General features: G+C 37.1%; 6 protein-coding genes and 1 long non-coding RNA gene across 8 annotated transcripts; 4 read left to right on the top strand and 3 right to left on the bottom strand.

Moving 5' to 3' along the window:
* Positions 1–180: 180 nt before the first annotated feature.
* Positions 181–832, top strand: LOC103927466 (auxin-responsive protein SAUR40). Its single transcript, XM_009336391.3, has one exon. It carries the CDS (start codon positions 255–257, stop codon positions 702–704), a length of 450 nt encoding a protein of 149 aa, XP_009334666.1. The 5' UTR covers positions 181–254; the 3' UTR covers positions 705–832.
* A 13,359-nt stretch (positions 833–14,191) lies between these two features.
* On the bottom strand, positions 14,192–16,589 carry LOC103965483 (thylakoid lumenal 15.0 kDa protein 2, chloroplastic). Of its 2 annotated transcripts, none has more exons than XM_009378550.3 (6): positions 16,293–16,589; positions 16,088–16,185; positions 15,114–15,204; positions 14,830–14,898; positions 14,635–14,744; positions 14,192–14,520 (listed from the first exon to the last, which is right to left on the bottom strand). In XM_009378550.3, the coding sequence occupies exons 1-6, from the start codon at positions 16,504–16,506 to the stop codon at positions 14,428–14,430; spliced, it is 675 nt and encodes a 224-aa protein (XP_009376825.1). In that variant the 5' UTR covers positions 16,507–16,589; the 3' UTR covers positions 14,192–14,427. The 2 variants fall into 2 exon arrangements, with proteins under 2 accessions (XP_009376825.1, XP_009376824.1); XM_009378549.3 differs by having other exon boundaries at positions 16,088–16,191; positions 16,293–16,581.
* A 2,614-nt stretch (positions 16,590–19,203) lies between these two features.
* On the bottom strand, positions 19,204–20,001 carry LOC103927463. Its single transcript, XM_009336388.3, has 3 exons — positions 19,800–20,001; positions 19,605–19,683; positions 19,204–19,439 (listed from the first exon to the last, which is right to left on the bottom strand). Exons 1-3 carry the CDS (start codon positions 19,949–19,951, stop codon positions 19,371–19,373), a joined length of 300 nt encoding a protein of 99 aa, XP_009334663.1. The 5' UTR covers positions 19,952–20,001; the 3' UTR covers positions 19,204–19,370.
* Positions 20,002–25,573: 5,572 nt separating this feature from the next.
* Positions 25,574–27,032, top strand: LOC103927462 (transcription initiation factor TFIID subunit 8). Its single transcript, XM_048567574.1, has one exon. The coding sequence runs from the start codon at positions 25,574–25,576 to the stop codon at positions 26,759–26,761; it is 1,188 nt and encodes a 395-aa protein (XP_048423531.1). The 3' UTR covers positions 26,762–27,032.
* A 436-nt stretch (positions 27,033–27,468) lies between these two features.
* LOC103965481 (membrane magnesium transporter) lies at positions 27,469–30,584 on the bottom strand. Its single transcript, XM_009378546.3, has 4 exons — positions 30,411–30,584; positions 30,212–30,264; positions 30,024–30,124; positions 27,469–27,781 (listed from the first exon to the last, which is right to left on the bottom strand). Exons 1-4 carry the CDS (start codon positions 30,487–30,489, stop codon positions 27,688–27,690), a joined length of 327 nt encoding a protein of 108 aa, XP_009376821.2. The 5' UTR covers positions 30,490–30,584; the 3' UTR covers positions 27,469–27,687.
* Positions 30,585–51,865: 21,281 nt separating this feature from the next.
* On the top strand, positions 51,866–58,821 carry LOC103965480 (TSL-kinase interacting protein 1). The gene is given in 15 exon segments (XM_048567591.1): positions 51,866–52,009; positions 53,400–53,656; positions 53,766–53,848; positions 53,938–53,985; positions 54,106–54,215; positions 54,459–54,546; positions 54,864–55,140; positions 55,927–56,064; positions 56,183–56,325; positions 56,434–56,672; positions 56,758–57,076; positions 57,299–57,715; positions 57,824–57,946; positions 58,175–58,268; positions 58,271–58,821. Coding segments are annotated over 14 exon segments (2,337 nt in total). The 5' UTR covers positions 51,866–52,009; positions 53,400–53,529; the 3' UTR covers positions 58,402–58,821.
* A 4,805-nt stretch (positions 58,822–63,626) lies between these two features.
* Positions 63,627–65,476, top strand: LOC125469799. Its single transcript, XR_007252054.1, has 2 exons — positions 63,627–64,990; positions 65,100–65,476. It is a non-coding gene; the product is annotated as an uncharacterized LOC125469799 (long non-coding RNA).
* The last annotated feature ends 6,464 nt before the right edge of the window (positions 65,477–71,940 follow it).

The raw sequence follows: 71,940 nt of genomic DNA on the forward strand, positions 1-71,940 counted from the left end.
TGTCAATTTCGTGTCATTCCTAAAGTTTCACCGTCAGATCAAAAACCCATCTGCGAAAGGACACGTGGAAGCGACCGAGCCTGCGTTTTCATTAACTAACAAGTCGTCACACTGAAACAGAAACTTCGTTCATTTCCCATTCGAGTTTCCTTCACAAAACCTACTATAAATCCCCATCCTCCATAGAAATCGACCTCACTCATCCAAAAAAACCAAAACCTATCCGGCAGCCTGAGGTCTACTAAACCCTAAAAATGTCTACGGTGAAGAACTGCGGATCGAAGAAAGCCGAGGATCAAGGTTTGCAGATGCTGAGGCTGCTCATTGGGAAGCTAGTGCACAAGGGTCTCTCAATCTTGTCATCAAGAGGCCCTCACGATCACCACCATCGTCACAATGATTTCGACGAAGATTCAGAAGTGGCGACGGTGGTGCCGAAAGACGTAAAAGAAGGTCACTTTACAGTTTTTGCAGTGAAGGGTAATGAAGCAGAGAGGTTTGTTGTTAAACTGGAGTCGTTGAGTAACCCTGAATTTTTGAGGTTATTGGAAGAGGCCAAGGAAGAGTACGGATTTGAGCAGAAGGGTGCTCTTGCAGTTCCTTGCCGGCCTCAAGAATTGCAGAAAATCTTACAAACATGCAGGAGGAAGAAGAGTAGTAGAACATCTAATAATATTAGTTTTACAGTTGTACAAGGATCCTAGCTAGCTTCTTTTGCAGAAATTTGTGTAATTATTTATCTAATTATTCCCTACTTTTCTGTATGTTTTGCACTGAATGTAGAACAAACTTCTGCATGGAAATAATGAGAAATTGATGCTATATTATGTGATTTCTGCCGGCAATAATGGTGGGTTTGGGGATGACAATAATTGATAATGATATTTAAAATATTGTTCTAAATGTGGATGGTCTTATAAATTATACAAGTTTTTATCACAAATGGTCTGTGAAATTGATCCACCTTGTCAAGATGGTCTTTGAAATTAATCTACCTTGTCAACATGGTCTTTGAATTGAAAATCAGTCAATGTAATCCCTGAAAATGGGTTTTCACAAATCAATGCAGTCCTTTCATCGAAATTCTGTCAAAAATTATATTATGTGCTGACTGGCACATAACTGAGTCCCACAAATCTAATTAAATATTATAATTTGTAATAAAAATATTTAACTAATAAAAACAATTTTTATATAATTAAAAACTTAAAAATAAAAAATAAAAAAGAAGAAAAAGATGAATAGTTCATCAAGGAATGCTCTGTGAGGACTCGTTGTATTCGTCCATGTAAAACACCAAGACATGAGTGTGGAAAACACTAAAGTATCGGACAGTGGGTTTTGAATCATACTAACTCATCCATTTGCCTATAAAACCAACTCAATTAAATGTTCTAGATATAACACATCACAATAGAGAAATTCAGATAAAGTATACCAAGGCTACAGAGGAAACATAAATAGTGAAATAATGAAAGAAACTATTGTTGTTGTTGTAGGATGTAGGCACACTTGTCGAACTTCGTAAATATTATATTTTATTTACTTTATATGCCACTATAGATATATATTGTTTATTTTACAACACGACAATCTCTCATGTCAGCAGTAAGCAAAATGACATGGATATGATAAAGCACTACCTACTTCTCACCTCTATCAGCGGGAATCTCATATATAAGAAAATCTTCTTATTTTAATATTTTATCCTCAACCCCCAATACGACTAATTTTCTTAAAACAAGTATGTATCTTGTTGTAAGCCTGTATATTATCATTGGCAGAAGCAAAAAGAATAGACATAAAGAGAATGAATGAAGATAATAGTACAACCTCAACTTGAAGAAGATAATGCAACATTCAATGATAAAGAAGAAAATGATAGTGTTGACTCTAGAAACTACCAAGCATACGTGATGCGTAAGCCGAATAGCTAATTAGCTAACTACGTCCTTAGGTTGATGAGGGGTGTGCCAACTCGTCGACCGAGCTCGATCAGTGAGTGAATGAAATGTGGTGGTGGTGGTCGTCGAACGCGCTACTGACTTCTTATCCGAGCGATCGCAGCCAAGGAAGGAACTTATTTCAGTCTTTTGGTTCTAGAGCTTATAGACAATGCTGCTAGTCAATGTGAAGTTTAAGAATCGTTTGCACCGGGCTTGGCTGTTTCAATTATATTTGTGAAAATATAAGTGTGCCGAATCGATACCGGACTGTATACACACAAATACTCAAAAGAGATAAGTGTCTTGATTGTAAATGTAGTTCGGCCATCGGAGTGCCGAACTCTAAAATGCACTTGTGAATATTCAATAATAAAATAGGTTTGATTTTCAATGTGCCGAACAACGTAACCTGGTATGTAACCTGGTAATACCTCACTCGCTGAGAGACTGATGAGATGACCCCTTTTGACAAGGACTCAGAGATCCCTTGGATAGATAGTCAACCGAACTTCGAGCTGTTTATTCGAACTGGAAGATATGTTTGACGAAGTTAGAAAGGCCAATGTTTTCTCAAAGATGAGAGAGTTCACGTAAAGCGATAAATTGTGCAGGATAGATTTATGTATTGTGTTGGAGGTCTTTCTCTGTTACATAACCCTTGTATTTATAGTAGTCATATTTTTGCTTGGCATGGCCTGCCTAACTTATATAATCCAATTTGAACTCTAATTTTGTGGGAGATCACCTGCTTGGAAGTAACCAATCACCCTGCATACCAAATCCTTCGGCCGTTTGAAAATCTCTAAGATAGGACAAAACTTATCTTTAGGCTTTTCCTTAAAAGATGGAAAGATAGGCTCAGAAGCCTTGCTCGTGACTTTATCACATCAATCTTCACTTTGTATGCCTGCATACTACCTCGGAGCATTTTTGCTCACCAATGTACGCTGATTATGCATTTAATTATTTATTATGTGTCATTTCATTTAATTTTAAATAATTTTTATATTAAATATTATTTTTTATTTTAAGAAAGTTAATCAAAATTAAATAAAATAATACGTGATAAATAATTAAGTATATGATATTCTTTATTAATTAATGAAATTCTATTTGTAAATCAAAAGAGAGTGAAAAGACAATTTAGTCTTCTATCACAAAAAAAATGATGGGTAATAATGTAATTTTACAGGTCCAAATTTTACTTTTTTTTATTGAAACCTCATCTACAAGTAATATTAAAACACCTCCAATATTTATATTAAAAAAATAAAAATTAAAAAACCTCTCACTCCCCCCACCTTCTCTCTCTCTCTCTCCCCCTCTCTCCTTATTTTCTAAAAAAAAATATGTTCATACACACAAAATATGTAGGCAAATACTAGTCATATACTAAAATTTAAGGTACCCGTTAACCTTTGGACCCGTATCCTTTCAACCAATCTACCCTTATCACATCACCATCCCAATTTTTTTTCAAACCATTCAATTGTTGGTGTGGACTTCAACTATCATCACCACCACCCACAAGCACTTTGTGCTGCTGCCACCACGTCCTTATTGCTAAGCTGTCATCAACTCATATTTGACTTGTCAAAGGGTAATCCTTCATCCATCTGTAAACAATCAGCTGAGATTAAGTTTAGATAATTAATATATTATTAAGAGAGAATTATTATGATTAAAAGTACTCACAATATTATGTTCAAACACTAATTAAAATGATCTCATCAATTATATCATCTAACGATCTAAAACTCTGTTTATTCAACGACTTTAATTGCATGCATCAATAATGTAAAATCGGGTTCAAACATATAGAAAAGAAAAAGAAAATAAGGGAAAATAAGATTGTGAATTAAAGTGTCGGCAAAAGGAGGAAAAAGGGGAGTTGGTACTAGTTCACCATCTAGAAAGAAAGAAAAAAAAAAAAAAAAAAAAAAAAGAAACTTTAATAAAAAATAAAAAAAAAGCTTGAATTAAGTTTATTTTAATAAAAAATCATATTGTAACTTTATTTAATTAAAATAACTTAAATTCTAATGAAAAATCCTTAAATTTTAATAAAAATGACAAAAGAACTTAAATTTTTATGAAAAATGCATAATTTTAATATTAAAAAAATATTTAAAAAAATCTGACCCATGGATCCACGCATCCTCACACAAACTGTTTATGAAACTTTCTACATTGTTTATGAAACTTAACGGTATTACACTGTTTATCAAACTTAATGGTACTACACTGTTTATGAAATTTAACGGTGCTACACTATTTATGAAACTTAACGGTACTATATTCTTCTCTCTCCTCTTCTTGAATTTTCTTGGCACATTCTCACCTTCCAAACACATTTTCTTCTTCTAATTTTCTTCGATACTCATCAAATGTTTTTTGTATCTCTTCAATTTCTTAACTTTCTACACTAATTATTTAATTTTCTTCTATTGTCCGCCCATCTGCCGCTTCCTCTTCTTCTCCACCTACAATCTTAACTTTCTACACCACGTGTTATTATGTAAGTGGTGAGAAATTTTATTTTTGAACACAAGAATCTCACCACTTGTATAGAGACGTGGTGTATCACTCTGTGTTCTAGGCACATTGAAAAATCTCTCGTCATCTTGACTACTATTAGGAAACAACACCACAAAAATAAAACTGGAAAAATGTAATTCAATTTGAAGTCTTTCTCTTATTCTAAGCAAAATAATAATAATAATAATAATAATAATAATGTATTAATGATAGCTGACAATAGGGAGAAAACATAATGAAAATGGGGGGTGGGATGGGGTGTATGCGAGCCAGCGCATGTGTATTTATTGTTTTGTCTCTTATCATTAAATAAAGTTAGTGGATGGTTTTTTATTAAAATACAAAAATTTAAAGTTTTTTTCATTAGTTTTCCTAAAAAAAAATGTGTTTAATGATTGTACGGTGAGGAGAATGAAAAAAAGGGAGACAATGTCCTACTCTTTGTCTTTGTTTTATTTTATATATATATATATATATATATATATATATTAATTATTATGATGAGTGCAGTATTATCGCCCATCTTATATTATACATACACACACACACACACACACATGGTGAATTGGGCAATTTATTGCTCTTCCTATATTAACATACATATATACGAATGGTGCGGCATTATCACCCTTCTCATATAGCAATTATTATTTTTAAGTTTTGATATTTATGTGAATAGTGTTGAATTAAATCCCTTGTGACAAGTTATATTATTTGGTGAATTGGGCAATTTATTGCTCTTCCTATATTAACATACATATATACGAATGGTGCGGCATTATCACCCTTCTCATATAGCAATTATTATTTTTAAGTTTTGATATTTATGTGAATAGTGTTGAATTAAATCCCATGTGACAAGTTATATTATTTAAAGTAATTTGTTTACAGTAAGTGAAATTATTGCCCTTTGCAATGATTTATTTATTGAACAATATTTTGTTAGGAAGAGTATATACTAGAACCTAAAGTTCCTTGATTCTAATCATATAAGAAGATTCGACCCGAAGTACTTTGATCAAAATTAAAACCTGAAGTATTTTTTCTAAATCAATTGAGTGAGCAACATTTCCTCAACTAAATTAAATGAAAGCCATAAGCTCTATTACATGAGGGCCAGAAGTTCCTTGAATTATGAAACGAGGATCATAAGTTTCTTAATCCATGTGCAATTAAGTATGAGCATGAATTTCAAAAATATGAACCTGGGGGCTCTAATATTGTCGATATCGGGAATAAATTTCAAGTACATATGTTTAATGTCTTGACCTGAAGTTCAAAATATACATAATATTGAGAACTTCAAGTTTTAACACTTTGTGTGAACATATGTTTATATGGAATGAATTAATTATCACAAGTTCCATCATACCTCACTTTCTTCCTTTTGGGAATAAGAAAATGGTGTACTTAGGAAAACTCGATTTTGTTACTGTCGACGTCTTAGGCATTGAATACCTATCATGGATTCCAACTTCCAAAAGAATTCATATAATTAAGTGGAAGATATTCGGAGAGACCTCATAGGATGACTTGATGTTCCTAATCGCTAATTGTATATTTTGATCTTGACTTAAAAACTCATTTGTACATTTTAGTACGAACCAGAAATTTTCATGGTTTCTTACAGCTAACAAGTTAAACCAGAAGTTTTAGGCATGTATAAATAAGTGAATAAAAAGAGTTTTCATGAAGGTTAATAATGTGGACCCTCAATACTTAGCAAAACTCTAAAAGGGGGAGGCACCAAGTGCATTCGGAATCTAGCCACGAACCACTAATGGTCATTTTGAATCCGATTTTTGGATTCCTATAGCTGATCGAACGTTCTTCTCAAGTTCATCGAGTATTAGTTACAAGTCTATGCAACTCTCTATTCTTGTGCTTGAGTCCTCTAATCTCTTGTCTAAGACTTGCCACCTCAACCATTAATGATTCAACTTGGTGAGTTTGAGCAAGTAGACATTAGCACATGTTAGATACAAAACTCGCACACTTAATACTAAAAGCCAAATAGTCTTGAACATCTAATTCATCAAACCTTTTTTACAAGATCTTTTTATCTATGAGAGTGAGAAAGTTCATAACTACTTTTGTGGCAGTTATATCATTCTTCATTATAAATTCTTTAATCATAAGAGGACCGTTGGAGGATAAGAAAGATTGGTGCCATATATTGTCCTAAATAGGCACGTGTGCATCTTCTGTAACATTCAAATCAAAACAGCTAATGAAAGAAAAAAAGTTAGAAAAATTGAAGTCTCGAAAATACAGCATAGTCAATTTTCACAGGCGGGCAATTTTTCGAACGTGCATTTTGGATACAATTAATGCCTTTATAAAAGGAAAGACAACATGGGTACTTGCCACGAGATTTTCCTTAATGAAGTTCATTAGTATTTTCAGACGCATATCTCATATTTCAGGATACCATGGGCAACTCTACTAAAATATCTCTTAAAAAGTTGAAACGCGTGAATTTTATGGTTCTAGCTACACTACTATTGTCGACAAGTTTGGATGACATGGCCCCAACGACACCACTATTTTTTATTGGAAAAAACACTATATATGTCGACCTCCATCCTCCATGACAAGACAAACCTGCAAAAATGCTTAACTCTCCTTCCTTGCTAAGAATGCATTTTCAATCAAGCCTTCAAAATACTCAACATTCCTTCAACTATATCTCTCATAATGCCTAACTCATTCTTTAGCAAGAAAATATTTTTAATCAAGAAGTTTTACATCAACATCAAATTCTTCTACTATTTTTCTCTTTGAAAACATCTTTCATGAATGAGTTTGTATGCAGTGGACAAGGGACTAATTAGGATGCTTCTTCATATTGAAAACATGCAGTGTGAATTAAATCAAGTAAGAGGCGAAATGCACATTAGACTGTCAACGTAAATTTTCATTCAAAACTTCCAGATTGATGAAAGGGTAAAAAGAAGCAACATTGCATGCCACAAGGCCTACTATTTGAACAAAAGTAAGAAGAATGCATCAAGTTAAAAGATAAGAAAACAATTTTATTTTCATTTTTATGTTGTTCATCCATAATATTTTGTTGCAATATTGAATGATTACAACTAAGATAGGAATTTGAATCTGTCAAATTCGTGCAAGTATTTCTTTGTTGTGGTCCTACTTCCTGTGCTACATTAATGTCCTTTTTCATTTGATAAAATTTAAAAAAATTTCTTCACAACGTTTTTCCTAACATTGTAGTTTTTTCAGGACAATTTAGACTTATTTGCAGTTTATTTCAATCCTCCAAGTACTTGATACGTGGCATACATAACTTGGAAGAAATAAATTTTTATGAGATTTTAAGCAACGCTTTCCTAATATTGTAACATGATTTATTACATAAGAGGTGGTGAGTGCTATTGTGCAGGTCTTAATCATCCCAATTCAGAGACAAAAGTTGACAAAAAATGACATCAATTGCTGTGTGTTAATTGTATGGTTTTTAGGTTGAAAACATGTTTCATGAATGAGTTGTAGACAGTGGACATTGTACTAATTAGGATGCTTCTTTAGGTTGAAAAGATGCAGTGTCATTTAAATCAAGTAAAAGATGAAGTGCACATCAGACTGTCAATGTAAAAATACATTCGAAACTTTCAAATTGATGGAAGGGTAAAAAGAAGCAACAGTGCATGTTATAAAGACTATTATTTACACAAATGTAAGAAGAATGCATCTAGTTAAAAGATTAGAAAACAATCTTATTTCAATTTTCATTTTGTTCATCCATTATATTTTATTTCAATCCTTTTTTTCACATCTGTTTTACATAAAAGTTTATCAAACACTATAATACTGTTTTTTTTTTTTCAAAAACATTTTTACAAAAAAGTTTACCAAACACTCTGTTGCTTTATTTCACAGCTGTTTATTCTCACAGCATAGCAGAAATAGTTTTTCTTTCAAAGCACAGCAATACCGAACCAGCCTAGCCTAGTATTTGAATAAATGTAAGAAGAATACATCAAGGAAAAATATAAGAAAACAATCTTATTTACATTTCCATTTTGTTCATCCATAATATTTTGTTGCAATGTTGAATGATTACGTCTGAGATAGGAATTTGAATCAGTTGAATTCGTTGAAGTATTTTTTTTCTTTTTATTCTTACTTCTTGTGGTACCTGAAGGTCATTTTTCATTTTGTGAAATTTTAAAAATTTGCTTCACAACATTTTCTTTGAACATTATAGTTCTCTGGGACAATTCACTCATTTGCAGTTTATTTCAATCTTTCAAGTACTTGATGCGTGACATACATGCCTTGGAAGAAAGAAACTTTTAAGAGATTTTAAGCAACATTTTCTTAGGATTGCAGTATACTTTATTATATAAGAGGTGGTGGATTCTAATGTGCAAGTCTTAATCATTCTATCAAGAGACAAAATTTGATGAAAAATGACATTGATTACTATGTGTTAATTGTATGGTTTTCAGGTTGAAAACATGCTTCATGAATGAGTTTGTATGCAGTGGTGGACAGTAGACTAATTAGACCATCTCCAAAGGAGATGTCAAATATGCCAAATAGAATTAAAAGACTTTCAAGTGTTCTCCAATGGATATGTCATATATGATGTGGCATGTGAGTCCCTTGACTCCTTACTTTCTAGCTGCCTTTTTCGACAGCTAACAAAGCAGGAGTCAAATATATTTTATTTAATTTTTTAATGCATGGGTCCCATTAACAACCAATAGAATACAAACTAAAACTAATTTTAATTATTTTTTAATAGTTAATGTAACTCTAGGCCCAATAAAATAAATATTTGACACGTCCATTAGAAAAGAAGAAGATTTAGCACTTGTATTCAATTTGCCACATTAGCCATCAAATAAAATTTTGACATACTTTATTTGACATATCATTTGGAGATGCTCTTAGGATGCTTCTTTAGGTTGAAAACATGTAGTGTGAATTAAATCAAGTAAAAGATGAAATACACATCAGACCGTCAACATAAAAATACATTCAAAACTTCCAAATTAATGAAAGGGTAAAAAGAAGCAACAATGCATGCTACAAAACCTATTCTTTGAACAAATGTAAGAAGAATGCATCAAGTTAAAAGATAAGAAAACAATCTTATTTTCATTTCCATTTTGTTCATCCATAATATTTTGTTGCAATTTTAAATGATTACGACTAAGATAGGAATTTGAATATGTCAAATTCGTGTTTGTATTTCTCTGTTATAGTCCTACTTCCTATGTTACTTTAAGGTCTTTTTTCATTTGTTGACATTTTAAAAATTTGATTCACAACATTTTTCCTAAATATTGTTGTCCTCCAGGACAATTCAGACTCATTTGCAGTTTATTTCAATCTTCCAAGTACTTGATGTATGGCATACATGCCTCGGAAGAAAGAGACTTCTATGAGATTTTAAGCAACCATTTCATAGGTTTGTAGCATGTTTTATTACATAAGAGGCGGTGGGTGCTAATGTGTAATCTTAATCATCCCCATCTAGAGACAAAAGTTGACGGAAAATGACATCAATTGTTATGTGTTAATTGCATACAAACTCATTCATGAAACAGGCTTTCAACCTGAAAACCATACAATTAACACACAACAATTGATGTCATTTTTCGTCAGCTTTTGTCTTTGGATAGGGATGATTAAGACATGCACATTAGCACCCACCACCTCTTATATAATAAAACATTATGCAATCTTAGGAAATGATTGCTTAAAATCTCATAAAAGTTTTTTTCTTCCAAGGAAAAGGTTGCCACACATCAAGTACTTGAAAGACTAAAATAAACTGCAAATGAGTCTAATTGTCGTAGAGAACTACAATATTTTGGGAAAATGTCTGAAGCTCCTAATCATGGATGAGTCACCTAAAAGTGATCATTTGAAAGACCATTCAAAGGAAAAGGTTGCGCACCACTTTTGTTGTGCAAGAGGCTGAAGCAGAAGGATCAAGAATGAACCTATAGAAGTTCAAAAGGAAAAACTGAATGGCTGACTAAGTAAATGAAGGATCAAAGTTTAATGATGGGAATCAACCCCAAGTAAAAAGTGCATTCACATTCACACAATCACCTTACTTGTACTGATGGTCAGGGACTTCTAAGGAGAAAACATTTAATGCGTCAAAATTCTGGGAAACTCTACCTCAGTTTATGACAACTACAGAACAAGCATGACTTCAACTATTATTCCGTCTCACCAATTTATATCATTCAAATGATGTACAAAACGGTAATCAAATCTTGACAATTACTAGTTAACTACTAAATGCTTTAACAAGTTAAAAGAAAGATGGTGCATTGATACTAGTCCCAAAAGGACAATTTATAGATGTGGAAATTTTAATATATTTCATGCCTAAAGAATGATAGACGTATAGGTTCTAATGGTTCAACACTTCAACTCCCTAGAAGTGGAGATTAAAAATCCAAGCTTTATAACACTCTAGAGGAGGTTATGATCCACATTCTCTAAACAATTCATCTTATAAGAGATGATTTTCCTATAAAAGACAATGTAAGCCCCTGAAGAGGCAAGGATATCCAATGCAATGAAATGCTTATAAACTATTCATGCCTATGCACATGAGAATTGTGGGATCATGAATTAATGATAATCAATAATAATTCTGGTTTTACAATAGTTACTAGATTCATCAATGAGTAGTGTTGATATTGAGTCACATTCTTGTGTTAAACGTCGATGAAAAATTACTAGCCAAAATGGAAAGGGGCAATTCCATTACAATTTAGTATGAACGTGGAGAAATGGACGTATACTAAATCTCTAAAGATGTTAAACCCAGAAGATTATATATAGGCAATTGTGATACAATGAAATGCACTCACATGATAGGTTTCTAGTTGAAACCTGAAATAGTGATATACTCAAGTAAACATGATTTCTCATTTATGAAACAAGTTCACTTCATTTCATATGAATGGAGAGTTATATATGATACGAAGAGTTATGAAATGATGGAAGCATATATCCATAAGTAATTCCATATAGTATGCATTAAAGTAAATTGCTCTGTATAAATTCCAAAGGATAATGTGTCATGAAGTGTAGAAGATTTTGAAGGATTCAAAAGCAAGCCCTGGAAGGGTAAAGCACAAATTATATACTGAACACCAATAAATGATATAAATTGCCTTGATGAATACTTTTATTATAATATGGTTGCAACATGCTAAACCTTTTGCAAGAGTAGATACTATATTGGGACACTTGAAGACACTAGAAAGATTATAAAGTATTGAAAGACAAATATTGTGTTGAACTACAGATCGAGCAACATGTCCACGTGGACGCTATGTCATTAGTTAACAGAGATTCTGATGAAAAATTTAACGAATGTAGGAAAGTGTCCCATAATTATAAGTTTAGGTGCCAGATTGAGACGAAAAATACTTGATGTATGAAATGTTGAAAACCAAGAAATTTCAAAGTAATAAACTAAGATTAACCCTAACTTTTTAATGCATGGTCCCATTGACAACATGGGGTGAAAACTAACTATGGGGCCCAATATATAAATAAAATAAAGATTTGACATATCCATTGAAAATAAAGAAGATTTAACATCGATATTCAATTGGCCTCACCAGCAATCAAATAAAATTTTGACATATTATATTTGACATCTCATTTGGAAATACTCTTAAATTTAATAACATACTTCTAAATATGCAAAATTATTATCTTATTAACAATGAACATATTTTGATTCTTATGGCAGCAATGTATAAACAAAGAGGGAATAAGAAAAAAAAGGTATTTCTTCGTTTATATTCTTTAGCTTTCACTATGCCAGATCTCATCGGATTCAAGACCTAGGAATCACTGAAGCTATTTTTTGTCGAACAAAACCAGGTTATATGGGTAGTCTGGTGTTGCAAGAGATGGTAGATAGGTGGTTCATGGGCAAGGGCGGATCCAACTTGGGGCAAGGTGGGTCATCCAAGTTTAGAAATCCTCCATGGAAGAGCTTGGTGCTGCCCTTTGAAAATCTGCAATGCTCTTGAAAGCTGCCCTTCAACTACTTGACGAATTGCCTCTATGGGCACTGGGCAGGGTAGTTGCTAACCTTATGGCTTTGTATGCATTGCTATGGGCATCTTTCAATAGGCTCACTCGGCATATGTTGGCATGTTCGCCCAAAAGTTATTGACATCAGTCGACATGCTCAATCAGAAGTTGTTGACATATGTCGTCGGGCGTGCAATATGACTTCGCAAACAACCTCATGCCTACTAAGGCTTGATGGATGCTAATTTGCATGTTATTCTGTTCAAAAATTTTGCGCCCCTATTCTTATTGTTCCCCCTAATAATATTTCCTAGATCCGCCACTGCTGATGGGGAGGATAAAGAGATTATGAAAAATATATCAGGTTATTATTGTACTTTAACAAGTTTCATTAAACTGCTCTCCGCCTCTTTCAAATTCAATTTGCGCAGAAGCTTTTTCAAGTTACCTTCAAAGTAGCTTTTTCACACCACAACTTTTTCAAAAAGTAGAGGTTAGGTCACTTACCAAAGAAAAATACAAGAGAGACCATCGTTTTAAACCATATTTTATAAATCAAATTACGTGACGATTGATGGTTAGATTTCATTTTAATGATTTAAAAAAATAATCCAACCATCAATCGCTACATCATGTAGTCTACAAGTATGGTCTCTTTAACATAGCTAAACACTTAATCAACTAAAACATTTTTATAAGGTAGAAAGCTCACCCAGACAAGCAAACTCGGTAGCACCGGCATTGGAGAATTCTTGAATATAGTAATACGAATCTGTACTTATAAACGCACTGGAATGATTTATACCGTGTTTGGCCAGGTTAGGACCAACAAATTTGGAGCTTTTCTTCTTCCTTTTCGTTTTATTTTTTTAATGAACAATTGGAACATGGAAATGGACTAATGGTCATGGCGGTGGAAAATTCCAGCCAAATGCTCCGTTTGCACTTGTTTCGTTGCTCTATATTAATCTTTTTTTTTATTAGGAAGGAATATTCTAATTGTCTTCATATTATTACTTCTTAATTACAGGTTTGTTCATTTCGTTTTCATAATTAGGTTCTTTCAATATTTAAGTGGTATTGATGGGACCCTATCTATTTGGACCTCGGGAATGTGAGGAATTGATGAGAGTTGTCCAACGTCAGAAAGTTAAAGAGCCTTGCATAAACTTATAAAAAATTGCGTTAGTCTTTTATTATAAATACGTTTTAGGGTGGAACCCTACCTTTCGTAAGAGAACATACATTTTGGTGAATACTATGAAGTTGATTGTACTAGCCTTGAGTTTATTCCACCACCAACTCAATACTTTGAACTAGAAAGTTCAATCCGAGACAAACAAAAAAACAAGAGACTTCTCTATTCCATGAAAGAATGACAAGGAATACGATGAATGGAAGTTTTTCTCGAGATTAATCCTTAACTAATAAACTTAGTGGTTGTATTAATTCCAAACCTTTGTATCTAGAAGTAAGATCTCTAGTGAACTGTATGGTAAATTGTTCACAGTTATACAGAAGCTAAAATGTGATTCATAGTTCGGTTCATGGCAGCTCATCTTGTCACCAATGGCATCGACATTGTAAACCCTAAAATACATATAATTAGGTCGGAAAAACAAGAACGCGAGATGGAAAATGTCAAGTGAGAACTGAAATACATATAATTAGGTTTCGATTTACATTTTATTAGAGTCACACAAACAGATGACACAAGAATAGTCACTAATTTCTCCATTGCTTCGAAAAAAGCAGACCAAATTGAGAAGCAACTCGTTTAGAATCAATATACCTTCTCTTGAACGTCGTCGTACATGTTTTAACATTTACAATCCTACTTTACAAGATTGACAGGGCGCAAATGAAGGAATCAGTGTAAGTACTCATTGCACTACTATTTTACCTCAGAGCAATTATTTGCGTCTACGGGTTCTTTCAAGCAGCTAGATATTGCCATCACCGCAGATTCAATCGCTCCATCTTCTCCCTGTTCCATCCAGCAGGTACAATCATATTATTTTCTCAAGAAAATGTCGTGCATTGCAATGCAAACAACCACATAACAACTTCAGTTATTGAAAGAATAGGGCCCTAACTTCACCTTCTCTTTCCAGTAAAACATATTTCCATACTTCCCTGCCAAGCGGCTCCAAAAGCTGCGTGGAACATCTAGATCAACTGAAGCTCCCACGTTGAAGTTTAGTATATTGCCTGCTCAAAGAGATCAAGAGACACATTAATTAACCTAGGAAAGAAAAGCGTAAATATAACAGATCAGTGAGTATGTGTTCAATACCAAAGGTCGGATCAGCAACAAAGACAATAGTTCTATCATCCACTCGCCAGAAATCTTTAATCGCTAAACCTGCAAAAAGTTGGAAAACAAAACTGTAAAAGCCATGTAAATGTGATATTCTCAGACTATCTCAAACATAATCTGATTTACGATTTGGCAACCTGACTTGTTAGACTGCATGACAAGGGAACACTTTCTCGCGTCAATCCATATTTGAAACAAGAAAACAAAAGCAAACTACTCTGCTTAGTGAATGCCAAAGCCTTACAAAACGTTGAGCAAACCTGGTGTGTCAGGATAGTTCTGGGCAAGAACCCTCAGCTTGTATCCAGTATACTTCTCTATATCAGCAATCTCTTCGGCTAGTCTTTTCTCCTGGAAAAATTTTACCATACATATCATACTTGAGCTCAATTTAATTCTCTGATTTCATTCCAAAGGTTTTAAAAATAAAAATAAAAAATCCCATTTCCCAATATAACTTACATGCAAGTTTTCCAATTTTTCCAACCCTAAAATCTAAGAAAAACAATTGAAAAACCAAAAGGGAAATTCTATTTGAATACATGTTTTGTATCTCTACACCCAACTTAAATTTTTAAGTATACCCTATTTCACAATTACCGTCAAGGACAAGATGCAACTAAAATTAAATTTAAAATTTATCAATACACCCTCATCAACAGTAACCAAACCCTCACACAATCTCTTCAACCCACAGTCCATTCTCGCTAAAACCCTCACCGGCTCTACCTCCTATTAAAATAACGGAATAACCAACAGATTGTCCCAAGCCATACAAAATTCGACATGTAATAAAAATACTCTATAGCGAGGCAAAGGGTAAATGTGCAATAACAACAAGAAGGCCTTATCCCACTAAGTGGAGTTGGCTATATGAATCCTAGAATGTCATTGCGCTCGGTTTTGTGTCATGTCTTCTGTTAGATCCAAGTAGTCCAAGTTTTTTCTTAGAGTCTCTGTCCAGACCCAGCTTGTAGAGATTCGGATGTAACAATGGTTGAATGTATAAATTTGTTAAATTGGCAACAATGGTTTTATATGGATATGTTCTATATTGGCAAGACAGAATACCTAGTTAGTTAAGAACATTTAAACACACAAGAATTCAATGAACTCAAACTAACTATGCAGAACACTACTACATTCATGGTCATTGAATCCAGAACATAAGTGAGTCCACAGAAACCAAAGCATACAAACCGAAAACCAGAAACTTAAAGATATGAATTAGGACCTGGCCATCAGAGAGGAAGCCAGCTACATCAATTACAGGGCTAAACTCTTTGGGAAGCAATTCTGGTTTGTTCACTCCAACTTTTGCCTCTGCAATTCCTGCTCCTACACAAGGATAAATGGAGTTTTTACATTTCTGGTGTTCTATGTTATATTATATGCAATAGAAGAAAAGGATAACAAAAACATGGAAAAGCTTGCCTGACCTGAGAGAGAGAGTCCGAGAGTGAGAGCCCCTGAGAGCACTAAATTTAAAGACTTCGACCGGAACTCCGAGACCCAGTTGTTGGAATTGGCTGTGGGCTTTTGGGTTGAAGGGAGATGACGAGACGACGTAGTGACAGTGATGGATGGTTTGAATGCAGGACGTGAGGTTGGGTGGGAAGTGGGCGACGGACATGGCGGATGGAGATATGCCATGGTTTCCTGGTTCTGGTCTGGCACCGTGGCAGCTGAAAAGGTTGTGGATAATGGGATGTTAATCTTTTTCTTTTATTTTTAGTGTAATTTTCACATGGAAGTGGCAAGTTCCTTTAATTTTGAATTTGGGTATGGTTTCAATGTTACATATGATTTAATATTACTGTTGGCTTGGCCGTTAGAATTAGTTTCTTTAACTATTTAAATCTTCTATTTTCACTAACGTAGCATTGAATGATATAGGAATAAATGAATGACTAATGTTTAATGTTAATGTCTCCTACAGTTCGTTTTGGTAATTATTTCGTCAAAATTGAGAATGACCCTTCATTCTTAAAAGTCTCAATTCATTGTAAGTGGTCTTTTACCACAATAGTGAAAATGTGTTGAGCCCTTGCATGACGGCGTGGGTTCGAACCTTGTCGATGGTTAATCTAAAATCTAATCTAACAAAATCTATCATTTGACAAATTTTTTTTTTTTTTTTTTTTTACTAATTTACTAGAATTCCAAGTAGTTATGTGAAATTAAACTTTGATGGGTCAGTTAGTTTGGATCATTCTACAACTGCTTTTGTTATTAAGAAATGAGGAGGGACAACCTGTTGGTGTTGGGGCATTGCACCTTGATGGCGCCACCATTTCGGTTGCAGAAGTCGTTGCTTTAAAGGAATAACTTTTGTTCGCTAGGCGCAAAGGTGTGAATAAGTTGATGGTGAAAAGGGATTATAAGCTTGTCATCCAGGTGGTGCAAGATGTTTGGATGCCTCATTGGCATCTTAAACCTATCATAGAGAACATCAAATGGTTGGCTTTAGAATTTCGGCATATCAGTTGAAAGCATATTTATAGGAAGGCTAATTTCGTGATGAACGCATTAGCTCATGTGGGCCTCAATGTTGCCAATCCACATTTTTGGATTTTTGTCTTCTGATTTCGGCTATGAAAGCTTTTAATTTTAATTGTATAGGAAACGGTTGTTTTAGAGGTTTTAAGCTTTAATAAATTTATTCTTCATAAAAAAAAATAAAAAATAAAAACTAATTGAACTTGTGAATGTAACATTTTTTTAACATAATATGCCCTCATAAGTTGGTCATATGCATTGAACCATGTGATGAATTAACGGAACCATGAAAATTTAGGGGCCTCAAAATCTATTTCAAGGTTCGAAGAGGAGTGAAATAACATCCAAAATTCATGGGGCATTACTTGTTTTTCATTTATTTATTTATTAATAATTTTGTCCACGAGATCACATGTTGTCTAATATCTTAGTGAATAGGATGTTGAATTTATACTCATACGTTTCAGGTTTAATACTCCTTTCCAAGATAGCATAATAATTTCGAACCCTTCCTCTCTCATAATAGTAATAAATTGAAAAGAAAAAAACCAAATTTCTCGTCTACGAGATTTGAGCTGAAAAACAGCTTATTTAAATAAATTGGAGACTGAGAATAGCTAGACTAGTAGACTGGCTATATTCCAACGTCATATTTTACTTTTTTTATGTGATTTGTAAGTGAACGCAATTATCCAACATTTTATGGGTTTTTGCATATGATTCAATATCCTAATTAATAAAGTGTTGTGTTTCTACCATGCATCTCGAGTTCAAAACTCCTCTCCTCCTAAATTAATGTAATACTTTCAATGAAGTCATGGATTCCATAGAAAGGATTCAGAACTGCTTGGCAAGAAAATGAGAAAGCTCACAGCCTCAAGGTGAATAACCTAGCTCCACTAACCTTTGATAACAACCTTTGTAAAGCAATTCCCAGTCCCTTTTTTTTCTTTTCTTTTTCTGAGTACGACGATATATTTTTACACTAAGAGGAAGAGGGAGTTCGGCTAAGCCATACTAGGCAACCTCATTTGGTATTGAATTCGTCATCCACAAGATTTGAACTTAAGACCTCTCACCTACAAGTGAAGAAGAATACCACCAGACTGGAGTACTAAGTAGCAATCCCAGTCCCTTTTTACCAAGTGCATTTAATCTTAGGACCTAAGCTAGAGGACTTCAATGACACTCTTAAGGACTTTTGTCCTTGGAGAAGTTAAGGGAGGGGTTCATTCCCTTAAACGTTAGGACAATAATCCTTTCTATTAGCACATTATGCAAACAGGACGCCTGAGGTTAAGTGGCAATCTTCCCAATCAAAACACTATTAAGAACCCTTATAAGACTGACATTATTCACTTGTCCAGAAGAGAACGAAGCTGAATCCTGTAGTAACGCAGCTACGAGAGTTCTCCAAACAAATCTCTCGCAGAAAAGTTCTCACATACATCTTAATCATGCAGCTAATTACCCAAAATAATGCTTTTCAACCTAAACAATTTTTCCCCCACCTACCAATTCCCAAAATGTACCAAATAGCTTGCAATGTGCTAGCAATCAAGATAGTTTTGCATTAGCTTATGCAACTTTTATCCCGAAAAGGCCAGCATCATGTTTGAATAAGAATGACAAAATATGTTACGATGCTTGTCAGATATCGTTACAAATGCAGAGATTCAAAGGAAAAGATTTTTGCAAACCACTTTTCCGCACGCCCGTGTTTATTTATGTTCCTGGATTCCAAGGCTATAAAAAATAGGGGCGTGCATGGGGAGCAAAAGGGCGTGCGGAAATCATTTTCAAACTCAATCACCTGCAGAAAAAATGATCACATCACACAACTCAATGGCATTAGCAACGACAAAGGAGGAAATTCGGATTTAAGCACTCGATTCAATACAGAATATGATTACAATGAAGAAGCACAATAAACCTTATAACCCTTCATGCTATGAGAGTTTCAGCAAAGTCGAATTCGAAACAAGAGCATGCCCATTTCAACATACAAGTAAAAACAGCTAAGGGAAGTAAACAGGCCAGTTGAAATAGTAGGACTCCCTGTGGTCCCTGTCCATGTACTCGTTCCACTGCAACAGCAAAAAAAAATTTTAAAAAAAAATTCCCTTAAATTATAGGGCTCCAAAATTTTCAAAACCCACAAAATTACCAATTGGGTTTCATAAAAATCGGTAGAAAGCTTCAAAATTTCAGCTTTTTTTTTCAACTTTTGAGACACAACCAACCAAACATACCTTAAATTTGTAGGGCTCCCCTTTCTTCATGGCCTTCTTCCAGTGGTACTGCTCAAACAGCATTGCTTTGTCATGCCAACTGCAAAAAAAAATTTCAAAATTGGGAAAAAAATAAATTCAGAAATTCAATAAACACAAAATTACAACCAAATCACAAACTGGATAATCGTCAAAACTCAAAAAACGGTGACATACTTGAACTGATTGGAGAGCTGCCACATGTAGGGATTGACCCAGGTGAGGGCTGAGAAGGCGGCGGACCCGATCCATATGTTCACAAATCGTTCCGGGTCGGCGTGTGGGACCCCCGGGTCGCCTCTGTATGCGTTACCGAAGTACTTCTCCATTTCTCAGTCTCTCCGTTGCTCTCTGCGCTCTCTTATCCTCCACCTCCCATGAACACAATGAGCAGATATATATACTCTTGAGTTTTGATATTTGGGCCCTGACGGGTGTAACAGGCCCGTACAAATCCCGAGCCCAAAACCCAAACATGGGCCCTCCTAATCTGTATTAATTATTAAAACAGAAGTATTATTAGCACTCCAAAAATTTTATTCTACACTCCTCACAAATGTATTTTTCTTTCCAAATATAAAAAAATTTGGAGTGTAGAATGAGATTTTTGAAGTGCCAATAACAATTCTCTTTTAAAAAGGGGAGTTGGGATTTTGATTACAGACTCATGAGTCATGACGAAAAGTTCTAGGATACTTTAGAATACAGAATATTTCGGACTTTTGACATGTAAGATTCTAGTTTTTGTGTGTTAAAATAAAAATCTAATAGTTTAAATGTTTGGAATATCAGATAATCTAGACCACCGTAAAAAAATCTTTACTCTTTACCCAATTTATTATAATGGACTACTTGAAAAATTACAGATCGAAAATCTAACGTGCAAATCTTTCGAATTGAATTACTACGGTTATTGACTCTACTGTTGAACTTTGAACAAGGGTTGACTTTTGTAATTGATGTGTTATTTGGACCCGATTTTACACTATCGTCCCGAGCAATCGAAGCCGTTGGTTGAGCATAGTTCTAGATCGGCGGATGGAAAGATAATTTTGTTATTAAAAGATAATATTATGGTTTTATCATAATAATTATCTTTTGGTAAAGAATTTTTTTTATATAAGATAAATGGGATGCAAACTATATCTCAAAGCTTTGAGACTTTTATCTAGTTAAGCAAAAATTTGGGCGCAAATTAAATGTTGGTCAGATAGGACTATAAGGAGATATGGATGAGATTGAAGACTATTGCCGTGCAAAAGTTGGATTTGCAATTCACATTGTATGTGTGGTTGCATCTGACCAAATATCATGGAAAAGAAAGTTTTATGGTTGCATTGGGAGTTTTAATGGGATAAAGCAAGGCATTGATAGGAGTTCTGACTATGATGTGATAAGCCTAGAAGTCTAGATAGGTTTAAAGCCACGGATAGCAATCTGAAGGGTAGGCCTCTGACACGGGTCAGTTTTTGCTTCGCGAGTTTGAGTTGTAGCCGGACTCTGCAATATTATCAGACCTTGCCAAGCAGAAAATATGAATACTATAAATACAAGACTCAGTGCAACATTCAAGGGACCTCCAATTCAACACACAACTGCACTGTGCAAACCTCTTAAACATCTTGATATTTTTTATTTTCTTTTTTTGCCAGCACATCTTCAGTTTGGATAAACAGCACTGTGAAGGCAACCGGTGACATCTTCAGTTTGGATAAACAGCATTGTTGCCGTATACTCAGTCGTTCCCGGAGCATCTTCAGTTTGGATAAACAGCACTGCATCGAGGTCGACTAGCTATCTATCCAAGTCTCGGTTGAGAAGGATTTTCGAATCCTTATTGGCAGAGGTCATCTCATTAGCCTTTTCGGCGAAGCGAGGTGTTACCAAGTTACTACATTCGACACCCTAAATTTGATATTGAACTTCGCAGAATTAGCAGCCTTGTCTTCAGGCTCTAGAACCCGAAGGCCAAGACGTGTTCGTTCCTCGGCCGTAATCGCAATATCAAGAAGTCAACGATGCGCTCAACATAACATCAACAAATTTTACTTCTCGGCCGACGAGTTGGGACGCCCCGCATACAATTGAAGGACGTAGTTAGCTCATTAGTTACTCGGTCTACGCGCCACGTAGGCTTTGTAATTTTTAGGGTCAACATGTGTACAACCTAGAATTATGTGTTTTATCACTAGAATTCTAAGAGCGGACTTGTAATTTGTTTAGGCGACGATTGTACTTAAGCGCCTCAATCGTTGTGCTAGGGCATCGTAGCGCGAATTCCAACTTTAATATATGTGTTATTGGTTATTACTCCAAAAATTATCATGCTTGTATATTTAGTGGATATGGCATGGATTTACAAAATGTGTTTTTTTATTAATTATTGCTTTTAAATTCAATCATTGTTCTATTTCTATGAAATGTGGTTTGCTATAAATATTTGAAATGTCTGTGAAATGTGAGGGCTAGTAGATGACCGTTAACCTATTGTCATGAGAATTATGACATAGAACTCGTATCCTGTCTAGTTCCATGAAGCTGTTCCGAACTAGGTTTCTAGAATTCTACTCGGTTATGTTGAGTGGTCACAAACAATGTTTTGCTTGGGTTCCATTGAGTGGTCCGAAATTCCTCTTTCTAGACGATTCCGTTGAGTAGTCTGGAATTGTGTTATGTTTGAATTTTGTTGAGTGGTCCAAATCCCGCTTCGTACTTGATTCCGTTAAGTTGGTCTGGAACCCTCCTCCGCTTGGATCCTGTTAAGTGGTCCAAAATTTCATTTCCTACTCGGTTTCGTTGAGTGGTCTAGAACTCTATCTTCGCTGGATTACATTGAGTGGTCCAGAAGTCCTTTTCTATTTCTGTTCCATTTAGTGGTCTGGAACCCTATCTTCCTTGGATTTTGTTGGTCTAGAATGCAAAAATTTCGGAGTTATAGGCTTCGGCTGAACTGTGTCGCTCTAACCCTAGTTTTCAACATATTTATGAAATGGATGTTTGGGTCACTCATTTAGAATTTTCATCGAATTGTTGATCTTTTTATGATTGGTATTTATATGCTGAGATTGATGGACTTGTTTTATGGTTATCACATACGTTGGATTATTTCACTCACACAAGCTTTGCGGCTTATTCGGGTTGTTGCTTTGTCAGGTGCACCATTCTCACGGTGTATGAGGCAATTGTGCAGGTGACAGGGTATAATAGATACGGGGTACTTCCAGGGTAGCAATGAAAAGTTCAGAGAGCTTGGAGTGACTATGCCTTCATATCTTCCTTGCATTCCTTTTGAACTATCTTTTTGGGAGACTAAGGGTATATTGCCCTAGCGAGGGTTATGAGCTTTTGTTGTACAATTGTTATAAATTTTGGGGTAGAGACACCACCAACTTACTTTACTTGTGAATTTCAATATCAGTATTCTTTTGTGTATTTTGTTTGTCTTTCCTTGCACTTGAACCCCCAAACAACACGCATTGATTCTAGACACATTTCAGAATTGGGACGTGAAATAAATTTCAAGGACTTGTAACATGGTTGATATCTACGAGTACGATGCTAATGAAGAGTCGTTGTATGCAGAGGCAACTTGAGGATGAGTTGTTCTTTTTTTTTTTTTTTTTCAAGTGGAGGGAACTGATTCAGCGTAGCCATCTTGATTAGGAATTATTTATTTACAGGCAATAAGATATAATTTAGTTTGTCTTTTTTCTGTGTTGTTTATGTTTTCCCCGAAAGAATTAGGAGACAATCCTATATAAAGCCTAGTTGTTCTCTGCTGTATTTAGCAAATTCAGATTATATCAATTGAACTTTGTATTTTATTTAATCTTGTGGATTTCAGAAATCCTATTGTTGGTGTGTTTTAAGTTTGAGACGCTAGGATATGGTTGATATGTGATTCAATATTCTAGTAGATTAGGATGTTTTCCTAGTTAGAAACTCTCTTTACCTTTAACTTATTATAATTAGGGGTGGTTCGGTATGGGATACCATACCGAAACTAGTATCCCGAATCCCAAACCGAAAATTTTTGGGACGGGAATTTGAAGACCAATCCCAAACCAAATTTTCGGGAATCCCAAATTTCGGGAATCCCGAAATATTTTCGGGATTTTGGGACAAATCGGGAATCCCAAATTGAAATATGAAATTATGAATTGTTCTTCAAATATATAATTCAAGAACACATTCATGAACTAGGAATTTCATTTCATTCACACTACCATTTAATTGAACATTGACATGCTTGACTATTTTTATCATAGTCAAAATTCAAATTAATTAAACCCTTTTTGCAATCTGTTGAGAGACAAAAGAATCAAGCATTCTGAAATCATCAGCCCTAGTAGCAGCAATAATAAAATCCACATGAATATCAAACAGAATATGAAAAATATGCAAGGTGTAGGGCATTCCAGGTTGCCGAGTATGAATTAGAAACTACTAGCATCAATTATAAAAGAATAATATATATATGTATAAATATATATATATATATAAAATAATAATTAATATATATATTTTCGGTTTGGTATGGGATTCCCGAAATATCGAGAAGCCAATCCCGAATCCCATACCGAAATTTTGGGATTGGTTTGGGATAGCATCCCGAAAATTTCGGGAATTTCGGTTTGGGAAATTTTTGGTTTGGGATCGGGATTTTTTCGGTTCGGTTCGGGATTTTCGGGAATTTTTTCCACCCCTAATTATAATAGTTTTGAACTCTCTCCTCTCTCTTAATAATAATAAATTAAAAGAAAAAAAATTATTTTGTCATGTTACTTTTCAATCCACAACATTTCGAGTTCAAACAATCTCCTCTCCCCTTTACATAGTTTTTATTTTTTTTTTTTTTTTTATTTTTTTAATATGACTCAGCCCACTATATTTCAAGTTCATATAACTCTCATTCTCTACTAGCATTTGCCTACACACTTTGTGTGTATGAACACATTTTTTTAGAAAATGAGAAGGAGAGAGGGAGAGAGAGAGAGAGAACGTGAGGGGAAGTGGGAGGTTTTTGTTTTTTTTTTTTTTTTTAAATATTGGAGGTATTTTAACATCACTTGTATGTGAGGTTTCAATAAAAAACAGTAAAATTTGGACCTGTGAAATTACATTTTTGCCCATCATTTTTTTTGTGTGATAGAAGACTAATTTATCTTTTCACTATCTTTCGGTTGACAAAGAAGATTTCGTTAATTAGTAGAGATTATAGTAGGACTCTTAACATTACACATTACTCAGAGCAAGAATAGTAATATCATTAACAAAAATATAATAATAAATCATCCTAACCCGCTCAGCAGAAGGCCCATCCATATTCCAAGCCCACCAAAAGGCCCATATACGGCCTCCGAGTTTGGTGAAATCTCTATAAAAGTAAACCCAAACCCCCCCGTTCTCATCATCGACCTCCCTCGCCTTCTTCTCTCTCTTTGTTTCCCCAAATCTCCTTCCCTTTTGAATTTTGATGCCAATTTTGCTGTAGGGTCTTACCAGAAATTTATCGAATTTCAATTTTTTTTTTCTTTTAAAAAATTCATAAATTCCCTCCATATTCCGAACCTTCTTCCCTCTCGCAAACCCTAACCCTACCCAATTTCCCTTCCTTCCTCGAGGGTTTGCGATGTTTCTCAAAATCTGAATTCGAACTCTGCAATTGGGCTTCTGATTCGTGTTCCGGAGTCTTCAATTCGCTGCAAGACTCCGAGAAATGCGTCTCTTTCACTTCAATTTTTGAATATCTTTGAGCTTTGCGTTCTGGGTTTTTTCTAGGGTTTCTGAGTGTCCAGCTCAATTTTTCTTTCCCCCTTTATATGTTTCTGTTTGACTGCCGAGAAAACGAAGGAAAGGGAGGGGAAATTCGTGGGTTCTTGCCGGAATGCGCTCACGGGTCGATTAATATGAGAGTTGAAGAAAAAGCTGAGTGATATGAGGGTTTGAATATGAGCGATGGAGATGTGGACAGTAGCAGCAGAGTGAATCAACCCAGTAGTAATGTACCGAGGAGAGCAGGAGGAGGAGGAGCCGATGAGTTTGGCCGGGCAGTGTCGATAGTTGCGGTGGCGCAGATATGCGAGAGCGTTGGGTTTCAGAGCTTCAAAGAGTCTGCGATGGACGCCATGGCAGATATTGCCATCCGATACCTCCGTGACTTAGGGAAGATGTCGAGTTTTTACGCCAATTTGGCAGGCAGAACCGAGTCCAATGTGTTTGATATTATTAGGGCGCTGGAGGATTTGGAGTCATCGCAAGGGTTTTTGGGTGCGGCGGAGGTGGGTCATTGTCTTGCAGAGTCCGGGATTGTAAGAGGCATTGTGGAGTATGTAGGTTCGGCTGAGGAGATCCCGTTTGCACAGCCGTTGCCTCGGTTTCCAGTGATCAAGCAACGAAAATTGATCCCGAATTTTGAGCAGCTTGGGGAGGCACCGCCAAGTAAGCATTTGCCCAATTGGTTGCCGGCTTTCCCTGATCCACACACTTACATTCAAACACCAATGTGGAATGAGAGGAAGACTGATCCTCGAGAAGATAAGATCGAGCAGGCTCGGCAGAGGAGGAAGGCTGAGAGGTCTCTGTTGAGTCTGCAGCAGAGGTTATTGTGCAATGGAGAGGCTTCTAGTTCAGGAGTAGCCTCTGCAGCAGTGGCATTGGCTGGTGGCAACGGCAGTAATGATGGAAAGGGATTGTTATTATTACAGGGGAATGAGACTGATCAAAGTAATCCATTCCTTGAACCCCCAATCCAGCCGGGGGAGAAAGATGCATCAGTATCCCAAGTGGTTTTGCCATCCCGGTTTTCGGATGAATTGGCAAAAGGGAACAACAATGATGGTTCTTCCCTTTTGGATGCGTTTGCGCCCGCCATTGAAGCAGTGAAAAGCGGAGCATGGATGGATGGAGACGACGAAAGGAGGCAGCTTCTTCCTGAAACCAGACCCGCAGTGAATTTCAAGTTGAGAAGCGGGAAGAAGTTTTTGGGGCAATCTTCGGATCTGAGCCTGCAAAAGAAGGGTTCCGGAAGACCGGCATATTGGTTCGGGCGAGAGGAGGAGAGGGATGACAAGAAGAGGAGAGCAGAGTTTATTCTTAGACAGTCGATGGAAAACCCACAGGAACTCACTCAGTTGTAGATTAATTTGACTGACTGGTTTTCTAGGGATTTTAGAAGTGGGGCTTTTGTGTACTTCGTTGTTCTACAAGTAGAGTCTGGCTGTTAGTAGTCCCACTCTCACATATTTTTTTGTTAGAGGTAATGTAAATGTATTTTTTTTCCCTTTCAATTTCCATGCTTTCTTGTGAACCAATTTTTCTAGGTTGAAGTTGTTTTTTGGAGTTTTTTCACCACCATTTGATATTTGTATTGACACATTGAATTCTAATATTGATTTGATCATGTAGAAATCATGTGCTCCTCCATGGTCTTCAACTTTTATTTCCTTTTTGGGTAGTCATTTAAAGTAAAAAAAAATGTAAAGCGGTTTTCCCACGCCTCTTTTCTCGCCATGTACGTATAAGGATAAATTGAGGTGAGGCGAAGGAGAAAAGAGATGTCTGAAAATTACTTCCCATGCTGCTTTTAGATTGGAAATTCAAAGTCAACACTTGATTTATCTGACTGGTGTCCCTTTATAGGCAAAAGGATGAGATTCAAATGAGCAACAACTTGCTTGCAAGAGGTTCACCGTTACTGTGGCGCATTATTGTATTGCGACATCACGTGACAGTAAACCACTTCCACATAAGTTGCTAAGTCATCTGTCTTTGAACTCCAGTTTGAGAAGCAGGCATAGCTGCTTCGAGGTGATGGGCCCCCAAACAAATCTCATTGGAATTATAATTAGAAAGCTGGGAAATCTCCAAGTTGAAATTATTTTAAAGGTATCTGTCATTGGTAGGGGGCTACAGATGTTGAGAGAAAATACAAAAGCACAGTCCAAGACAACTATAAAATGTAAAGAAACATATGCCAACTGATCTGCCAAATGCTGCCATTCTACCCTTTTAAAGGCCAAGAAAGAAACTAAAATCGGTCCCAGTTTGCTTGATTGAAAAGACCTCAGTGTTTGAGCTTCAAATCCATCTCCACAGGTAACACTCTGGCCCGATGGTTGAAAATCATAAAGTCAAGGTTGTCTGGTAGAGAAACAATCCTGCACTCCAATATAAACGAATGTCAAATATCTGATCAAACATCTTGCATATAGCATTTCCAGTGTCAAATTAGCTATCACTCCACAACTCTGAACACAACTCTGAAGTTCCAGTGCTGAAACCGTGGAATAAATAGCAACTGAGATATTTCATTCACACAGTTTTCTCTTGCAAAGTTTATGCCTAAAAAGCGCAAACATAGCTGCTTCTTTCCATGTTGAAGAGTACGCATTTGTTATCCACTCATCTCTATGAATATGCATCAAGGATTAGCCCTCAGTCTTACTGATGCATTAAAAGTTATTTATGCAAGGAAAATGAACTTGATAACTGATGGGAGACAAATTAAGGTCAACCACATCTTCAAGTAACCTTACAGTATCTGGCCATGCAAAGCGGGTTACAATATATTTCCCAACTACTAAACAAACCCAGATAGTTTACAAGTGAAGTCCGATATCAGGCTCATTCGTAGGTTGCCTTTAACTATTATCTTTTATAAGAGAGTCAGAGAAAATAGTTGCCCAAAATTATTAAGGGCAGCTTCTATATGCATTACGTAAATTGATGATCATCTTATGTTAAAGAAAGTTAAAAGCTATATTGCACACGGCCTTTTTTTGTCTCTAAACTCAAGATTTTAATCCCTACGTTTTGTATCTCTTTACAAACTTCCCTCCCTTTATCCCACTACTCTCACGTCCCATTTTTATCTCGATAATAAGTTTTTTGTTATGTGGTCGACTGTTTTTTTCAGATAACTCCCATTTGCATATTTGCAAAATGTTTCACCAATAACAACAGGGAGCATGTCAGTGCATTCCCATTTGAATAGCATTTAACTTCTCAGTTAACTAAGAATGTGAAACTATGTACTGAATCGCCAAAAAACTGCAGAATATTCTCTCTTACTTTACAATAAATTTAAAGAAAGAAAGTTCCGTTTTCAATCTGTAAGGGAGCTTTACCCCACAATCTTCAGAAGGACATGTGAACAACAGCTAATAACCTTATCCACAAGCCCCACTACAAGGAGATATACAAATTCCACTCTTAGCCTATGTTGGGTTTATCGATAATCGAGAAAGCAAAGAACTACCCTCTGCGCTTGAAGAAATGGATGTCAACCTCCAAATCTGTCCAAGTTGGTGGAAGAAGATAATACTTGGACAAAATTTTGAGTTGGCATCCATTTTTTCATTCAACACACATTCTCTTTATTTCAATCCAATCGGCCTTTGTCTTTCCATTATCCTATTATTGGTGAAAATATAAAAGAAAAGGATTTAACTCCAGGGTTTTCTTCTCAAAGTCTATCTTCCAATTAAGTTAAGATTTAATAAAGTTCCCAAAGTATTAACATATTCTGTTTATTTCACCTTAACCAATCACAAGGGAATATTCAAAGTTCCCGTAATTCTCTTTATGGTCTCTATTTTCTCAATCTGACTATAATCAAACCAGTGTATTAAAAGCAGTGAGGCGTGGGCGAGGCGTCCAAGGGATAGCCCGGCCTAGGCGTGAGGCATGACGCGAAGCCTCACAGGACCTAAATTTTTTAATACATACACTGAGCATACACTTATATTATATTAAAAAAAAAAAGATTATTAACCAATAATCATCCTGAGCGCACACATATATATACACACATATATAGACATATATTATATTATATATATATATATATATAAAATAGGGGATGAAAAGCACAATGAGCACACATATAACAATGCATGCAGACAACACACACATCCATTATATAAAAAAAAAAAAAAATCAGAAAAAAAAGGCAGAGAGACGATAGTGCAAGGAAGAGGTATGAGGTAGTTAAAACCCTACCCAAAATTTGGGTTTGGGAGTTAAAAAAAATAAATAAAATAAAAAATAAAAAAAGCCCTGAGGCTCTCATTCCGCCACCTAGGTGGCTCCGGCAAAGCCTTACGCCCACTCCCTCAAGCCCAGCCTCAGAGGGCGCCTAGGCGCGCCCTGAGGCGAGCCTTTTAAAACATTGAATCAAACATAAATTTTGAAATTGTTGAGATCTTCTTTCGATCCAGTCCTTGCCAAATCACAAATTCGCAAACATGATATTCTAGACCATATTATATGCAAAGTGCATAAGCATAACACAATGACTACAGTTTACTTCAACTTTCAATTCAATCGAAAATAAGTCCAATCACACCTTGAACTCAAATCTAAGTCATATGTTGAACAGAATAAAACGCATAAACATACCGATTCTCTTCAGAATGGGGATGAATCGAAAGAAACGTGCCCGGGACAGTAAGTGCCGCCCACATACAGAACGCTAACCCTAGAAGCAATTCAACCACCACCTGCATCCACAACAAATCCTTTTAGACAAATAAGCACCTAAAACACAATCAGAACAATTTTCAGAATTTGTTTTTGCTAAATCTTACAGTCAATGGAGGTCCTGGAAACTCTTCCTCCATAATCTTCAACAATCCTCTGTCTGCAATCAAATCAATCAACCAGTCCAATTTCAATCACACAAAAACCCTAAAAAAAATTTACTCAACTACTGCAAATCGATCTATAAATACATACACACACACACACACACATAGACATATAGATATACAGAAGATTAGGGCTTACATTGAACGGTTGAATAAGCGGCATGAGAAAGAATTACAACGCCTAAGATGCCAACAACGAAGCCCAAACTCATCGCCATTTTGGCTGCGATCTCGAGCAGGCTAGAACTCCGGTATCGGCCCTAAACGACGTCGTTAACGATGCAAGCACGAATTGTCGTTTGGCTCTTCTTCTCCAGCCCACACTGAGAGCTTCTTCCCCGTTTTGCTTCGCTTTGTAGAAGCTGCGAATTAATACCTGGGAAACTACATGCCGTCTTATGAATCAGTTCTTGCTACGAACCGTTTCATTCTTTACGACACGTCATCTTTTCATGCAACCCTCTCTACCCCCAACTAGTGTTGGGCACGCGCCGGGACCAATTTTGAAAAGACCGGACTGGACTGGACTTGAGTTTAAAAAAGACGGGTCGAGTCGGGTTCACGGGCCTTTTGGTTTTTTTGTGAAAAAAAAAAAAAAAAAACTTAAAATTTGCACATATTCACTCCCAACACATATTTACTACCAGTGCAGTATGCAATTTTACAATTTGCACAAATTCAATCCTTGCACAGATTCACATACAATCCAAACATTACAAAGAACGCGTTGTCTAGTGCAATAACTTTTTTTTCATATGAACAAGGTTGGGCCTGTAATTCTTTATAAGAGTTACAAAATGCGATACAAACACAGAAAACAGGATAAATTATCTAATTCCACTGTAGATTCACAAGCGCACTCTTCGGTCTGTCATTAAGGTTCTATTGTATGATGAATCCGTGGTCTTCTGGGACAAAGTAAGAGGAGAAGCCTACTTATCCTAGTGTATCAAACAAGGAAAACATTGGCAAAGCATTTGCAGAACTCGAACTCCTATTGCATTTACCAACAAAAAAAAAAGAATCCTATTGCATAATCGCAAGACAATGGAGAGTGCCATTATAAACTGTTGCCCACAAGCCCTCAAGGGAATTCACAAAATGGAAGTGCAGAGTGCTAACGCAAGGCAATAACCATAGTGATCTAGCTCATTTCCCTATCTTGTAGTAGTAATTATATTGCTTCTTTCCAAGAAAAAGAAGCAAGTAGCTCTTAAATACAAGTTGTTTTTTCATCCTGGAAAATTTCCATACAGGAGCTAATCATGTAAAAGCATGAACCACAAGAAACTATTGTGACATCCCACATCGCCCAGGGGTGATCCTTATATGTATATTCTCATCCTTACCTAGCACGAGGCATTTTGGGAGCTCACTGGCTTCGGGTTCCGTAGGAACTCCGAAGTTAAGCGAGAAGGGGGCTAGAGCAATCCCATGATGGGTGACCCACTGGGAAGTTGCTCGTGAGTTTCCAAAAACAAAACCGTGAGGGCGTGGTCGGGGCCCAAAGCAGACAATATCGTGCTACGGTGGTGGAGCGAGCTCGGGAAGTGGTCTGCCCCGGGTCGGGATGTGACAATTTGGTATCAGAGCCTAACCCCGGCCGCGTGTGTGCTGACGAGGACGTCGGGCACCGTGAGGGCGTGGTGGGGGCTCAAAGCGGACAATATCGTGCTACGGTGGTGGAGCGGGCCCGGGAAGTGGTCCCACCCGGGCCGGGATGTGACAACTATTCCCCACCCCAAGAACAAATTTCGTTGTTTCAATTTCACAATTAACTTCGAGTAAATCAAATGCTTCCAGCAATTTTTTCGCTTCAGTTAAACCCCACATCATACAAAGGATGATATCATGAACAAAGCACCACCTTCTGTTAAGTAATTGTAAATAGAAACTACAGAATACATAGAACGACTACGCGGAGCTGTTTGAAAAATAACCAAAATCATAAACCGTAATTGCGAATCCGACAATATCAACAAACCACAATTTCATCTATTATCCATGTACTATAACAACGACACTAGTTTAAAAATAATTCCTCCGCAATTCAATACAACAAACAATACTAGGGGAAAATATTCAAACTAAGCTTTAACAAATGAATAGAATAAACAAATGATAATGCGATTACCTACGAATGATCATTTGCAATGACTTAAATCACAAAATGTAAATTAACGAAAACATTACTTGCGAATATTTAAAGCTTAAGAGACGGAGGAATGGGTAGCTCAACTCAATATTAGCTCTTGACCTGCATCGGTTATAGCCCTTTGCCCCTCCCTCCCATAACCCAAACACCCACGAAAATGAATACCCAATACCCAATACCCAATGGGAGGGCAAATTAACCCAGTAAAATCAACACCCACAAAAATTCTCGATATTCATCAATCTACAAATCCTAATTTAAAAACCCTACAATCATTACACTAGAAATTCACATTAATAACAAAACCCTAATTCAAAATTACTTAAATTTTAGAGAGATGATGGTTGGTAGCAGTGTCCTCGACGGAGCTGATGGGGGTGATGGTGGTCGCGAATGCGGTGGTGTTGTTGAAGAGGAAAGAATCGAGCCAACGTGGTTTTAGGACCTGGGTTCTCTAGGGTGTCGTTGAGAAGGATGGCTGGATGGGTGATGCCGTTGGTCGCAACGGCAGTGATGGGATGGGTTCTCTAGGATGTCGTCATAGTCGAGGGAGTCGAAAGAGTGACAGATGGTGAAGAGGTGGGAGTGAGACTGATTCTAGAAACCTGGACTTGGGATGACTAGGGTAGAAAAATTAGAAACTAACAGTTCAGATTGGACGATAGGTTATCATTCAATCTCGATCGTTCATTATAATTAGAAACGGGTTGGTCCAGACCCCATTTTTCTAGGGTTTAGGACTCGGCCTGCCCCGACTCGTGGTTCCTTTATCTGTTTGCCCACCCCTACCCCCAACTCTCCCAAATTCTCAAATTCTTCTCCAAACTTCTTTCCCACATCCTCATGCATTTCTCCCAAACGTCACTGTTTCGGTGTATCTTAGAGCAAATTTCCTTACCATTAATTTAGCATTTAAGTGTAAGGTAATTTACTCAAAACTCTAATCCACCAGATAAATTGCACTTCTTTTTTATGTTTAATGTGATTATTTTTCAATTGGATTTTGCTGTTTTAGGCCAATGGAGGAAAATTGAGTTCCTTGCCTCATTTGCAGACTCTGAGAAAATTTCCAAAGGGAGGAGCTTGCTGCAAAAGTGGAATAACAGAGATTCCAATCCGATGCAATATTAACAATTAAGTATTTACGATCCGGGGCTAGAGTTGTTCTTGCTACTTATTGGAGTGTTGTTGTGAATATTACATTTAAGAACGGGAAAAACAGAACAAATTCGAGAAATCGAAAACAAAATAACCAAGATAAACAACACCAAAAATTTATGTGGTTCGGTTATATGTACCTCTTCCACAAGGCAACAACAACAACAATCTTTTATAGCATATCAATAATGAGTACAACGGATAATCTACCCAAGCCTCTAGGATTAATACTTCATGAAAACTTGAAAGAAAAAGAGCAAGAAATATACTCTTATCTCTTTTTTAACTCTTGCACACATTTAGCTCCTCTCTTACTCTATGTCCTTGAGTGGTATACAAATTATTGCTTTGCTCCAAATTCAAAACTAGTATAATAGCCCCTTTATATAAACATAATAAAAGTCTTCTTCAATAAGGATTACTAATTGTAAATGGAATATAGTTATAAATCTTTCTCAAATTGAGAAACAATTGGGAAAACAACTTAAATTGGGTAAGCAACAATTTAAATTTGGTAAATAAACTTCGGTTGGGTAAACAACTCAAACTCTAATTGGGTAAATGATGTGATAAAAGATAGCACTCAAATTAAACCTTTTTTTTTACAATTGTAGTATAGATATAAGTAGGGATCGTTCTAGGCCGGGGATTAGGAGGGATTGCTAATCTAATGAAAACTGACTCAAAGATACAAAAATATGCTTAAAAACACTTAAACAAACTCAAAGACTCTCAACTAAACTTATATGACTCAAAACAAACTTAAAAGACTCAAAACAACACAAAACAAGCAAATAGACTCAAACTAGACTCTATGACTCAATTTGGACGAAAATAGAATTGGTTTTGACTAAAAAACACTCAAAATCACAATTAGGACAGATTTGACACAACTAAATGAAGGGGATTGGGTTTTTGACGAAATTAAGATAAAAACAAGTAACTAAAAGACTTAAAAGAGATTTGGACGAATTTGGGAATATGGATGGGTGAGTAGCTAGCTAGAGGGTCCTTCTCCACACATGACACACTTGCATACAAATTGATTTCCAGTTGCTTTTCGATAAACCATGAACCTCAACACCCCAGATTAACCGTGACATCACTAATTAACCCTCAGATTTTCCTTAAGTTATTGGATTGGATGACATCATACGACAATCCAAAGCATTCTTCAAAAGTTCCCTACATGACATCATAATAGAGATACAATCAAAGATCATTACGTTCTATGAAAATCATAAGTATTGACAAAGCACTTGTAACTATGACATCATGATACACATGCTAGGAATTTACTTAACATGATTGTGAAAACAACCTTAACTACTTGTGAACATAAGTTTGTAACGATTATGTGAAACTCCCTTATATTCTAGCACCAAATTCAAGCATGCAAATTAAGTGTGCACCCTTAATCAACAAACAAGAACAAGTTATCCATCAAACGGTTAAGTAAATTGCATTCACAATTTATGAAATCACAACTGGAATTAATCAATTCATATTGCAAATATAATCATGGTTTCAAACTCTCCTCTAGCCAAAACAAAATTAGTTCCTCATGTTTACAACAAAACAAAGATAATATAAATTAAACATTGAAAACAAAGATTGAATACACCTAGAAACGCTCCAACAATCCAAGTTTAAATGGCCAAAACGTCCAAGGCTTCTCCTCTCTTCTTTCTGCTTCTTTGTTGCGGCACAAGGGTGTTTGGGTATGAATTATGGTGATGGATGGATAGGTTGGATGGTGGTAGAGGGTGGATGATGGCTGAATGAATGGGGAGAATGAGGAATAATTCGTATAGATGTGTATGGCTGTCTAGAATCTCCAATATGTGCAGCAGATTATGTATATATAGAGGGAGAAAGGTTAAGGCAATAAGTAATTAATTTGGGAATGTATTAAGACTCCAAATCCTCCAAGAAAAGGGTAACAAATCAGAATTCTTAGAGGGAAAAAGGGAGTAAAATAAGCAGCAAGGAATTGGGAAAAGGGAAAGGGAAAGCTGCGGCAATGATGTTTTAGAGAATGGGAATGTGGCTGCAATAAAAAGGGAAATCTAGAAAAGATAGGTGCGGCATGGATTAGGAAGTAGGAATAAGTTTTCTAGACATATATTTAAGTGTCCTAAATTAATTAGGAACCCTTTTTGGCAGCTGAAACTTAGGTAGGAAAAAATTAGGAAAGTTAAGTCAAAATAAGGAAGTTTGACTCATGTTTCCTTCTTTGTAGTTGATTCCTTTTCTTCCAAGTCTTGAATTAATTTCTTCCATCTTCTTAGCAGATTTCTAGACTCCTTTGGACTTCAATTTCGTCCATCCATATTGCTCCAAGCATGTGCAATCCATTTAATGCCCAAAACTGCTCCAAAATGCACTTTCTTGCCACTTTAACCATTTGGACCTACAACCATACGAAAATAGCTTAAAATACCAAAATAACTATGAACTAACAACATATGTGAGGAATTAAACTAACAAAGTCGCATAAATATGCTCCTATCAGTAAACAACCTTAATTGGAAAAACAACTCCAATTGGGAAAACCATTTCAATTGGAAAACCAACTCCAATTGGGAAAACCACACCAATTGAGAAACAACTTCAATTGGGAAAACAATGTAAACCTCTAAGATGATAAGATTAAAAGCACACCACAAAGTAGCACACAAATGTCCTATTGATTTTCCTTATTAACACAAAGATTTGTCAATTGTAGCATATGAACATAAGGGTATTTTCCGCAGAAGATTGTTTTATCCAATTACTTAAAATGTCACAAAAACTGGGTTACTGTCCATACTGACCAGCCACCGAAAAATAATTATTAGACTAACTTATATTGATCTAAAGTCTACGAAATTTTACATGCAGACACTAGACACACAAAGCTACACTCACACAAATTTTTGGGATTTTTAGAGTTGATTTGCTATTTAAATTAAATTGAACAAAAATAGAACAGAAACAGATTTTAAGTAGTTCACAAATTAAGAAAAACGTGTTAGGGGAATTGCTATCCACCACCAAATAATCATGCAAACATGTTATGTTTCATTCAAATTCCTTCTATTTCTGGATGGAGATGCTCAAGTTGGCTCAATGTTAGAACTCAACATATTACTCTTTCTTATGTAGTATGTTAAGAGAATGACGTTTTCAACTTAACTTGGTCCCTAACATGCAATTTAGAATGGCGTGTTCATAGATTTAACAAGTAGAAATCATTAAGAACGAAAAGAGTTTGAGTCATCATAAGGCATCGTAAGTACTAGTGTTGTCTTACTTATCCTAGAAATTGGTTCACATGTTAATTGCAATTAACAAGTACTACTCTAGAACATATATAGGTCCTCATTCGACAAGGGCAGGAACACACATGTTCATAGCATTAGAATCCTAGATATGCTTACTAAGTATGCATCCGTAGAAAACACATAAAGAATTCATCAATGGGACAAGTAGTGAACCAATTTTCATCCATTCATAAAAGTAGTTCAAACGAAATGTCATAACAAACTTGCAATCATATCCGGGGCTTCAAAATAGCCCCTAACTACTAAAAATTTAGTTACACATTATTCTCAAATAAAATCAAAATAAAGATATAAGTTTGAGAAGATAAAACCTAAAGAAAAGAATGCCAAGATTTCCTCCTTCATTTCCTTCCCTTTTTTTTTTTCTATCTTTTTATTTCTATTTTTTTTTCCCTTTTTCTCCCTTTGCCGCTGCAACGTGCAACCTTGTTGTTCTTGCTTGCCCTAGTTTCTTCTCCATAACTTACCCCACTAACAGCTATTTAGTGATGATAATAAGTGAGAGGAAATGGTAAAACAATTGTAACTCTTTGGGCAGCCTTTATGCCAATTACTCCCACTTAATCCTCATCTTTAATTCCATTTCATCTGATATTTAAATAGGTGTCAACTGGCTTCTTCTTGGCTTCATCAGTTTTGGCTGCTAGTTTTATTGGATTTATTGCTCAATGCTTTCTGGTCAGTTTTGGCTGCTAGTTTTACCAAATTATCGTACCAACCGTCCGACCAACCATACCATACCAAATTGTTACCAAAAATTTGTACCAATTGGTAATGGAACGGTATTTGTACCAAACTATACTGTTTCAGTACAGTACTGGTATGCAAAACCAGTAGCGGTGGTATACCGTACCTACCAATATTATTAATATTATATTATTTATTTATTCATATAATTATTTGAGGGTAAAATTAATAAAATTAATAATAATTATTGTAAGTGTAAAATTGTAAAAAAAAATATATACAATCACTCATAGTGACAAGCTTTACAACTTTCATAAAGGGGTCAGCTTCAAAATCCAACACTATAATCCATAATCCATAAACCTTCAATTTATATTTAACCATCGATTGTCATTTCGCTTTATTCTTCTTACTGAATTTCATTTTTTAAATTTTCTTTTTTGAAAATATGATCATCTGGCAGATGTAAGAAGATGAACGGTTCAAATCTTTGATATCACGTTTCGATATTTACGATTAACTGAAATATGAGTCGATGTCATATACTTTGTGGAAACTTTATAAACATCAAACAATATTTTCACTAATCGTAAAACTCTGAACATAATATCAGCGATCCAAACCGTTCATTTTCCTGCATCCTCTAATAGAACATGTTTTCAAAAAAAGAAAATCCGAAAAAAAAAACAAAATTTGATGAGAAAAATGAAGCGTAAATGTAAACAACAATCAACGGTTAAATTTTGATCTATGATTTATATGATTATAATGGCGAATTTCAAAGTTAAACTCTTCAAGAAAGTTGTAACGCTTGTCATTACAAACGTTTATATATATTTTTACACTTCTACATTAATTAAAAAATATCAGATTTTGGGCAAACTGAGTGGCGTAAAACAAAGTGGCAATTACCAATGGTATACCATACCAACCAAACTATTTGGTATACCGATATTCGGTATACTGAAAGTTTGGTACGGTAATGGTAATAGATTTTGCCGTACCAAATATTTGGTACGGTAATGTACCAAAACCCCACTAAAAATATACATAAATATTAGCTTATCATAAGACTATATATCCAATAATCTTAGGACAATTAATCATGGGCTGGAAAAACCCAATAATCTTCCCTACAGACCATGAGCAAGGTATACGAAAATAAGATTGCTCCTCTTAATCAAACTTCTTGTAATCAGGCTTTCCCTAATTGAATTACTCATGACCAGACTCCCCTTGATTAAACTACTCATAACCAGGCTCCTTCTGATCGAACTACTCATAACCAAGCTCCCCCAGGTTGAACTATTCATAACCAGACTCATCTTGATTGAAACTACTCATGATCAGACTTTCCCTGATTGAACTTATTTTGACTAAGCTCATCTTAATTAGACTTCTCATGACCAGGCTTTCCAAATCACAGTAGCCATGATCAGACTCCCTTGATGGAACATCTTTTGATTAAGCTCTTCTTGATCAAACTTCTTTTGATTAGGCTCCCCCTGATCAGAACTATCATCGTCATAGGCAAATGCAGTTATAGATTTATTTGCCAAAAAACATCGCTCATCTTCATATGGTCCAATTATCATCAGATATATTTGATGGCTTGCTCTTAACACCTTTAGTAAAGCATGTCATCTATTCTTGATTTCCACATAACCCAGTTGAAGCGGGTTGCACTCCCTTCTAAATAGATATCAGCTAAATCAGGCTCTGATACCACTTGTTGAGAATATCATGTTAAAGATGGGAAAAACAAGACAAACTTGGAAATCAAAAAACAAAGTAATTAAGATTAACAGTACTTAACGTGGTTCGACTATATGTGCCTACGTCCATGGGGAAGCAACAACAATCTCACTATATCAATAATGAGTACAACCGATAATCTTGCCAAGTCTCTAGGATTAAGACTTGACGAAAAACCTGAAAGAAAAAGAACAAGAAATACACTCTTATCTCTTTTCTTTTTTCTCTCACACACTTTGCTCTTCTCTCACTCTTACTCCTTGAGTGGTATATAAAGGAAAAAGATCCTCGTCAGATCATTTTCCTTGAGATCCTAGGGATCCTGTGATCGTGACCGTTCATCATACATTGTGCAGTTAATTTTTGTTAGGTACTATTTATATTTAATTTTAAATTTTGAAATGCTTTCTAACCACACGATGTATGATGAATGATCATGATCACAGAATTCTTAGGAAAATGATTTGGCAAGGATCCTTTTCCATATATAAATTATTGTTTTTCTCCAAATCCAAAACTAGTACAATAGCCCTTTTACATAGACATAATAAATGTCTTCTTCAATAAGGATTACCAATTCTAATTGGAATCTCTTCATGAATCTTTCTCCAATTGAGAAACTAAATCCAATTGTGAAAACAACTTAAATTGGGTAAGCAATTTAAAGTAGGTAAACAGTTTAAATTGGGTAAATAACTCCAATTAGGAAAACTACTCCAATTGGGAAACTAACTCCAATTGGGAAAACCACCCCAATTGAGAAACAATTTCAATTGGAAAACAATTTAATCCTCCAAGACTATTGTAGACATCGAAATTTCGGTGAAACAAATGTTCACCAATGTATTAAAGTTTTGATGTGTCAGGGCATACATGGCATACGCCACGTGTCGTACAAATTGTACACATGGCATGTGACTCAACAAAATAGGAAGAAATACCATTGGATGATTAAACAAGTTTTTCTTCTCAATTTGGGCAATGACAAGGTAAGCACATTTCAATCCATTACGGATCAAAGCAAGTTTTTCTCATTTGGGCAATGACAAAGCAAGCACATTTCAAGTTTAAAATTGTATTAAGTGGGAAAGTTAGGTCATAAATAAGACCACTTCAATTTCAATATTGCATTAAGTGGAAAGTTAGGTCATTTGTTAGACCACTTCAATTTCAATATTGTATTAAGTGGGAAATTAGGCCATAAAGAAGACCATTTCAATTTCAATATTGCATTAAGTGGGAAAATTAGGCCATTTGTTAGACCACTTCAATTTCAATATTGCATTAAGTGGGAAAATTAAGTAATAGTGCTTGGGTGGGAAAATTTTGTGGTGGTGATTCACTCTCAAAGCCTATAAATAGGCTTCTCCATCAAGAGGAAAAAACACCAATTCACAAATACATTTCTCTACACACACCAAAACCTTGAAGCCTTAAAGTTCTAAAGCTCTCAAGAAAATCCCGAAGGATCAAGAAAGCACTCTTCGTTCTTCGTCAAATCCTTCTTCAAGATCAAGCCCAACGGCCCTTGAAGAACTTCCACCAACTCAAGATCAAGCCCCGACGGCCCTTGAAGAAAGTGTTCATTGTTCATCATCCATTCATCCTAAGATCAAGCCCCGACGGCCCTTGAAGAAAGTGTTCATTGTTCATCATCCATTCATCCTAAGATCAAGCCCCAACGGCCCTTTGGATCAACAACCTCAACAAATCCACACATCCAATCGTTCTTCAAGATTAAGCCCAAAAGCCCTTGAAGATCCGTTCATCCATCAACCTTCAAGATCAAGCCCAAAAGCCCTTGAAGAAATCCACACAACCATCATTCAAGATCAAGCCTCGACGGCCCTTGAAGAAAACCAACCGTTCTTCAAGATCAAGCCCAAAAGCCCTTGAAGATCCGCTCATCCATCAACATTCAAGATCAAGCCCTGAAGGCCCTTGAAGAAACTTCTATCAACCTTCAAGATCAAAGCCACGAAGGCCCTTGAAGAAACTTACAACTGTTCATCAAAGATCAAGCCTCGACGGCCCTTGAATCAACAAATCTACATCTTACGGAGATCGAATCAGAGGACCAAATTACAGAGAGATCGTAACCCCAAAATCATTAAACACAAAATATTATTTTGTACATGTTATTCTTGTCTCTTGTTTTCAGGAATTTTCCGTGTTCACAAATTTGGCACGCTCAGTGGGACAATCTCTACCTCTCATCTCTGTCTCCATTCAAGATATTCAAGCACACTCCATGGCTTCAAACAAAGAACAAGTTATGACCATCGGCACTACCTCCATTGAAAAACAGCTGGTTCAGATGAAGGAAACAATTGCAAGGCTGATAAAGATTACAGATGAGAAAAACTTGCAAATTGCCAGATCGTCTGGAGGCGCAACATGGTGTCATAGTGAAACCAAGTTCTCTTCCAACTAAGAGGACCGAAGAAGGCTTCAACCCAAATGCCTACGAACTCATGTCAAAGGCTAGGCATGACTTTGCTTCCTCTTCAAATCTTGGAAAGAAGGTTTCAAACACCGTCAACGACAAAGATCGTGACCTCACCAAAACTTAAAAGAAGTTGAAGGAGCATGGTTACGGAGTTGACAACAACAAAGTTGGACTTGGCTTCACACCAAATGCACATGTGATGATTTCAAACAAAGCGAAAAACACTAGCGCTCAATACGTCAGCGTGAGCATTGAACAAGACCAAGAAGAGCCTAAACCCGCCCCTCGGACGTCGGTCTTCGATAGGATGAGCCATTCAAGCTCTAGAATTTCAGTGCTTAATCGCATTGGTAGTCAAGACCGAACCTCTGTCTTCAAGAGGCTTAACGCGCCAAAATCCCAAAGCTCTGTTTTTGAAAGGTTGTTAAAGCCTAAGAAACAAAGCAACACAGCTATCTCTCCTCTGCGACGATCAGCTTCGGAAAGATTTGAAGATAATGAGAAGCCTTTTGGAAAGAGGAAGACAACACCAAAGGAAGAAAAGTTCGATGGGTTAGCAGAAAAAGGCGACGTTCGAAGCTTGATTCCTTCAAGGATGAAGCGCCAAGCAATCCTAGAGGTTGACACAAAAGGACCACTGAAGGTAAGGAGGCGCATCATCGTCCACACTGGCAAATCTTCATGCCAACAAACCCAAGAGGACGGCACTGAAGATGAAATCCTTAAGAAAGATGTCACTTCTGGCTCTTTCGACTCAAAGTCTTCACCTCGACTGTTGGGGGCATGCTCCAAGTCAAGTGAAATTGAAGGATAGACTCATGTCACTCCGAAGAAACTACACGAGAAACATATGTCTTCTCCACAAGTGCACCAATCAGAAAGGAGGGAAAGCAGCTTTCGCCAACCTCCAAAGCAATGTGAAAATGTTGAAGATAAGAAAATTTCAACACAAAGATCGTTCATGCGGGATCTTTTCTTCCTCGAAGACTTATTCAATTTCTCCATCAAGGCTCCTTGCTATGAAGATTGTGAGGAATGCCTTTCGAAGATCGCTTCGAAGAAATTGGACAAGCAGCAACCATCTTGTCCACAAGTTTATCAGTCGAAAAGGGGGCAAAACAACTCTTGTCAACCTCCAGAACAAAGTGAAAGTGTTGGAGATAATGAAATTTCGACACAAAGATCGTCCATCCCCATCACAATGTACGACCTCTTCCCAGAAGACTTCTTCAATTACTCGGTCAAGGCTCCTTCCTATGAAGATTGCGAGGAACGCCTCTCCCAGATCGCTTGACAAATCCACAACAACAACCAAAGCTCCTCGTTCTCACGAGCCTAAAAGGCGACAACCAAAGCTCCTCGTTCGCACGAGCCTAAAAGGTGACAATCACGCTCCTTGCATGCACGAGCTGAAACTGCAAACGGCACCAAACGCTCCTTGCCTGCACGAGCTGAAACTGCAAACGGCACCAAATGCTCTTTGCCTGCATGAGCTGAAACTGCAAACGCATCACGCTCCTGGCCCACAAGAGCATAAACTGTGTACGGCAAAATCATCATCAAAATCACCAAAAAAAAAAAAAAAAAGAGGGCAACAGAATTATTGCAAAGAAGAAAATAAGGGAAGGAAGGTGCACGGCACCACTTGCAAAAGTGAAAAAAAAAAAAAAAAAGAAAAAAAAAAAAAAAAGAAAAAAAGAAAGAAGAAAAAAAAAAGAAAAAAAAAAAAAGAAAGGAAATAACACATCTTGGTGATATATATGTTTTATCTGTATTTAACACAATACACTGAATAAAATAAAGCATGTCCATTGATCTCCGAGAAATTACAAGTGCGTACAAAAAAAAAAAAAAAAAAGATGGAGCTTTCACAAAGGTTGTTCACGTGAAGCCCTATTACTTGGCAAAACTCCAGGAGCGGGAGGCATCGAAGATGGATCATTCGAGGCCTCAATACTTGGTTGAACGCTAGATGACGAAGGAAAAAGGTGCCTTTGGAAGAAAGCCGCAAGCCTTTGACGGTCACTTTGAATTCGACCTTCAGATTCTTGCAGCTGATCAAGCTTCCTCTTCATGCTCGTCGAATAATTATTTACAAGCACGTGCAAACCTCTATTCTCGTGCTTAAGCTGTTTGATCTCTTGTTTAAGATTTTCCACCTCTGCCATCAATGATTCAACTTCACGGGATCGAGCAAGTAGGCGTTGGCCCATGTTGGACACAGAGCCCGCACACTGAACACTGAGAGCTGGGGACTCTTGAACGGCCAACTCATTGGATCGTCCTGAAAGCAGCATACTATCTCTAGGAGTGAGGAGGTTCCTAGCTACTATCGTAGCTGTTGTTGCATCCTTCATCACAGAGTCTTCACCTGTAAGAGGGCCATTAGAAGATAAGAAAGATGGGCACCATACATTACCCTGACGCGGCGCACCCGTATCACTGCTGAGACTTAAATCTAAGCAAATGTTAGATAGGTTAGCCATTTTCAAAGATGTTAAAAGAGAAGGGTTGGATGGAGTAAAATCTCAAAGGGCCGTTAAAACAAAATACACCGGAGACGATTTTCACGAGTGGGCAATCTTCAAAGTGTGCATGTTGGAGGTGATCGATACCTCTATAAAAGGAGAGGCGACACAACCACCAATTCAAAAAAATTGAAGAGACACCACTCTTCAAATCTTAAAAGCCGAATTTTCCTGCGTAAAGTTCGTCAACGCTCTTCAGACATAATCTCGGCTTTTCAGAGCTCTTCAGACACAATCCCGGCTTTTCAGATAACGCGTGCAACTTTGTCAAAGATCTCTGACAAAGTTGAAAACGCGTGGAGGTCATTATCCCAACTACCACACTTTTGCCGACAAACGTGGGTAACAAAGCCGCATCCGCACTACTACTTGCCATTAAAATTCCTATATATGTCAACATTCATGGCAAGGCATACATCCAAAAATGCATGACTCTTCTTCTCGGCCGAGAATGTAGCTGCAACCAAACCTCTCAACATGCTCAGTTTTCTTCTTCCCTTGAGAACACCTATTCAACCAAGTCTTCGAGAGCAAACGTATCCCATATCATCAGGGACAAGAGCAAGAGTATCTCATATCATGTAATCTCCCTGTCCTTTCCTTTGTCCTTGTTCTTACCTGCCAAGACAAGGACAGAGAAAGCAATATGTCGGAACCTCCACTCAAACTTGCGCTGCCACCAAGAAGTGATGGTTCATTCAAATGCAAGGTTTACATTCCACTCCTGTATCAGAGGACAAATACTACAAGAGAAGATGCCAAACCTGCATAAGGAAATACCACTTCTGCAAGGGGAGCAAGTAAGGCAAGTGAAAATGATACATCGAAGCATGTGGAGACAAGCACAACAAATATATGTGCTGATTCATTCGCCGCTTCTTCAAAAGCAAAAGTATCTCATATCATCAAGGGCGAAAGCAAAGGTATCTCATATCATGCTTTTTCCTTGTCTTTTCCTTTGCCTTTGTTCTTGCCTCCAAGACAAGGAGAAAGAAAGCAATCAGTTGGAACCCGAAATCAAACTTCCGATTTGGAACTGATTGCCCATAACCTTTGCCTGGTTGCTTACCTAGCGTTGCTCTCGAGTGCTCGTCTTCAACTGTTGGTGAGTCTTGAATTCCCTCAGCGCATACTTCAGGACAAGCGACGGAGTGTCGGCTCTTTGCACTGAAGCTGCCAAGCATAGATGAATTGCTGAGAAGTGATGCCTTGAAAGACCATTTAAAGGCAAAGGGTTGCGCACCACCTCGGCTATGTAAAAGAAACAAGCAGAGAAGAATGCGGTACAAGGAGCTGGAACAAACTGCTGGAGCACGACGCCTTCCCCTACAGCACCATCCAGATAGAAGAGTTTAAGTCAAATCCAAGCTCGACATCATTGTTCTAATCAAAGAGCTCGAGAAGCCTCAACAACCCTCCGCTGGCGCCGTCACCAAAGAACGGCACCACTTGCAAAAGTGGGAAAAAAAAAAAAGAAAAAAAAAGAAAAAGAAAAAAGAAAAAAAGAAAAAAAGAAAAAAAAAGACGCCGTTAAATCGTCAACACTTCTTCAAAAAGCAAAAGTATCTCATATCATGCTTTCTCCATGTCCTTTCCTTTGTCCTTGTTCTTACTCGCAGGGCAAAGAGAAAGAGAGCAATCAGCCGGCTCTTGGAGTCAGTCTTCCGATCTGGAACCGACTACCTGGAATCTATTCCCTGGTTGCTTACCTAGCATTGCTCTCGAGTAGTCATCTTCAACGGTTGATACACTTCCAGAGAAGGGACCACATCTGCTTGGAAAACAGCTAAGACGAGTGACAATGAAACATCAATCTTGTGGATCGTCAGCAAACGCAACAACTGCATATGCTGAGTCATCCTCTAACCCTCTTCAATATGAATTGGAAAGATTGAACAAAGAAACAGGTCATCACCTCCACCTCGTGCTTGCTTGCCATGTGTCTGAATCCTGAAACCGCTCATGGTCCTATTTTCACTCAAGATCAAGCCTTGATGGCCCTTGAAGAAATCACAAGCCCGATTCAAAATCAAGTGTTCTCCACCCTTAAATCAAATTCAACTTCAGATAAAAGGAGTAAGTTCAGACCTTCGGGGGAGACCAAAAGAATCCTCCAGCCCAGTTCAAGATTAAGCCTTTGGAAAATCAACGATTGGAGGAAACCAGAAAATCTTCTAGTCGAACTCAAGATCAAGCCTCGATGGCCCTTGAAGAAATCACAAGTCCGATTCAAAATCAAGTGTTCACCACCCTTGAATCAAATTCAACTCCAGATAAAAGGAGTAAGTTCAGGCCTTCGGGGGAGACCAAAAGAATCCTCCAGCCCAGTTCAAGACTAAGCCTGTGGAAAATCAACGATTGGAGGAAACCAGAAAATCTTCCAATCGAACTCAAGATCAAGCCTCAATGGCCCTTGAAGAAATTTCCAGCCCAATTCAAGATCAAGCCTCGACGGCCCTTGGGTTGACATCTACATTAAGGGACTTCAAAACGCATCTTCTACACGTGACAAGCACATGTCTACGACGCGCCTTGAAGTAGGGGCATTTGTAGACATCGAAATTTCGGTGAAACAAATGTTCACCAACGTATTAAAGTTTTGACGTGTCAGGGCATACATGGCATACGCCACGTGTCGTACAAATTGTACACATGGCATGTGACTCAACAAAATAGGAAGAAATACCCTTGGATGATTAAACAAGTTTTTCTTCTCAATTTGGGCAATGACAAGGTAAGCACATTTCAATCCATTACGGATCAAAGCAAGTTTTTCTCATTTGGACAATGACAAAGCAAGCACATTTCAAGTTTAAAATTGTATTAAGTGGGAAATTAGGCCATAAATAAGACCACTTCAATTTCAATATTGCATTAAGTGGAAAGTTAGGCCATTTGTTAGACCACTTCAATTTCAATATTGTATTAAGTGGGAAATTAGGCCATAAAGAAGATCACTTCAATTTCAATATTGCATTAAGTGGGAAAATTAGGCCATTTGTTAGACCACTTCAATTTCAATATTGCATTAAGTGGGAAAATTAGGTAATAGTGCTTGGGTGGGAAAATTTTGTGGTGGTGATTCACTCTCAAAGCCTATAAATAGGCTTCTCCATCAAGAGGAAAAAACACCAATTCACAAATACATTTCTCTACACACACCAAAACCTTGAAGCCTTAAAGTTCTAAAGCTCTCAAGAAAATCCCGAAGGATCAAGAAAGCACTCTTCGTTCTTCGTCAAATCCTTCTTCAAGATCAAGCCCAACGGCCCTTGAAGAACTTCCACCAACTCAAGATCAAGCCCCGACGGTCCTTGAAGAAAGTGTTCATTGTTCATCATCCGTTCATCCTAAGATCAAGCCCCAACGGTCCTTTGGATCAACAACCTCAACAAATCCACACATCCAATCGTTCTTCAAGATTAAGCCCAAAAGCCCTTGAAGATCCGTTCATCCATCAACCTTCAAGATCAAGCCCAAAAGCCCTTGAAGAAATCCACACAACCATCATTCAAGATCAAGTCTCGACGGCCCTTGAAGAAAACCAACCGTTCTTCAAGATCAAGCCTAAAAGCCCTTGAAGATCCGCTCATCCATCAACATTCAAGATCAAGCCCTGAAAGCCCTTGAAGAAACTTCCATCAACCTTCAAGATCAAAGCCACGAAGGCCCTTGAAGAAACTTACAACTGTTCATCCAAGATCAAGCCTCGACGGCCCTTGAATAAACAAATCTACATCTTACGGAGATCGAATCAGAGGACCAAATTACAGAGAGATCGTAACCCCAAAATCATTAAACACAAAATATTATTTTGTACACGTTATTCTTGTCTCTTGTTTTCAGGAATTTTCCGTGTTCACAACTATATTTCCCAATAGCCTAAGGACAACTCATCACGGACTGGAAAAACCCAACAAAAACAAATCTTAAACTGCTTGTTGCACAGGCTTTTGCAGGTACATAATGCTTCTTGGTAATGTTAGTTTAAATTTGTGAACGGCATTTAGGAGATTATGATGTCCGATTACAGCTGACATTGTGTTGTTTTAGCATGATGAGGCTATGCTTCATGACAATTCAACATTTTAATAATTGGTTTATTGCTTAATGGTCTCCATATTTTGAATTTCCTGTCATCTTTTGTTTATTACAAAGTTGTTTTGGTACAATGTATTTCGTGTAACATGGTATCAAAGACGGAAGATTTTAAGAAATGAGATATTATTCTTGTTGTGAATCTTTTTGACTTTCAAGGGGAAGTTGCCAATTGTTCAAATTTTGCTCAAGTTGTTGTCATCAAGAGTTGAGAAGAGCCTATCTTAACTTAGAAGGGTTGCAGAAATTGTAAAAATATCTTATGTATTGTATGTATCTTTAGGGTAAAATCATAACCACTAGGATTGGTTGAGAGGAATAGGAGTTCATTCTCAATGAAAGCACTAATTGTTGGAACCAAATTTGTGTAAAGCTGCATATGGTGAAGGTACAAATCTGAGTAACCTGCAAAACCGTGAGCAATCTTGAAACCACGGGGTGTGCTAGTCAAAGGCTCTCCAATGGTCAAGTTAATAAGCAGTTTTAAACTCAACCAGTGGGCAAGAGAATTAAAGTATCGAGATTGCGTTATCAGGGACGAACCTTAGATGAATGTATCTATATCATTGGGAGAGAGACCTTTTTAGGATAGAATCCTTGTTCTAAGCCAAGAGAATCATAGAGGATATATAAAAGTAAATATTGCAAACTCTTAGGAGTTGTGATTACTTTCGGCACACGCCAGTTCCTAGATTGTAGGAACTTCAAGTCATATGAAGAATCTGATTGATTTCATATCCATATTAGATTGCGTGACTTATGGAACAAGCATGGTCATACCAATGGAGTCGCTCGGGCTTAGCTTATTGCCCCGAAATAGGGTGATGGTGGCACCATTGCTTCGTCTGATCTAGCTTCGCTTGGAGCTGTCGAGTCCATGATTGGACTTCTAAGGTAACTGTATTCTGATTAACCTTACTCCGACCCTAGAAAATCATGGTTCCACACATGAGATGGTCATTGCCATAAATAATAAACCTAAAGGGTAAACAAGCTAGAACTACTTTATTGGATACATGTAAAACTAATATTAAAAATGAGTTGAAACCTATTAAGCAGACATGGCGCACACACGGGGTGTCCATCATGTCAAATAGATGGTCGAACACAAAGCACAATCCACTCATAAATATTGTTGCAGCAAACAATTGAGAATGTATGTTCTTGTATGCAAATGATTGTTCAGTTGTTCTTAGAGCATGGAACCAATGCGGCAAAAGTTTTTGAGCTCGCGCAAAGTGATTGTTTTTGGGATGAAGTAGATTCCATCATAAGATCACAAAGCCCATATATTAGCTGGTAAAATTTTGTGATGGCGATAGACAAAAATGGGTGAAATTTATGAAAAAAGATGGATAACATGTTTGGTGAAATAAAAGATAAATGACAAAAGAAGATAAAATGCATGAACAAGATTTTTTTATTTTGAAAAAAAAAATTGTGCTTAGCAGATGGTAACATTCATTCCTTTATATTGTCTATCATTAGCTTTAACCCTGCAATTTTATAATGTATAATATCTATTAGAAATGGCACCAGGAGGCACAACTAGAAAGATGTTGTCACAACCAATATCAAGCTCATCAACGGAATGAGTTTGGAGCACATATCCATATTCCATAATGTTAAGAGAAATAAGTTGAATTGCTTGAGAGTAGATAATTTGTTTTTGTTCATTCGAACATCCATTTTATATCACATTTTTTCAAAATTTATGAAGATGAAGCTTAAAAAAAAAAAAAAGATGTTAATCTAAAAGAGACAAATATAAAGGATCATGTTGGAAGGTTTGAGGCAGCAATTATTGGAGGAGGAAGATCAAACTGCCATTGGAAGCAGTTCAAGCAACAATTTGAGGGCTCAGGGGAAACGACATGCATGATGCTGGTCCTTCTTCAAGTTATTTGTTTTTTGTTTCCATATTTTCAAATTTTAGCTACTTTTTAAATATTTTTTGAATATTTTGTGGTATTAAGTATTGTCTTTACAATATTCATTAGATTAATTTTAAAATTTAGTTCTTCAAGTTTTGCTGCTTCCGCTTCTATATGTGACTGGAAGATGAAAACACATCAAAGTCAATTAATTCACTTAATAGTTCAATCAAAATAATATAAAATATTCTCAAATTTGATAAAACAAATGTTACATTCTTATGTTATATATTCAAACACTTACCGCAAAGGCACAAATGACAAACCAGAACAGTAAACGCCAAACCAAATTGTTGGAACCAAATTTGCGAATCGACATAAGAGGTGGAGATGCTCATACTTGTTTACCTGTAAAAGAACACACAACCATGAGTAAGCCAAAGATTGAAGGGAGGAGGTGTGCTGGTCAAAGGCTCTTTGAAGGTTAAGTTAGTAAGCAATATTAACACTATATGCAAGAAAATAAGTGTGCAGGAATTGCGTTCCCAAGATAAACCTAAAAGGGTGTATTTATACTAGTCGAGGAAATGACCTTTTCAGGATAGTGGAATCCTTATTAAATCGCATGCTCTTATGAGTGTGATTACTTATAACCCACGCCAATTCTTAGATTGTAAGGACTCCACTATTAGAGGAAACCCACCGATTCCTTACTGGATTAGGCTTTCATATGTTGTAGAACAAGCATGGTCAATTTCAGGCGTACTGATTCCGGAACAGGATGAAGATGACATCACTGCTTTGTTTAGTCGGCTTCGTAGTGAAGGCTTCTAAGTCCATAATTGGACTTTTGAGGTAGTCATATTTTGATCCGCCTTACTCTGTCCTTAGAAAATTATAATGCCACACAAATCTAGAAGGGACAAGCTCACAATTATCTTGAGTCTCCCAATCGAGGGGGTGATACAAAGATGGAAGGATAAACTCAATAAAGATTACCATCTGATGAGGAATTGACGAAGATGAACCTATAAATTTACAGGTGCGTTTTCTTTTCTTCAATTTTTCTGTGATCTCGTCGCTCTGGGTAAAAACGCAGATATTCAGTGACTTGTCTGTTCAACTAACATGGTCTCCTCCTTGAAACCAAAAACTCTCTCGATGCATTCCCACTTTTGGGGTGGATTCGAAAACTGAAAACAAATCGAATTGAAGGAAAAAAAACCAAATCGAATTTGGCAAATCGAAATACGTTTGTTTGGTTTCGCTTTATTGAACCAAAGCCCAAAAAATTGTATAAAAAGAAAGAACCGAATTTGACAAACCGAAGTGAACCGAAATATGTTTTTCGGTTTCAGTGATTCAGAAACCGACCCGAACCGAACCGAACCGAACCGAAATTTAAAACGGTGTCGTTTTACTTGACCCCCTCAGACCTTGGGTACACGACGTCGTTTACCCGTTATCGGCAATTCCTCCATCAGAGCTCTAGAGTCTCCCTCGCAGACCCCTGCGAATTCCTCAGACCTTGAAACCGAACCCGGTCCTCCCAACCCTCGCGAATTTTTCACTCAGACTCTCAGTCTTCTGAATCACTCGCGATTCGCGAATTCCCTTTCTGAATCACTGGCGAATACCCTTCCTGAATCACGCCGTCGCCTTCTCCTCCCCGTCTCACAGCTCGCTGCCTCCTTTTCGTCGGTCAATGGTAACGTATTCCCTCTCTCTGGTACTTCCGATTTTATCTTTATACCTGTTTGGGCTGCTACTTTTAGTTTCAGATACCAAATGTTGCGAAATTAGGGTTTCCGAATGTATGTAAATTGTATATATTTCTTGCCAATTTTAGTCTTCGTTCTGGAATTCGCTAAATTTCTGATAGATTTGAATGATTTGGGTGTGCAATTTTACCATTGTTGGTTTTGATTGAGCTGCGTTTTAGATCTTCGAGGGTTCGGTTTTGTATCGAATCCTCGTTTGTATATGCTGAATAAATACATATATAATGTAAATGATTTGTTTCTTGAGATATTTGTTGAAATCAAAAGCAGGGGATTATGAATTTTGAGATTATAGTTCATGCATGATCATGTGAAAATATTTGTTGATACTCTGTACCAATAAACGATCACAAAATAAAGCATTCCAAATTTCATTCTGGTTATAATTGGCATGATCATGTGAAAATATTTGTTGATACTTATTTCATTTTGATTATAATTGGCATTCAAATTTCTTTGGAAATTAAAGCATCAGAAGGCTCAAGTTTTAGAAGACTCAAGAATCACTTCCGATGTTAAGATCCCTGATAATGGCAACCTTAAAAACATTTTTCAGGTAACCAAAAAAAAAAAAAAAACCGAATTGAACCCATACAGAACCCGACAAAATCGAACCGAACAGTAATTTTGGTTCGTTTTTGGTTTTGGCAAAAAACCAAACTGATTGAAACCGAACCCAGCCCTACCCTCTTTCTCCAACCCCACCCAAACCTATCTGCAGACTCCGACCTGGGTCTCACTCTGTCAGCCCTGTCCATGTCTTCCTCTGCCGAAACTTCCCGGAAAAGCCACGTGCTTTCAGCCTTGAAAAACCTTGAAATTAGAGATGAATAGATGAACAACCACCAAATTTACCACCGAATTGTCAACGAATCGGTTCGTCCCTACCATACGGAATTCAGATGCTCTTTCCGTATTCGGCAAACTATGGTGTTGGGTCTTTAAGTGCTAATTTTGAATCTAATAATCACATAAGCAGTTTGAAAGAACTTTTGAGCTTCAGTGCTTGTTTTACGGAGTTCTTTTTGTGAGTTTTGGTTTTGAATGTGAAATTACTTGTTCGTTACCCATATAAAATTCTACCCAATGAAGGGGTGCATTTCAAATTGGGCCATTTGAAATTAGCAGATCTGAAATTTTAGATCCTTATGTAAATAAGTTTGATAACTCAACCAGAAAATATTATGAAATATACGGAGAAATTGAATTTGGGGTGTATTAATGTGAATCCTTGGTGCATTTGGTGTACCCTAGTTAGATTGGTTCCTTCTATTTATTTAACTTGGTCTTTTTTTTTTCTGAATTGATTTTTTCCAGGCTAAGCTTAACTCCTCTCCTTACAATTAACTAGTTGGATTTTCACCAAGTTTGAAGGTCAAACAAAGTATAACTCGAAGCACTGGAATCTGAGAGCAAGAGCATATAGATATCTTGTTATGCATTGAACATGCAGATAGGGTCAACAGTCATCATGGACTCTGAGGTACATCCTCATCAGGGGAGCTTCTTGGTTCAGGATGGAGGTCCAGTTGTAGCCCCAACCATCTCAACTCATGTCGCACAGCAGCAGCCCAGTATGCTTAATGCGAAACTTATGCCTAAATTTATTTATTATGGGCTTCTGCTGAATATGTCAGTTTCCCAGGTACAAATTTCGATGTTCTAATTGTTGTGAATGTGCAGTGAAAAAAACAACACGGCAATGGGCTGCTTGGACACATCAAGAGGAGGAAAGTTTCTTTTCTGCGTTACGACAAGTTGGGAAGGCATGTTCTTGTTATTTGGGTTTTTTTGTTTGTTGCCAATTTACTATTTTAGACATAATAATCCCTAACTGTTCAAACATTGATTGCAGAATTTTGAAAAGATCACTCGACGTGTTCAAAGTAAAAACAAGGATCAGGTATTTGATCACAGTTACTTTTGACTGTTTTCACGATGGTCCATGGATCCTCCTGTCGACATCTTGATTTTAATCTTCTTTCTGTTTCATTTTGTTTTCTTTCCCCTTCATGGTTTCCAGGTCAGGCATTATTACTATCGTCTTGTGAGGCGTATGAACAAGCTGCTGGGTCCAGAATTGTATTTGGATTCCAAAAATTCTAAAGATACGAATGCTGCTATGCTTCGATGGTAAGATTCGTTACTAATCAGATTACCCCCATTTTTATTTCCTGTGGACCTCCTCTAAAAAAATACAGACTGCAGTTGGATCTTAGTTTTTAACAGTCTTTGTTGGGAACATTCAACCTGATATTTATCGTTGATCAAAGGGCTTAGGGACATCATGATTGACAATTACTTGTCTGCTGAAATTGTCTTGATAAATAGTACAATTGTGCAGAGAATTATGTGTTTTGAATGATTTTGTTGCAGGTGGTCTTTGCTGGAAAAATATAGTTGCAAAGCATCAAAGCTTCACTTGAAGCCCCGAAGGTTTAAGATCTTTATAGAGCACTGGTTAGTAAAATACACTAATTGATCCATGAATACTTTCTTACAAATATATGTGTGTGTGTGTATATATATATAGATATATATTGGATAAAGAAATACTTTCTTATGTTTGATAGATTAGAATTTTGCTGACCACCAATTTAGCTGACCATGCCTTGTGTTACACACATCAACCATGGGTAACTATAGTGTAATTCGTGTACATGATGAGTGGAGCAGTTTATGGTGTAGCATGGTTAATGTAGTTTCATAGAAGGGCACTATGTTTGATTTTGATCTAATATACTGATCATGGATTGACTAACATATGTCTTTTCCTTAAAGGAACACCAACTCCTGAAAGACCGGAAGAAGAGTGTTAGGAAACGGCCTTCTCAGGGGGAAAACTGCCCTCCTAATGCTCCGAGTACTGTTTCCAATCAGAATAGACCATCAGGACATGATAATCGCACAGTTAAACTGGTTCTTGTTGACAGTCACAATATTCAGAAATTAGGACCTGGAAAAGCATCAATGAAGCGCAATGTAAATATAGGTGTTAATCGTAGCAACAAAGGAGACTCAAGTACCATGAAACCTGCTAGACAACGACGGAAACCAGGTGATTCTTTTTGTTAGTCTAACCACTTTTCAGTCTCTCCTTGTAACAGATGCTAGTTTATGTGGTCATTTTGTTTTGGTACTTCCTTTAGGTAATTAGTCACATTGACAATCTTTTCATGTAAAGTTTAGAATTTAATTCCTATTTGCTGCATTGTCCCAGCTGTGCAAATTGGCCTCTAAATTGTTTGGTGCACTTTTTGCTCATATATACTTTCAGCGAAGTGGTATAAGGATGAGCATAAATATCTGATGTCACCTTCCACCTAATATGAAGGAATATCTGAGTGCATTTGGATTTTAGGGTTTCACCCTCATTAATTTTATGTAACTTGCTTGAATCTGAGGATGGTTATGGTTAAATTTATTTTGGTTCATTACCTTGAAGTTTTCAAACTACCAAGTACCTTTGTGACTCTAGTTTCTTAGATTGCTGTTCTTGCCTCCTTGAAACTTAATGTCTGGCTTTATTCTTCTTGTTTTCTTTTCCCGAGAATAAAATTGACTTATCTTCCTCTCAATTAGAAAAAATAATATGAAGGTTTTACTTAATTTGATTTTCCCCGTGGTGGATACAGTGAGGAATTGCTTCTTGTTTCATATGATATCGGCTTCATGTTGTAAAATTACTATTCATATGGTATCAGCTTCATTTTATAAAATTACTATTCAAAATAATTAGCAGTATCTGGTTTTTGAAATAAGTGAATATGGTCACATATTTTTACTGCTGGTTCCATATTGAGGAAATTTGGTATTTTTCTGGTTACTAATGTATTATTAGCAGGTGCTGTCTCGTCAGTGGCGTATAAAAAGTGGGAAAAGGCTGCAATTGCTGGGGTTTCTTTGGTTGCTGATGCTGCTGAGCACCTGGAGCGAGCAGCAACTGATAAAGAAGGTCAGCAGCAGGACAGAAGCACTGAAGGTGAGTCATTTTTTGGGCCAGTTTTTGTCTGTTACATTATATGTTCTTGAAGGGCTTATCCTCAATGAAGTTGGGCAAAGTTTCTTAATGCAATGGTTCTTTTTGTTTTGATTTCCAGGGCAAAGCTGCTCTGTTCCTGTTGGAACCGTCCTGTCCCCTATGCCCACTTTCCCACAAAAAATTTACGCAGAGAACAATTGTATGAAACTTAAACTCCAGTTGTTCCCAATTGATGATGTTACTAGGAGAGCCTTGGAAATTGTAAGCACTGGCATAACTAAAATTTTAGAGTTTGATTTGTAATAAAGGTTAAACACCTGAACACTTGTTAGAGATGTAACCAAAATTTGGGTTTTCATCGGTTCGCAGGATAAACATAATCCACACTTGGAGCTCACTCTTAGTACTCGGAAAAAGATATCATCAGTTTTGGAACACCTAAATCGCAAATGGGGGAATTCAAATGTAGCATCGGGAGAGCTAATGCTTTTCCCTTACAGTGTTCAGAGAGAGAACCTGATGGGTTATCCTAGATGGGCACAAGACTCAGTTGTCAGTGCGGCGGATGTATACTCAACAATTGGAAGCCCTCAAGTTTTTCGTTTAAGGTTTCTACTTCTTTCTTTTGAACTCAAATATAGTGTCTTATATTGGATCACTAAATAACATAAATGACTTGCTCTATCATTGCAGGTACGGTTGGTTCTCCAATACTGAGCTCAGGTCTGTTGAATTCCAAGCACCTATAGCATCTTGCAGCATTCAAGGGGAGCACATGAATGTGGAGAAGAGGAACGAGCAGATTGTGGATTCAACTCCTATATCTCATCTATCAACTAACAATCAGTCTGTGGATAAGAACTCTCTTGCTTTGACATCAACTGATGAGCCCAATGAGATAAGTGGCTATGTCTCCTCAAGTCCAAACAATGTGGGGACCCCTACAGAAATAAGGACATTGCACAGAAAGGAGGCTGGTGATCAGAATACCTCAGTACATCGGGGAGATCTGGTAATTGACCTTCCTCTGCTTCAAGCATTTAATTTTATCATTCATTCCAGGCTCATAGGGCTGAATAGACATATTAACAATTGACCTTCCTCTATGGGTAACTTCACCTCTCTAATTTTGTGAACCATGGAGTAGATTGTGCCGTAAACTCTTTACATATTTTTCTTGTTTATATTTGCTATGCTGTTTTTCTGAACATTTAATTTGTCTGTAAAAACCTAGGATGGCACGCGATTAATTAATGGCAATTCACTATCATCTGGTGATTGGGCGGATAGCCTAACCAACATAAGTGTTGGAGATTTGCTAGTAGGAGTGTCTCATGATTTAGATTCTAACCGCATTGATCCACCTGCTGCTGAAACCTCCCAATGCCTACAGCAGATCCCATTTAGCTGTGATTCTTTTGATGCTGTGATTGCCGCTCATATTGCTAGACAGGACAAGATGGGATGTCAACATATTATGGAATCCCATGTATCTTCTATCTGGGATGCTGAAGAAACATGTGATGGCTTCTCATTTCCAAAGAATCCTGTTTTCTGTCAAGAAGTTCCTAGTTTACCTGGGGTTGCTCCCCCAGGGCCATGCAAACAGACAGTTTGTACAAGCTCAGCGGGATCTGATCTTATGGTTGAGGTATCATTTCCTATTACATAATTTGTTTACTCAACTCTGCATGGTGGATGGGGAACAGGCAGAGTTGCTTTGTGAAAACACATTGAGTAATGTGACTTTTTTTTGCAGGACATACCTGTCGTTGACAGGCCCATTGATCCTCCCCAAGGGGACTGTGTGGACCAGTGTCAGCCGGATCTACATATTGAGAGTTCAGTAAAAGATTTTAACGCATTAGCAGATATATATTGGGTATGTTTCTTTTCAGCATTTTCTGTCTTTAACTTTGAAGCTTCATGACCTGTCTTGCCGGGTCTTGCTGAAACCTACCCCTGTTTGTTATCAAGGAAGCAGAGGGTCCTCAAAAAAGTGTTATTGGAATTGTATCTGTATATATGTAGAATTATTTTAGCGATACATTTATGGCATTTCAGTAATATTTTGGGGATAAATCTGATTTTTGTGTTCCTATCTTTACAGCCTGAATCTTTAGGACCATTAGATTTGGAGATGCCGTCCTCCAAATACAATAACGATGATTTCATGCTGAGTGATAGCCTTAGTGGGTTGAACCGCTTATTGCCAGCAGTCTTGATGCATTTCAAAATTGCTCCTTTTTCGGGGTGAACAAGAAAGAAGCAACACCATCAGCCGAAGGTCGAGAAACTGCATCCTTTTCAGATTTCAAAATTGGCAACGGAGTTTGATACGTGCCAAATCGGACAACAGCGTAACACCCTTCTAATTGCGGGGCTTCAATTGGAGTTCAGTGACTTTAACGTTTTCTCAGTTTAGCTCTGACTTGAGGATTGCATGCTAAAGGTGCCCCTGCGAGCCCGAATCGAAAACCGAACCTTTTATGTGTACAATTCTCTGATCAAAAGGTCGTAATTTGTACAAATGTAGAGAACTTGTATTTTGGATTTTTATTTTTTTACTTTCTTTTCCTTCTGTAAATTGTATTTCATAACTGATGTACGACCTACTGCAACCTGACCAGATGAACCTGGTTGTCTCAAACCCTAAGGTTGGCAGTGTTATTTGTACATTCGTTCCTACTCAATGTTTATCATCTTTTGCTGTGAATTTTTATCACAGATACAGTTTATAAATAACTATTTCCGGTACCAACGTATTTTCGTCCTTCGGAACTGTTAACAAAACCGAGAAGCATATTGGCAATGTGGAGTTTTACATTCGAGTTTGAATTTTGGCCTTTACATCACTAGTGAATTGGCATAAGTTTTTATGTGAGGATCCGTGCATCCTCCAATTGCAAGGCTGAAAGGCACTCGGATTCGATGGTGTCCTCGTGATTGTCTGAAAAATCAACTATCAAAGCGATATATATTCAATCCAAATTTTCTTATTCCAAACTGTCAACTTAAATCACTCATGAGTCGTGAACTTGTGTATTGACAGTTTGACAACATAAAATGTCATATTGTAGTAAGACAAGGTATTCGTAACCTAGCTGTGTAATCTAAAACTTGAGGTGATTTATGAGAAGGTTATTATGTACCATGGGAACAAAAATGACCATTTTTTTTCTTAGGAGGTCCAAGTGATAGTAGGGGCTTAAGACCAAAGCTGGCTCAGTCCAGAAGGAAATATGGACAAGGTTGTGCTTGTGGGCTATGGTTGCTGGCCAAGTGTGGAAGGTTGTGCTTGTGGGCTATGGTTGCTGGCCGAGTGTGGAAGGTATCAGCATCAACACACCCTCAAGATACTTGCCGAGGTTCTAATACCGGTTGAAGGCCAGCAGAAAACCATCACTCACGGTTTTTGTAGCTTATGTCTAGACTGGACTTGCGTGCCATGGCGAATATGTTAGTTTGATCATGATCCTCAGTGTTCTTGTTGGGCTGGGATTTTGTTATATGGTGGTGAATAAATTTGGAGTTGATAAAATTGACCCTGGGACGCAAGCTTCACGGCCAGATTGGTAAATGGGATTACATAGCCTTGGAGAGGGAGAGGCACCATAATTGCATAAGGCTTTGAACGATCTTCCATCTCTCTCTCTCTCTCTCTAGATTTGCAAGTCATTGAAAACACTATATTTTTAGGATTTTCGTTAATTAATGCAAAGTCATTTTCACTATATATTTTCTTTTTTCTTCCTCGGGTGCTTTCGAAGAGTAGACAGATTTTATTCCCACAACTTATACATATGGATTTCTAAGCAATTAATATCAGTTGACATCAACATAAATTAACTAATCAAACCTGTATAAAGTTTGTGCAGATTTCGAGTCCGTCACCGTGTTGTTTTGGAAATTGCTTGTTCTTTCATTACCAGCTCCACTTGATACATCAAATTTTCCAAACATATAGTGTTTGATCTGTGTTGTCTTCTGGAAAGTTTACTGGCTGCTGCCTTGTTTCTCCCACCCTTTAGCATCTGTGATCCTAGTAACTTGTTGATTCGCTTACATGAATCGGTGAGACTATTTTGTAGTATAAATAGTAAACTTCTGCTCTTGCAAAAGGCAGCCTGGTTTTGGACCAAGACGTATTGTTAGTACAAGAGCTTTCAACAGAGAGAAGTTCTACTGTGATTGGCTATGGCATCATCTTCGTCGATCTCTACAGGTTAGGTTTGTTCTTTCGTGTTATTGATACAATCGAGATTTCGTTTTGTGGTTTATTAACTTAAATTTTCTCTGCTTGAGGCTTTTATTATTCTTAGAAACCATATATGCAAGACTGAAGCTGAGTTCTAGCTCCCACCAAGTTTTTGTTCCAAAAAAAAAGAAAATCAGCTTTCACCAATTTAAACCGCTGTCTTTTCGTGATGCTTTATTTTCACGGGGCATTGAGCAGTCGAAGAATAGATCAAGCAGAGCAGTAATGTTGTGTACTTGTGTGGAAGATGCAAGTCACGTTCACTATATTCTCAAACTAAAAGCAGAAGAACAAAAGAAATTCAAAGCCTAATATGAATTTTGTAGTGAATATTGGAGAAAACATTGTGCGTAGAAAATTGTTAAATATGTACATGCAGACAAGGTTGTACTTGTTGGCTATGGCCGCAGCCGAGGTGTGGAAGGTATCGGCAATTAAGCTAGTGATGGAGCGGTTAGATTGGACTAAATGTCCCACAAGTTCAACAACATGGGCAGGGAAGACATGCAATACACCCTCTAGAAATTGTTCGAGGTTCTGAGACTTGTTGAAGGCCAGTGGAAAACAATCACTCACCATTGTCTAGCTCATGTCTAGGCTAGACTTGCGCGCAATGGCAAAGATTGCATACGCCGAAAACCACTGAATTTTTTTTTTGGGGATTAGGTGCCGGGACAAAATCCTTCAACGGTTACAAACGAAAAATCACGATTTAACGATTATTTAGCTCTGATTTTCATGATTTTTCACAACTACACTCCTCGATCCTAGAAGAATACGATGAACAAACCCGATCATCAATTTAAAATATTTACACTAGCTGATACGACTAAATCTTATGTTCTACTCAATGGAAGTCTGGAAGAAACTCTTAAGTGTTTGTTGAATCTATTATTTTGTGATAGGATACACATTACACAAAACTAGTTTCAATGATCCAACCGTCAAACTTGTTTGTATGTACTCCAAGATCACATAGGCAAAAAATCATGGAAAACAAACGTTTGCAAATTAGGTAATTAGATGGAATTCTTTGATGGTTACAAACGAAAAATCATAATTTAACATTTATTTTAGCTCCAAATTTTGATAATTTTATACAACTACACTCCTCGACTATAGAAGAATACCATGAAGAAGAACCTGATCATCAATGTAAAATATTTGCATTAGTGGATACGACAAAATCTTACGTTCTACTTAGTGGAAGTATAGAATAAACTCTAAGTGTTGCTTGAATCTATTGTTTTGACGGGATATGCATTTTACGAAATTAGTTTTAATGATCCAACAGTCAAACTTGTTTGTATTTACTCCATGATTGCATACACCAAAAACAAATTTTTGAGGATTGGGTAACCAGACGAAATCCTTCAACGGTTACAAATGAAAAGTCACAATTTAATGGCTATATGACCTTTGATTTTGATTTTTTTTTTTTTTTTTTGTAAGAATGGTAATTGAGAGTAAAACCACAGATTAAAGGGACTTGATCATCAAGTTCAATGACCTTCTAACAGTTGGAAATTAAATTAAAAAAGTAAGGAAATTAATTTTTATTGATGTTTGCCCAACGAAATAGGTGCAAGTCGTCCAGCAAACATACATATATTCGTCGGACAAAAAATCAAATTTGCCCCAAAAATAAAAGGTTGTCTGACAAAATATTCTAAAATTTCATTGGGAAAACTTTATTTCCCACCATTTTTTTTCATCAAAATTAAACTGCTTTAAGTGACCTTTGCCCAACAAACATTTGAAGTTTGCCCCGAAGAAATTTTACTGTTTTAAACACGTGTCATATCTTTTAAACCTTTGTTCGACAACCCATTTCGTCGGGCTCTAACTCGAGAGTCTTCCTCCTCCTTGTGCCACTTAACCTAGAAATCTCCCTCTTTCTATCTCTCTCTCTCTCTCTCTCTCTCTCTCTCTCTCTCTCTCTCTCTCTCTCTCTATCTTGTGCTCCCTCTCTGTAGTCTCTTAATCACTCTCGTCCGTGAGCCACCACCACCATCACTGATCTTTCTTCGTCCTCTTATTAGCCACCATCTACAAAATCAATGGTAAATTTGATATTTGAATTTGTGAAAATCTTCTCTATCTTGTGCTCCCTCTCTGTAGTCTCTTAATCACTCTCATCCATGAGCCACCACCACCATCACTGATCTTTCTTCGTCCTCTTATTAGCCACCATCTACAAAATCAATGGTAAATTTGATATTTGAATTTGTGAAAATTTTCTCTATCTTGTGCTCCCTCTCTGTAGTCTCTTAATCACTCTCATCCATGAGCCACCACCACCATCACTGATCTTTCTTCGTCCTCTTATTAGCCACCATCTACAAAATCAATGGTAAATTTGATATTTGAATTTGTGAAAATTTTCTCTATCTTGTGCTCCCTCTCTGTAGTCTCTTAATCACTCTCATCCATGAGCCACCACCACCATCACTGATCTTTCTTCGTCCTCTTATTAGCCACCATCTACAAAATCAATGGTAAATTTGATATTTGAATTTGTGAAAATCTTCTCTATCTTGTGCTCCCTCTCTGTAGTCTCTTAATCACTCTCATCCATGAGCCACCACCACCATCACTGATCTTTCTTCGTCCTCTTATTAGCCACCATCTACAAAATCAATGGTAAATTTGATATTTGAATTTGTGAAAATTTTCTCTATCTTGTGCTCCCTCTCTGTAGTCTCTTAATCACTCTCATCCATGAGCCACCACCACCATCACTGATCTTTCTTCGTCCTCTACTCTATCACCATCTACAAAATCAATGGTAAATTTGATATTTGAATTTGTGAAAATCTTCTCTATCTTGTGCTCCCTCTCTGTAGTCTCTTAATCACTCTCATCCATGAGCCACCACCACCATCACTGATCTTTCTTCGTCCTCTTATTAGCCACCATCTACAAAATCAATGGTAAATTTGATATTTGAATTTGTGAAAATTTTCTCTATCTTGTGCTCCCTCTCTGTAGTCTCTTAATCACTCTCATCCATGAGCCACCACCACCATCACTGATCTTTCTTCGTCCTCTTATTAGCCACCATCTACAAAATCAATGGTAAATTTGATATTTGAATTTGTGAAAATTTTGTGAAAATAGTGATCTGTGTGACTTTGGGAATATTGTGAACATTGTGAAAATAGGGAATACCGTGAATATTGTGAAAATATTGTGAATTTGCGAAAATATTGTGAATATTGTGAACATTGTGAAAACAGGGAGTATTGTGAAGTTGTGAAAATATTGTGAATTTGCGAAAATATTGTGAAAATAGGGAATTGTGAATGTTGTGAAGTTGTGAAAATATTGTGAATATTCTGAATTTGTGGAAATATTGGAATATTGCGAATATTGTGAAGTTGTGAAAATGTTGTGAATTTGTGAAAATAAAGAATATGGAATAAGAAAATAGGGAATATTGTGAATATTGTAAATTTGGGAGTTTGTGAAAATAATTGTGAATTTATGAAAATATTGTGTTTGTAGAAATATGTGAAAATTGTAGGAAATATTGTTACCCAAAAAAAATTGTAGGAAATATGTGAAGTTTATAGTAAAAAAACTTAAGTTTTAGGAAAGAAATTAAATTTGTAAAAAGTCTGTAAAATTGTAGAAATTATTGTGTGTGTTTTTTTTTTTCACACATGCCATCGCAGTTGATCATTAGTGGTCGTCGCTATATCTCCGCTTCAGGTCAGAGTGGCTCAACAAAAGGGATACCCAGCAGCACCTAGCTGGTCACTACTAAGTCGGTGATAGGCCCTAGTACTTTTAATACATCGAGGCGAGTGCCTCGATCTACCAAGCGTCTTCACAGCTAGAGATGCCACGAGCATGTGATGGTCCTAGCCAGCCCTGCTGATGTTGTGGAGGCCGATTGGGCGACTGTTCACTCAGAGGGAGATGGAAAACTCCCAATTGAGAAGAAGAGCAAATTGGGGAAAGGGGATCTGTAGAGGTTTGGCCTCCAACTACATCACCTGCTTATCGCAGGCCCGGATCGTCGTCGATTACATCCCACTCTACCAACGAGCAGGTCAGAAAGTCAACAACTTGTTGACTCACGACATAGGTGCCATTATCCGCATCATGCCCCATGGTCACCAAATGTGGAGGAAGCTCGGCCTCGAGGTGAATGACGAGATGATGAGATAGATTTCCGTGAGTCTAGAATTTTTTAAACTTATTAACCAACTTCGCCATTGACATGAAGACCTGGGTACAAAAGAGTACATATATATGGTGTGGACTAAGCAGTACAAGGAGTAAAAGTATGTACTGCACTGGTATTACAGGACTTGTGCATCTCCTGATGAAGCTCATATTGATCCACCCCCAAAGGTTAGGGAGAGGATTGGTCAGTGCGAGTGCTTGTGCGATCATTTTTAGAGCCCGACATTTCTAGTAATTTTTTAAAAAATTCTTTTAATTCCATTTTTGTATTTTTATTTAATTTTTAATTTACAGCGTAAATCAACGACAAATAAAGGTAACCAGAAAATGAAGCCATATCTTCATCACTTTGGTTCTTGGCCATTATCTTTTTAGGTCGACGAACGGCGTGAGCATGGCTCAAATTTCCCCGAAGTGGAGGCTTGGGGGGATAGACATGTCAATTATGGCAACTAGTTGGCTGACGATATTTATGTAAGTATTTTGTTCTAAATTTTGATTTCTAATTTCTTTGTACTATAAAATATTTAAATTATGATTGATAATTTTAATTGAGTTCTCTTTTTTTTTATTTTTTTTGTAGGCTTCTAGGTCACAGAAGAAGGACGACGTCATCTAAACTGCAACAGTTAGAGATGTAGCTAGCAAGCTAGCAAAAAGAAGCTGCGCTAAAGCAAGAAGAAGTTGCATGAAAGCGAGAAGTCGTACGCCAATGAGAGGACGACCTTATGCAATACATTGCTGGGATAGCCCAAGCAATGTTAGCTTCTGGCATCCGCATTCAGGATCATTTGAGAGACCTTCAGTTGCCATTCAACAGCCACCTGATCAGCACCTACCTGAGTGGTCGTACTTAGTTTAGTTTTTGGTAAAATATTTATTTTTAATATAATTAATAAATTTCTTTAAAGTTGAGACTTATGTTAGCTTTTGAGATTAATATTATTAAAATTAAATAAATTATTTAATTTAAATATTGTTTTTATTTCGAATTAAAAAAAAAGAAAAAAAAAAATATATATATATATAAAGGCTTTGCCCGACAAATATATTCATTGAGCAAACTTTTATTGTATTTTTATTTTTTATCTTTAAAATAGTTGGCCAACGAATAATTTGTTGGGTGAATTTTTATAATTATTTTATTTTACAAAAACTCGACGAAATTGTGTAGTCGAGCAAACTACATTTGTCCGGCCAGGTCAGTCAACGGTTTTTTATTGGGCGAATTTTATTTCGTCGATCAACTATGTTCGGCCGACGAATGATTATATTTCAACGGGAAAATATTTGAGCGACAGGCTTTCTGCGATGGAATTTTGTTGGGCAAAGTATAGGCGACGAAAAGGTATTTGGCCCGACAAAGTTTTTTCATCTAAAAATGGTATTTTTTTTTGTTTGTTTTTTTTTCTTTTGTTTTAGTGAACTTGATGTTTAATCTAAATTTACTTTTTGTTGCAGTCCTATTAGATTAGGAATGTGATTGTATAAATCCTAAAGTATTTGGGATATCCTAGAAGATTCTCTAGGGTTAGATTTTATCTTATTAGAGTTGTAATCTTATTAGGCTATGTATTTAACTTTTCCTACAACTATAAATAAAGGCACATTGGGGTGATGTAACATACATGTCTACAAATACATATCTTTCCATGTCCTTAATACAGTTCAATAAATTAGACCTACAACACTTTTGATTTTTTATACATAATGAAGTGGTTTTTGAATATAGATATAAGTTTTCTCTTGGTAGAGACGCTAATGAGATGCATTATGCAGAATTGTTATTTGGCCACATATCATTCATTTGGTACTTCAAGGTTCAATGCCGACTATTATGTTCAGAAAAGAACGTAACATAAAAGCGCATTTCAAGCTAAAGTTAATATTATGCTATGGACTTCACTGCTTTGTATATTAATTACTTTAGTCTAAAGAAGGTGGGAAAATTGCACTGTACAAATGAACAGTGTTTTGAACCATATTTCAGTTTATTTACAAGATTGCCACTTGGATGCTTTTAACCAACTTTCACTTAATTTACAAAATTACCACTCAGGCTTAAAAATCTATTTTCAGCCATTGGCTGCATTTCACGTTTGACTTAGCGAGAGAGAGGGGAGGGGGACATCACGCCTGACAAATTGGAGAGAGATAATCGCTCCTATTTTTTACTCGGAGATAGCTGGGTGTGCCTCTGGCGAGCCGAGAGAGGGGGACAGAGCAACTACAGAGGAGGGAGACACAAGGCCTGACAGATTGGAGAGAGATGGAAGCTACAGGGTTTGGACTGAGTGAGAGAGAGATTTAGGTAGGTGCTCTGCCAGGATCTATGGGATTTTCTCCCATTTTAGAGAGAGAGATGGGCAAGGAGAGTGATACAGAGCGGAAAGCATGGGTGTGTATATTTCTTATGGTTAACGGGTTACGCACAGAGGTGGTGAGAAAGGAATGGGTGAGGGATGAATGGCAGGGTCTGGGTTTTCAATTTTCTCCCTTGATTCAAAAGGTAATGCACTGTTTTTTTTTTTTTTTTTTTTTCATTGTTTAGTGTCTAATTGCCATTTGCTTTGTTAAAATTTTCATTTGTATTTTGTTCTTTCATTCAAATTGTAATGGATGTTTATAAATTGTTGAGTTGAGTGCTAGGATTATGTCTTTGTTTTTGTGAATTAGGATCTTCCACTGATTTAATTTGTTTGTTTCTTGATTAATTTTGTCTGATTGATCTTTTTTTTTTTTGTTTTAGAATTGTTACAAATATTTTGTTCCTTAATTAAAATTGTAATAGATCTTTGTAGATTGTTTAGTTCACCTTAGGGTTAACTATTTTTCAGTTTATTGTTTTTAATTGTTGTTTACTGATTGATTAGCCATTCCATTTATTAAGATTGTCATAGATATTTTCTCTACCATTAATGCTATCATAGATATTTTATATTGTTTACTGAACTATTAGGGTTTGCTGTTAGTTTTTTCTAGGTTGTTCAGATCACCTCTAGGGTTAGTTGTATGTCCACATTTTTCCTACAACCTAATCCATTCTCCTAACAACCATAATGTAGATAAATTTGTTGTGCTCCATTGCACATAGGCAGTAGGCTTCATTAAAGGTGTCATAGATATTTTTAAATTGTTTAGTTAACTATTTGAGTTTGCTCTTAGTCTTTGTAAATTAAGGGACTACATTGTCTTGATATTTGTGTTTTTCAGATATTTTTTTCCCTTTGCTTATGGGTAAACAAAATTCAAACTCCATTTTAAGTTTATTGTTTTTAAATTTGGGAGTTTAGGCTGTTTAGTTCACTATTCAGTTCACTGTTAGGGTGAGATTTCTGTCTTTATAAATAAAGGGGTTGCACTGTGCTCATTTGTGTGTTTGTTCATACTTTCCCACTAATTGCTTCTCACCAAATCACCTTCACGTTTTTTTTTTTTTTTTTCCATTTCACATCATTCGAATATCTCTATGTTGCTAGGTTGTTTTTCCATTTCTTGGTTGCTTCTGTATTTGTGTGATGCACTTTTTAATTTTATTTTTCATATGCATGTAGATCCAACACAAGCATACAGATCAAACCATTCATTCACATAACAGCCACCAAATAAACCATTATTAAGGTATTTGTCTATCCATTTTAAAATTTTGTTTTGTTAACTTTTATACAAACTAAATTATAATACAAATCTTTATTCTGTGTTTGAAACTTTCTAATAACCAGTATGTACAGCAGGTTTAGATGTCTATTTGTTGTTTTTAGAAATGGTATTTTTTCATTTAACTCGACTTACTATGCATCATAGATTATTACATCACCACAATGGATTTCTTTGTTCCATCCTTTCTCCATGTTCAGCTACTAAGTTTTTTTACTTGGTCAATTTAGAAAGTTGGAGGGTTGTACACCTCACTTGCTTTGTGCTAATTTTAGTTCTCATCCGTTTTCCTCATTATGAAAATCTTATTTTGAATGTATAATTATTTGATTTGTGCCTTTTGTGTGGTATGTTGTGTATTCTTAGCATGTACAGTTTGTCTTAGTGAATAAGTACATCCTCTGTGTGTATAGTTGAGAATTTGGATTAATTATATGATAATTTAAATTGTTCATAATTGCTTGGGGTTTGGGGGGTGGGAGGGGGGAAGAGGCAAAGAGAAGCAGCACAGAAGGGGGAGGAAGACAGAGGAAAAAAAGGAGGGAGAGAAATAGGCTGCATTCCTTTGCTTGGATTTTTGTTTGTATTTGTGGAATCATCATTAATGAATATATATATATATATATATATGTAGGAATGTCCATGAAAGCAACAATAACCAATTTGTCAATTATTGCTCCCTGCTTCCATTATCCGTGATTTTATTATTTTTATTTTATAATATGATGTGACAAAGATGGGTATGATGCAGTTTCGTAGTACATGATCCACGGCTCATGTGGTGTTGCGAATCAATTTTCGCCTTGCATGAAAAAAAACAAATGTTCAAAAAAATTTCCTAAATCTTTCACAAGTGAAACCATCTTTCCCACAGAGGGTTTTGTTGCATATAAGCATCGAGATATAGAAAATATGTTTGTTCTAAAATATGGAATCAAGCTAGATAATGCATTTGTTGTCCCTTACAATCGTGAGCTATTATTGAAGTATCAAGCACATATAAATGTTGAATCATGTTGTAAATCAACACTCATTAAATATATTTTTAAGTACATAACTAAAGGTGTTGATCGAACTAGAGCTGCTTTTGAGGATAAAGAGTTTGATGAGGTTGTGGCTTATCTAAACTGTAGATACTTATGCCCATACGAAGCAGTCTGGAGATTATTACAATTTCACATTCATTTTAAGGAACCATCGATTAAGAGGTTGTCTGTACACCTTCCATCTGACCAAAATATTCTTTTTGGAGAGACTGATGATCTAACCAATGTTGTTAACCACCCTAATATTGAAATCACTATGTTAACACAATGGTTTCAAACCAATGCCCAAGACCCTGATGCACGTATATTAGCTTACGTTGAATTTCCTACCAAGTATGTTTAGAAAATGATGAGAAACAGTGGGCCTGTAGAAAAATAGGTAGATCTCTAGGAAGGGTTGCCTATATTCACCCTATTGCGGGTGAATTATACTGACACACCCCGACCGAGATCAGATCCGGGTTGTTCTGAGCATCCTGCAGAGAAATGTTGTGAATACGCCCCTGGCCCTGCTGTCGTCCGCCACGACCTCTGTTCGCCTGAACACCGCGGCCCTGCGTACTACGCCCCTGACTGGGCTGACCGGTCTGTCTCGAAGACCCTGCACTACTAGTAGCAATCTCTCCTGACTGAAACTGTCCTCCCTGATACCACTGAGAACCGCCGGCTGGAGCTGGAGGATACGACATATAGCCACCAGAATACTGAGGGTAACCACCCTGGGAATAGGGGTCATGGGGATACTGATACTGTCCCGGGGCATAAGGAACAGCATCACCCTGATAATGATAGGCACCACCTCGTCCTGCCTGTCCATAACTACTCGGACCCTGAATCTGCTGTATAGGGGCAGGTGGTGGCAGAAAAGTCTGCTGCGGCTTCTGCTGCTGACTCTGGGGGCATTGCGCGGCTCGATGTCCCATCTGCCCACTAGTAAAACAACCACTACTGCCCCGCCTACACTCGCCAGTGTGCCGATTATTACACCTTCAGCAAAATGGGGCCCTGCCTCGGCCACCATCACCCTGTCTCTGGCCTCGAGCGCCATCAGTAAATCTACCTCCTCGTCCCTGACCAGTCGCACTGAAACCACCACTAGAAGAACTAGAGCTATTACCACCCATCTTGAAGTTCTGAGTCTGACGAGGCCCGAGCGACGCTTGACCTTTACCCTTGTCATCCTTCTTCTGATTACCATTCTTCTCATTCTCATCACTCTCGCTCGACATGTTCTCAGAGTCCTCAACTCTCAGCAAAACCTCGTAGAACTCCTGATAAGTATCACAATGAGTAGAGGTCGCCATCGAACGCCACTTCTTCTTAGTACCAATACGAAAACGACGAAGCATCTTTGCTGGATTACCAACAATCTCAGGGTGGTAGCGAGATAAATCGGTGAACTTCCGATAGTACTCGTTTGCAGTCATCTTCCGCTGTTTCAACTCAGTGAATTCCTGCTTCTTGCGATCGATGTACTCAGGGGGCACAAACCTCCTCTTGAATAACCTAATGAAAACATTCCAGTCAGTCTTCTCGGCTGAAGTCAAACTACGAAGCTCCTGCTCCCACCAGGATGCAGACTCCGTACCCAGAAACCATGAGGTCGTCTCGACCCATCTCTCAACAGGAAGATTCCCTTGATTATTCAACACTCGGAAAGTCTTCTCAATATGCTCTAACCAACGCTCTGCGCCCTCGTGCCCCTCATGACCGTGGAACTTATCCAATTTCAGATTGTACATAGTCTCCAGAGGAGTCATCTGGGGAGGGCGGATAGCTGCCTGGATAGCAGTAGCAATAGCTTCCCCCAACTGAGTGATATCGGGGAAACTGGACTCATCTGAACGACGTGGTTCCCGACGAGGCGGCATAATTCTGACAGAAGACACCAAAACCATTAGAGTACTCACACAGACACAGGACTGCCAAACCTAGGCTCTGATACCAAACTGACACACCCCGACCGAGATCAGGGCGTGCTGGCCGTCACGTGGAAGTGACGTAGCCATGTGCACAGTGCGGAAGCTAAAAACAGTAATGTAAAAGTACGAATAATTTAAAAACTAGCATACAAAAAGTGACAATATGAGTGCTAGCGTAAGTGAGACGCTGAATTCAGAGCATAAAGACTACAGCAGTCCAAAGAAAATGATACAACAAAAGTGCACCCGAAGGTGACCCTACATCGGTGAGTATCTGTCAGAAATGCCGAGACGCCTCCTGGGAAGACCACCGAAACCGCTAAGCTACTAGAACCTGGAGGGGCGCAAAACAAAAGCGTGAGTGGGCAAAAACAAATTCTTTGAAAACCATTTCATAAAATACATTCTAACCCCTCGCCGTAAAACCTGTATACTTCCCAGAAAATAAACATATATACGTATGTATAAATATGCCAGTCATGCTCAAAGGTATGCCATGTCAAAGCCTCATAATGATATGCAAGTGCTCAGGTATAAATCACATCAATAGCATATAATCTGGCAGCCGGAGTCCCCTAAATGACCTGTACGGCTGAATCTAGAGCTCAAATCTCAAACTCAATCACTAAACCTGCCCACGAGTCGGAACCACCTATAGTGGTCTGTACGACAGGCCTGGGTGTAATACATATAAACGCTCTAGTGCTACGATCACGTGAAGACTGTGCGAATAATCGCGGGTCACCTACGAGTCGGAACCACCTATAGTGGTCTGTACGACAGGGCTGTGCACCTAACT

This window comes from the organism of the source record quoted next, unplaced genomic scaffold, assembly GCF_019419815.1.
Source record: "Pyrus x bretschneideri cultivar Hongxiangsu unplaced genomic scaffold, Pyrus_bretschneideri_v1 Contig45, whole genome shotgun sequence".
NCBI classification, from domain to species: domain Eukaryota; kingdom Viridiplantae; phylum Streptophyta; class Magnoliopsida; order Rosales; family Rosaceae; genus Pyrus; species Pyrus x bretschneideri.

Bases quoted from the DNA above. Each gene is read 5' to 3' on its own strand.
- LOC103927466 (XM_009336391.3), top strand. From the start codon at position 255: ATGTCTACGGTGAAGAACTGCGGATCGAAGAAAGCCGAGGATCAAGGT.
- LOC103965483 (XM_009378549.3), bottom strand. From the start codon at position 16,506: ATGGCATATCTCCATCCGCCATGTCCGTCGCCCACTTCCCACCCAACC. The intron at 16,192-16,292 runs GTCAGGCAAGCT...ATCCTTGTGTAG, and splicing joins TCTCGGACTCTCTCTCTCAG to GAGCAGGAATTGCAGAGGCA. The intron at 14,745-14,829 runs GTATTGAACACA...CTCTTTGAGCAG, and splicing joins TGTTGCTGATCCGACCTTTG to GCAATATACTAAACTTCAAC.
- LOC103927463 (XM_009336388.3), bottom strand. From the start codon at position 19,951: ATGGAGAAGTACTTCGGTAACGCATACAGAGGCGACCCGGGGGTCCCA. The intron at 19,684-19,799 runs GTATGTCACCGT...TTTTTTTTGCAG, and splicing joins CAGCTCTCCAATCAGTTCAA to TTGGCATGACAAAGCAATGC. The intron at 19,440-19,604 runs GTATGTTTGGTT...TTGCTGTTGCAG, and splicing joins GGGAGCCCTACAAATTTAAG to TGGAACGAGTACATGGACAG.
- LOC103927462 (XM_048567574.1), top strand. From the start codon at position 25,574: ATGAGCGATGGAGATGTGGACAGTAGCAGCAGAGTGAATCAACCCAGT.
- LOC103965481 (XM_009378546.3), bottom strand. From the start codon at position 30,489: ATGGCGATGAGTTTGGGCTTCGTTGTTGGCATCTTAGGCGTTGTAATT. The intron at 30,265-30,410 runs GTAAGCCCTAAT...ATTTGATTGCAG, and splicing joins CGCTTATTCAACCGTTCAAT to ACAGAGGATTGTTGAAGATT. The intron at 30,125-30,211 runs GTAAGATTTAGC...TTGTGGATGCAG, and splicing joins TTCCAGGACCTCCATTGACT to GTGGTGGTTGAATTGCTTCT.